The sequence below is a fragment of the Lycium barbarum genome, chromosome 5 (assembly GCF_019175385.1).
Source record: "Lycium barbarum isolate Lr01 chromosome 5, ASM1917538v2, whole genome shotgun sequence".
Taxonomy (NCBI): domain Eukaryota; kingdom Viridiplantae; phylum Streptophyta; class Magnoliopsida; order Solanales; family Solanaceae; genus Lycium; species Lycium barbarum.
The window spans coordinates 113,661,566-113,733,654 of record NC_083341.1 but is presented as its reverse complement, the minus strand read 5'-3'; the positions used below and the strand labels follow the sequence as shown (position 1 = coordinate 113,733,654).

General features: G+C 37.5%; 2 protein-coding genes across 4 annotated transcripts; one reads left to right on the top strand and one right to left on the bottom strand.

The window, feature by feature from the left end:
- Positions 1–34,845: 34,845 nt before the first annotated feature.
- On the top strand, positions 34,846–39,436 carry LOC132641173 (protein-tyrosine-phosphatase MKP1-like). Of its 3 annotated transcripts, none has more exons than XM_060358065.1 (4): positions 34,846–34,953; positions 35,035–35,074; positions 35,623–38,196; positions 38,866–39,436. In XM_060358065.1, the coding sequence occupies exons 3-4, from the start codon at positions 35,746–35,748 to the stop codon at positions 38,953–38,955; spliced, it is 2,541 nt and encodes an 846-aa protein (XP_060214048.1). In that variant the 5' UTR covers positions 34,846–34,953; positions 35,035–35,074; positions 35,623–35,745; the 3' UTR covers positions 38,956–39,436. The 3 variants fall into 3 exon arrangements, with proteins under 3 accessions (XP_060214048.1, XP_060214051.1, XP_060214049.1); XM_060358068.1 differs by having other exon boundaries at positions 35,623–38,236; XM_060358066.1 differs by lacking the exon at positions 35,035–35,074 and having other exon boundaries at positions 34,877–34,953.
- A 1,489-nt stretch (positions 39,437–40,925) lies between these two features.
- Positions 40,926–52,280, bottom strand: LOC132641172 (coilin). Its single transcript, XM_060358064.1, has 16 exons — positions 51,934–52,280; positions 49,985–50,049; positions 49,595–49,897; positions 49,284–49,457; positions 48,249–48,321; positions 44,859–44,954; positions 44,681–44,782; positions 44,531–44,596; positions 44,275–44,449; positions 43,767–43,798; positions 42,460–42,846; positions 42,233–42,304; positions 42,006–42,149; positions 41,701–41,851; positions 41,540–41,587; positions 40,926–41,445 (listed from the first exon to the last, which is right to left on the bottom strand). The coding sequence occupies exons 1-16, from the start codon at positions 52,123–52,125 to the stop codon at positions 41,177–41,179; spliced, it is 2,349 nt and encodes a 782-aa protein (XP_060214047.1). The 5' UTR covers positions 52,126–52,280; the 3' UTR covers positions 40,926–41,176.
- Positions 52,281–72,089: the final 19,809 nt, after the last annotated feature.

Here is a 72,089-nt window from a genome sequence, read left to right as displayed (position 1 = left end):
TCGAAATTTGTTACCTTTTTTGGGTACTACCACAACGTTAGCCAGCCACTCCGGGTATTTCACTTCCCGTATGGAGCCTATTTTCAAAAGTTTTGTTACCTCGTCCTTCACGAATGCGTGTTTAGCCTCCGCCATGGGTCTTCTTTTCTGCTTTACCGGAGCAAACCTCCCGTCCAGGCTGAGCTTGTGAGTTGCTATGTCTGGTGATATACCTGTCATATCTATATGCGACCATGCAAAGCAATCGGCATTAGCACGGAGGAATTCAATTAATTGACGCCTGAGCTCCGGGGTAAGCCCCGTGCCCAGGTATACCTTTCTTTCCGGGAGATATTCGAACAAGATGACCTGCTCCAGCTCCTCCACTGTCGACTGGGTTGCATCCGAGTCATCTGGCATGACGAACGATCTGGGTAACTCGTAATCTTCCTCTTCATGCACCGGATTAAACCCGGCGCACTTTGATTGCTATTTGGGAACTTCTCCTCCTATTGCACATTTCTCTTCCGGCCCCTTGGGCCGATGTGCCACTTCCTCTACTGCGAACATTTCCCTTGCAGCGGGCTGCTCGCCTCGGATGGTTTTCACTCCTTCCAGCGTGGGGAACTTCAACAGCTGGTGTAGTGTTGAAGGCACGGCCCTCATGTTATGTATCCAAGGTCTGCCCAATAGGGCATTATATTTCATGTCCCCCTCGATCACGTAGAACACCGTTTGCTGAATTGTGCCACCCACATTTACAGGCGGTGAGATTTCCCCCTTTGTGGTTTCGCTTGCCATATTGAACCCACTTAATACCCGGGCCACTGGTACGATCTGACCGAGCAGTCCCATCTGTTCAACCACCCTCCATCGGATGATGTTGGTCGAGCTACCCGGGTCAACCAAAACGCGTTTAACCTTAGTTTTAAAGACCAGTATAGAAATTACCAATGCATCATTGTGGGGTTGGATGATGCCCTCCGCGTCTTCATCATTAAAGAAGATAGATCCCTCGGTCGAATGATCTCGAGTGCGCTTTTCACGGACAATAGAAATCTTTGTCCGTTTCATTACCGGCCCTCGAGGGGCATCAGTGCCCCCACTATCATGTTGATCGTATGTTGGGGTTCAACAGGCTCGGGCATTTGATAAGATTCTCTTTCCTTATAGTGATTTTTGGCCCGCTCGCTCAGCAGATCTCGGAGGTGACCATTTTTCAATAGCCGGGCTACCTCCTCTCTCAATTGGCGGCAATCTTCAGTTCGATGACCGTGGGTCCCGTGATATTCGCACACTACACTTGGATCTCGCTGACCCGGGTCCGTCCTCAATGGTTTAGGCCATCTTACATCGGGTATACGTCCAATAGCCGAGACAAGTCCCGAAGTACTAACGTTGAAGTTGTACTCCGAAATTTTTGGAGAAACTTTATTGCTGGCGGAACTTCCGGTGTCGCTCCTAAACGAGAGTCCCCGACAGTTAGACGGGCGTTCAACCCGCTTGCTGCCCCGTCCCGAGAAATGGCTCGGACTCTCTATTGCCTTTTCTGACCTGAAATTTTGCTTCTCCGTATAGAGATATGGCCGAAACCTCTCTTTCAATGATTCGAACTTGCCTTCATATCCCTTCCTCGGTGCCTCGAAACCTCTATTTACTTTGGTCCGTACCGGAGGGAGCTCGAATTGATCATCCTCCACCCGGATCTTTGACTCATACCTGTTGTGGACGTCGGCCCAAGTTACGGCCTCGTATTCTAACAAATTCTCTTTCAGTTTGGCCGAGGCCACCGAACTTAGCATGTTGAGTCCTTTTGTGAAGGCTTGTGCGGCCCATTCTTCTGGCACCGGAGGGAGCTCCATCCGTTCCCTCTGGAATCGGGTGACGAATTCCCGTAGCAGCTCATCGTTCCTTTGGGTTATCCGGAAGATATCAGCCTTACGGGCTTGCACCTTTATCGCACCGGCATGTGCCTTTACGAACGCATCAACCAGCATTTCAAAAGAAGTGATCGAATGCTCGGGTAGATGGTCATACCACGTCAATTCCCCCTTCGACAGGGTTTCCCCAAATTTCTTTAACAACACCGACTCGATCTCATCTTCTTCCATATCATTGCCTTTTATGGCACAAGTATATGAGGTCACATGCTCGTGTGGGTCTGTGGTGCTGTCATACTTCTGTATGTCGGGCATTTTGAACCTCTTCGGGATCAGTTTCGGGGCCGCACTTGGCGGGAAAGGCCTTTGGATGTACCTCTTCGAATTCGGCCCTTTCAGTAGAGGTGGAGCCCCCGGTATCTGGTCCACCCGAGAATTGTACGTCTCGACCCTCTTCTTGGTCGAATCCACCCGTTTTGCCAAGGTCTCGAGCATTTTTAGGACCTCAGTTGAGGAGCCGGCTCCGGAGCCGTCGCTCTCGATCATTCGTTCTCCGTTTCTTCCGGTTTCAACCGTACCTTTTGACTTTACCGGCCCTGCTTCACCCTTTCCACTCTGCAGTTGAGCAATCGCTAGCCCTTGCTCGGCGTTTGCCGCCCTTTGTTCCTGCAGCATTTCAAAGATTAAACGCAAGCTAACGCCGTCGTTTGGCGCGTCTGGCTCTCTCCGGACCCTATCCTGGGATAACGTAACGGAATGGTGAGTGTTTAGAGGATCGGTTGCCGGCGGAACGGCATTCTCTTGATCTACGGTGTTTTGCCGGTTAAGTCCTTCCCTTGAATCAACGGGGTTCGGATCAGCGGGGTTCGGCAATGCCCGCAGTCCGCTCCCTTCGTTTTCCGCTACTATCTCGGCATTATTGACATGACCGGATTGCTCGACGTCAGCCATTTGGACCGTTTTCACAGAGACGGAGAGGGAGTTTTTGGTTTCGATGAATGCGGTGGAAGTTAAGGCCAAAGACCACTATTATCCTAGCCCCACGGTGGGCGCCAAACTGTTTACCCCCGATTTGGTAACCAATTGAATTTGTATGTGGATATAGGATATGTGCTTGGGCCTAAATATGGATTACAAAGAGTGGATAAGAACGCTTTTTAATACACAAATAAGGAGCATAAATACCGGCTGCTTACACATATGACGAGTTGATTGAAGAGGTTCAACAAGAACTGGATATATATATATATATATATATATATATATATTGTGTTACAAATGCTCTTGAAAGTAAAAGAAGAATCAACCGACCTAAGGGAGGTGGGAGTACTCTATTTATAGTAATGAGCCCATGGGCTCTCTCCAACGTGAATCAATAAAATAGTAATAAAAGGGACAGCCCCTGCACGGGTTTGGTGTGATGTGACTGACGGCGCCGTCTGACACACGCATAGTTGGTAGCTGTCCATGATGTGATACCACTGACGCGTCCCAGCAACGGTCACAACGAACAACGGACTCACGGAGACCGGACCAACGGTGATAAAACCCCGGAAAGAGATCCCGAACCCTCGGTGGCTTAGAGACCGAGTCAGATGGCGCTTCCACTCGGCTTCGATCAAAGTGCTTATCCGGGAAGGTGATGTCCTCGTACGAACTCTCGCCCCTTTTCCCTCTCCGATCCATAGTTGCCCCGGATTTACCCGTATCCGGTTTTCTACCGTATACAACGATATCTGGACTTAAACATCTTATATTACTTGTACGACCGCGTATACTTGCGTGTGTGTTTGGGAGCAACACATCTGGTCGAAAATTATTCTGATTTCGCAAACCCAAATTTCAGCTTTAAAGGTTCATCATTGGCACTGGGTTTGGTTCTTCACGCTTTAATCATCAAAACAATAAGCAATCACAAGTTTCAACTTTATTCAATCGTTTCTAGCAACTACTAAGCTGAAACTAAATTTCAACTTCAAGTATTCTCAGTTTGAAAACAAATTCCTCGACCGCAACTTCGAGTTTTCAGGAGGTCCGTAGCTTAGTTCTTCAATGACGTTCCTTAATGGATTTTTCAAATTAGATTTTTGCGAAAATCTGGCGGAGAATAGAAAGAAGAAGGAGAAGATCTTCAAAATCACTACTTTGTGGATTTTATTAGAGTTTGCATATGTTATATCAAGATTTTGTTTTTACGTTTTGAAAGTGGTATGGCGATGTGAGTTATTGTCAATGTGAGTTTTATTTTGCATCTATCTATAAGAATCTCTTTAATTAATTGTCATCTGTTTATTCGTCAAATAAGGGCAAAATACATAATTATGCAATACGTTTTTTACACGATTTGGATTAGTGACCTTCTGATCACACGACGATAGCAAATTTTACTATTGCACCAACGTTTCCTCTTATCTATTTATTTGATAGGAAAAGCAAAAGTTAAGTTGCATATGTAATGCATGATGGAAAAGTTTATAATGTGACTTCAACAATATTTTTGATTTTATGCCGAAGACTAATATTCTAAAATCTTTTGTCATGGCCTCATGGGCAAGGGAGAATATAAACAAAGTTGAAGTTTCCTCGGCCACTTTCCTTGACTGGGAAATGCATGCAATAATCCAAATGGGAAACTACCATATACATTCCAAAGAAAGGACAATCACTCACATCACTAAGCTTATAGTGCACTACGCATATTCGTTTTTATCCCATTCTTCGCACATCACAATTCCTATAATAAAAAAGACAAATAATCATCTCCCACTATCACAAATGTCTGCCACTTTTTTCTTTAAGATAACTACTATTCTTTGTGCCCCAATTTATAATTACATGAAAAAAATGTGGAGTAAGGGAGTTAGAATATTTAATTTAGATTATAAATTCGAATATAGATTTTTTAAAATTTTATAAAATAAGATTTACGTATTTAAAAAACAGCACAAACAACAACATATTCAGTATAGTTTCACAAGTGGGGCCTAGAAAGGTGAGGTGTAAGTAGACTTTATTCCTATTTTTGTAGGGCCGAGAAACTGTTTCCGCAAGACCTTTGAAACTAAATTTAGCTTCAATTGTTCGTATATTTTTTAAATATGTATTCGGTGTCCAATGTGATAAGAATGTGTTAGTAAGACTAAAGGTAAATTCTATAGAGTGATAATTAGACAAACTATGTTGTAGAGGGTGAACTATTGGTTAGTCTAATAAAATTTAGCTTCAAAGGTTAATCAATCTTAAAATGCATTATTTGTTATTGTAATATGATAAAAATCGAATTGACTCACGGTAAACGGAAAGTACCAAACAATATTTTATTTTAGTTTAGGTAAATAAAACACACAATTGGTCCTGTATTTTGTATTAAATAAAAGATCAGCCGGGTAAATTGAAAGTCAGTTGCTCTTTTCAAAAACAATCGACGTGGGGTGTCCTCTGAACTGTTCAAACATCAGCAGATGTCAACTTGTGTGCACTAGTTTCAATTTTGTAATGTTAATTAACATATTTGTTTTATTAAAAGTTTGGTCCTATTAAATAAAATTCCAGCTGCTCCTTTTTTTATTTTTTTGGAAGATTGATTATAGTAAAGGGAGTTATTGAATGTAAAAGAAAAAATAAAAATCAAAATAGAGACCAAGTGCCAGTTGTAGTCCACAGTCCAGAGTCTACTAGCAGTATAGGTTAGAACGTTGAACGTTGAACGTTGCCCATCAATTTATTTGACAATGATAGCAACTACTCCTATTAAAAAAATAATCATCAATAAATCCAAATATTTAGTATAATTTATGAATAACAATAGTGCCATAAAATTATTTAATTCTAATGTGGTTGGTTTCTCTAATCCTCCACGCCTTAGGTTGATTATAAAGAAAGTCCAAGATGTAGGTCGGCAGTTTTAATTTGATTTTAATAACTCCTTTTTTTCGTCTAAACTTCATTTTATTTCTTACTTTTGTCTTGTGGTTGTCTTTCTTAGGCCTCATTTGTTTTCATTAAGATTAAGACATTGGAATCTGAATGATTAAGATGTTGTCTCTAGATTTGAATACTAAATAATTAAGATTGCTTGTTATTCAACATCTGAATGTGCATAATGTATTTATTTAAACATAATAAATATACAATTCAAATAAAAAGTAACTAAATATTAAAAAATAAATATAAATTTAACACTATAAAAATATTATTTGACAAAAAAAATGAAACATTTATGTTTGCTAGTAATGATGGAGACGTTTTTAGTGGTGGTGGGTGAGGGTTTTGAGGGGTGGGATGGTGGTGGGAGAGTTGGGGGGGGGGGGGGAGGTGCTGCGGTGTGTCTGGGGTAGGGGTGGGTGGGTGGTGGGGTAGGGTGAGGTGTTGGGTGGTAGTAGTGAGTGGGTTTTTGGAGGTGGGGGGTAGTGGTGGGTTAGAGGGAGTGTATAGGTGGGATTGGGGTGGTTTTGGTGGTGGTGGTGAGTGCAGGGGAGGGGTTGAGGGTGGGTGGTAGGGTTAGTAGTAGTGGTGAGTGTCGGGGTGGGTAGTGAAGGGTTGGGGTGGGTGGTGGGGTGGAGTCGTTGGTATTATCCGTACAAAATATTTCACTAGGAATTTGAAAGGATTGAGTGTCCAGCCTGCTTTCAAGTTTCATCACATGTGCAAGAAACTTCATATTATCCAGTTGGTTTTACTGATGATTTAGTCCTATTCTTCAAAGGAGAGTTGCAATCTGTCCAATAACTATTCCACTGTTTTCAATATTTCTCCAACAAGTGCCTGGTTTGGTGGCAAATGTAGACAAGAGCTCCATTTATTTAGGAGGGGTGAAGGATGAGATTCAATAGGACATCGTGATGGCAGTGCAGTTTGCTAAAGGTGACCTGCCTTTTAAATACTTGGGAATTCCTCTCAGTACTAAAAGGATTACAATAGTGCAATGTAAACCTCTCATTGACAAAATGCTGGTTAGAATCAATTCCTGGACAACTAAGTACTTGTCATAGCAGGAAGACTTCAACTTGTGAAGTTTGTCCTATTTTCTATACTGGTATTTTGGTCGCAGATTTTTGACCTGACTAAGGTGATGATGCAGTTGGTGAAAGCTACTTGCTGATCCTTTTTATGGACAGGGGTTGTGGAGGTGTCCAAGAAATCACTCATAGCATGGGAAAAGTCGTGTCTGCCACTCCCTGTAGGAGGATTGAACATGCTTGATGTGTATTCTTGGAACTAGGCAGCCATTGGGAAACGGTTATGGAACATTTGTAGGAAAAAGGACAACCTCTGGGTCAAGTGGGTACACTCTTACTACATCAAGGGCTAACCAATTTGGGAGACCAAAGCAGCACAAGATGGTGCGGAAATTTCTGTAGGCTAAGAGGGAGTTTGAGCAAATTGGATACACTGATGCCTACATATTCAGTCAAGAAGGTATACCAACTCAGCAGGGTTATCCACCCAAAAGTGAACTGGAGAAGAGTAATTTGCAACAATGTCGGAGTACCTAAGTGGTTGTTCATTCTATATCTTGCGCTACAAAAGTGACTGCAAACAAAGAAGAGAATTCCTATTGGGCCAATATTGAAGATACTTCCCGTCCTCTATACATTGATGAACTTGAAGATATTGATCACATATTGTTTAAATGCTCTTATGCTAGCAAAGTGTGGAACAAACTGCTCCAATGGCAAGGAATAAAAAGAAGAGCTAGTGCTTGGCAAAATGAAGTGGAGTGGGCAATCCGGCATGCTAAATGGAAAGGGTTGAACATGAAGTGTATAGAATGACATTAGCTGGGTGTGTTTATCATTTATGGCAAGAGAGGAACGCTAGAAGCTTTCAAGGACAACAAAGAACACCTGAACAGATCCTTAAACAGGTGATAGTAGAAGTACATGGTAGAGAAACTAGAAAGAGTAGGTTAACTAGCTACATGCACGGCCTAAATTTTTTTCCTATGTAGTTTCTACAGATGTAACGAGTCTTTTTGCTATTTTGAGCTGTACAAATTCTCCACTTTGGTAAATATACTGATAGTTACTAAACAAAGATATTAAGACTTTGCTCAAGATCTTAATAATTAAAATCTATTCAGACTAAATAAGTGCTTAGATCTTAATGTAAACAAATACACTTAATGGTCTAAGGTGTGAACCATTCAGATTCAGACCTCCATTAAGTGCAAACAAATGAGGGTCTTACTTCCCTTTTTTTCATGAATTTTAATCCTAATAATTCTTTCTTCTTTTTTTTTTTTTTAATTTTTCGAACCAGATTGTGTTTTTTTCTTTATATTCAAGCGGTCGCATTTTAACCATTTAACTGTCTTATTAAGAAACAAACATCATTGAATTACTATGAAATAATTTGAATTTCGTAAAAATAATTTGGGAACCTTGAAACTCGTATCATAACTTGCAATATCGATTTTATGAGCCAAAAAAAAAAAAAAAAGAATGAGACTATTTTGTTTGTCAATCACCTTGATCTTGAGTAACTGTGATAGATTTTCAGGAAAAAAAAATAGTTATAATGAATTGCTATATGTTTTCTATCAATACTAAAGAAATGACACAATAATGTCGTCAAATTAATGCCTCGTTTTTGCTTTAGGCCTTTTCCCTCTGAGAACTTCATCTTTCCATTTCCGTTTAAGCTTTGAACTTTGAACTAACTGAGGCATGGGTGATTGAAGCTTAACTAATTGATTGGGTTGAACTTGATATTTTCCTTTAAAATTTTACTTGCACAGTTCGAATTAAAAACTTTCCACTATTAACTAATGATTTTGTAGAGAAGTTTTTTCTTTTTTTTTTTCTTTTGTGAATTTCATGTCATTTTAAGTTTTTGACTTCTCATTTGAAAAAATATATCTCAATCTAATGTGACACTAAAAATTACTTCTTTTAAAACAAGGGATTAGTTTAAAAAAAAAAAAATTCTAAAGATTATAATTTAAGTATAACCTCACAGAATTAAAATGAGAATTCAAATCACTTAAGATATTTAAATAACCAAAAATTTATATGTAAAACACAAGTACGCATTATTATTTTTATGCAAGCATCAACTGCGAGCATATCTTTTACCTTTTTCAGTCAACTAAAAACTCGTTTGGCATGAGGTATTAAATGAAATAATCCCAACTGCTGCAAAAAAGGCAAATTTGGGCACCAATCAGCCTGCTCACCAACATCAGCGCCTAAACCCTCCAACAAATTATTTATCCAATACCACTTCACATGTGGATGTTGACAGCCCAGTAAAAAAGAAAAGAAATTTGGACTCCTTCGTTCAGTCAACTAGTCCCGTTTACCAATCATATAACTTTTCAAATAGTAATGAGGTAACAAATATACCCACCTAAACAGGTAAACTCTTGGTTTCCCACGTACAACTGATTTTCCCTCTATGAATGCGGATCAATTATCCCCAGATGCCCTGATAATGCCTATTCCCAAAGTAATCATTACACTCGGGAAGACGTGATACAACTCAGTAGAAACGAGGAGTCTACATTTAATGCAACTCCACAAACGGTCAATGTCTGCACTAATAAAAAGGGAAGTTTCTCCTATAACTTTCCCTCAAACCACTTATCATCACAGTCTTTCTCTCATACCAGTAATCCCGGGCTGTTTTCTCACTCTTTCAACCACAAACCTTCTCTCCAAAAATGGCGGAGAACTCAAATAACCTACAAAACTAACTGGTTTTCATCACCTCCCCCAAGGTTAGGACCATAAACCAGCGTCATAGTTAGAGATAGGTCTTCAGGCTCACTCCATAGTCCTGAACTTGAAAATAGAAGACCGACAAGTCTTAATCATAGTCAACAACCCATATTTTCTAGCACACATTGTGACCGTGGCTTTGAACCAGGGCATGGTAAACTACGGTCACAATGTGTGGCTACAGACCCTCCTATTAGCCCGAGGTCAAACCACCCAAGAAAATATGGAACCGGCTCTACTCTCAGCTCATGAAAGAGTAACCCAGAACATTTCATTATTCCCATGCATAAACCTTGCAATGCCACCTCTGAACCCCACGTTCATTCCCTGGACCCCTTCACCAACCCAAAATCTCATGCAAGTGGATTCGACTATCGCAGCAACCACCCAAGCCCCAGTAACAGCCCAAAGCTCTCCTTACTCGTTGGAGGCTCTCAGAGACAACAATAAGGAGTTGGAGGCCATGCTGACATCCATGCATGTGCCAAAATCAGATGCCATAACCCTAGAGAAACTCCACTTAGTGGAGTTCAAAGGCCCAATGAGCGAGATGTTAATTGTTCTGTGTCCCAGACTGCTAGTCAAGTTTGGGTTGGGAATCAAGTATTCACTAGTTCCAAAGATAGGGAACTTTGCAGTAGTTCTCAATCCAACTTTGATGAAGCAGATTGGATGCTCAATGGAATATAGTCCAACTAAAGGGGAAGGGGAAGGGGATCATAAGGACTTCACCAAAACCTCACAAAATGATATTAATGAAATTTATCATATGGAATGTGAGGGGAGAAAATAGTGTGGAGTTTAAGAGACACTGCACTACTATGATTGGTTTGCATAAGACTGTTATGCTTGTTCTTCTTGAAACCAAAATGAATGAGCACAAACATATTGCTGACCATCTAGGATTTAATTGTCTAATTCAAAGTCCTGTTGTGGGTAACTCTGAGGAGCTTGTTATCATGTGGGAGGATGATGCCTTAAACGTGGATGACATTTTTGTCACTACCCAAATAATCCATTCTATTGTCAAGGTAAACAACTCCACTACTCAATGGTTCTTTTCTGCTATTTATGCTAGTAACAATCTTAATGATAGGAGAACTCTTTGGGAACAACTTTGTACTATGTCAGATAACCTGAGGGATACTGATAACTGACTAATGGGAGGCGATTTTAATGAAATCCTTAAGGCAACTGATAAGTTTGGGGGTAATACCATAAATATTAATAGGGCAAACTATTTCTGGAAATGCATTAATCACTGTAAACTTATAGTTTTAGGTTTCTAGGGGAGTAGATTTACCTGGACTAACAAGAGATATAGAAATAGGCAAAGCCTTATCCTTGAAAGACTAGACAAATGTTTTGCCAATGATGTTTGGATCCACATGTTTCATGATGCTACTATAACCCATCTACCTAGGATCCATTCTGACCACCGTCCTCTTTTAATCAAACTTATTAGCAACACTCCAAACCCTAGAGATAAACCCTTTAGACTTGAAACTATGAGGTGTAGTCATCCAGATTTTAACATTATGGTTAGTGAATACTTTGAATATTCCCAAGACCTGACTAATTCCACAAACTCCTTTAGGCATAAGCTAATACAATGGAACAAAAAGGTTTTTGGGAATATTTAAAAAAAAAAAGAATTCTAGCCAGTTTAGAGGGATCCAAAAGTCTCACAATTACCCCTATAGTACCTTCCTTTGAAATTTAGAAGCTATTCTACAAGCTAACTAGAAGAAGAAGAAGAAGAAGAAGAAGAAGAAGAAGAAGAAGAAGAAGAAGAAGAAGAAGAAGAAGAAGAAGAAGAAGAAGAAGTGGGTAACTGGATCAAGAGCCCAGACTATAAAAGACACCATCACTAATTACTGTGAGAAACTCTTTAGTACTGATCATTACACATCCCCCTTTAAGGTTGCTACTAACCCTTCTAATAGAGAATCTCTAACCACTGAGGAAAAGGAACTCCTCAAATCCTCCCTGACCATCAAAGAAATTAAACAAGTTGTATTCTCATTCAAACCTCATAAAGCTCCTGATCCTGATGGCATGCATCCTTTTTTCTACAAAAAATTCTGGTCTACTATTTCAAACCCTTTTATTGATTTCTATAGGAAGAACTTTACCTCTTTCAAAATGGATGAACACATCAATCAAACCTACCTTTGTCTTATTCCTAAATGTGCTAATGCCACTATGCTTAAAAACTTCATACCAATAGGGCTTTGCAACGCTCAGCATAAGATCATCACTAATATTATTATCCATAGAATCAACCTCTCCTCCAAAACATTATCGGCCCTAACCATGCTAGCTTTTTAGATAGGAGAAGAGCTGCTGATAATGCTATAATTGTTCAAGAATATATCAACCATTTTAACCTTATAAAAGGTAGAAATGCTAACATGATCCTTAAAATTGACCTTGAGAAAGCTTTTGACAGGTTAGACTGGTCTTTTATTAGAGACACTCTTAACTACTTCAACTTCCCTCTTGAACTCATTAAGCTGGTCCTCTTCTGCATTTACACCTCCTTTATATCTATTCTTATCAGTGGAGGAAAGATTGAACCTTCAGACCTACTAGGAGCATAAGACAAGGGGATTCTATTTCCCCTTACATTTTCATTTTATTTATGGAAAGATTTAGTAGAAAAAATAATCACCAAGTGGACCTACTAAATTGGTTTCTTATATCCACTTGCAGAACCGGATCTAAGCTATCCTACCTTTTTATTTGCTGATGACCTTACCTCTTTGAAAGAGCTGATATTAAAAATTGCAACACCATTATTAATACCCTAGCAAATTTCAACCTCCACTCTCGATAAAAGATTAACTATTCTTAGTCTAAAGTTGTCTTTTAAAAAAACTGCACTGTTGCAAATATGGAACTCTACTCAAATTACCCTGGTATTAGAGCTAACAAAAACTTTGGTAAATACCTAGGCTTTCCAATCCTACTCTAGAAGCCAAAAAATTCTAACTACCAATTCATCTTAGATAACTTGCCAAACTAACTGGATGGAAAACCAAATTCCTCAACATTACTGGCAGAATCACCCTTGCAAAATCTTCCCTAAGTAGCATTCCTGACCATGTTATGAAATATATTAAACTTCCTCCTAAGATTACACAACAGATTAATAGAACCCAAAGAAACTTTGTTTGGGGAACCACTGTTGAGAGAAAAAAAAAAGATGCACCTTGTAGGCTAGCAAACCCTCACTAGACCAAAGCATGAGGGTGGCATTGGTATGCAAAAAGCAGAGATTAAGAACAAGTCCATCCTTAAAGGTCTTACTTGGAGACTCCTAAAGAAACTTGACTCCCTATGGGCTTCTACCTTAATTGCTAGAAACTGCAGGACTACTAAAAATAGTCAATGCTCTAGGACTTGGAAAAATATCCTTGAAAGATATAAATACGGTAGACAGTGCACCCAATGGGTAGTAAACAAGGACAATAATGTTAACTTTTGGATTGATCATTGGATCCCAATAACCCTACCCTTAGAAGCCAAATTATGGGACCTCTTAATAGAAATGAAGAACACTATAGAACCCTTGATCTACAGCCAAATGGTGAATGGAACTTTGACAACCTCTCCTTTGATCTACCTATTAACATTAAGCATCTCATCAATAACACCTATAGAAATCCATCTTCTAATGAGGAGCACTCAAACCACTGGAGACTCATAAATAATGGTATCTTTAGTACAAAAACTGCATACTCACTTCTAAACAATGTTTCACCATACCAAACCCACCATTACAGCATGAACTTCAATTGGATCAGTAAACTGAAAACCCCAAACAAGATTAAATTCTTCCTCTGGTAGCTGAACCTTAACATCATCCCCACCTCTTCCTTCTTACATTCAATTGGACTTAACATAAATCCTGTATGCAAGGAATGTGGACACCCTAAGGAAGATATTAATCATATCTTATTTGAATGTGGTATTAGCAAACAATTCTAGTATAATTTATCTCAAAACAATACCACCAATACTGCCGCTGCTCCTTGATCAGCAATTGGAACAGGCTCAAGAAACATGACTTTGACCACATGATCAGCTGGAAACAATTACTACCTTTCCTAGTTTGGGGCATTTATTTAAATAGAAATAGAAATCTTTTCAACCAAAAACATGACCATCCTCCTTCACACATCTCTACAATCAAGCTATTGAGTTCTCCCTAGTATTCACCCCCATTCTCATAGCTAGAACTAGAACTAGAGTATACTTTAAATGGAAGCCACCTGAGCAGAACTATTACAAACTTAACACTGATAGATCGTGCTTTGGGTACCCAAGTAGGGGAGGAGTTGGGGGAGTGATCAGGAACTGTCATGGTCAATAGGTGATAGAATATATGAAAGGGCTGCCCCATACTACGAATAATGTTGCTGAACTAACCAGTTTTATGCAGGGACTTAAACTAGTTGTGGAGCATAACTTAAAATCAATTGAAATTAGCACTGATTCGACATAGGTAATAACTATGACAAACAATGGACAACTCCCTTATAACAATTTTATCTTTGAATACAGGTCCTTGCTAATGGCATTGGGCCATCCGGTACCAAGGCAAACCTACTGGCAAAGAAAGGAGCAAGGCTACAACTTTTTGAGGAACCCAGGCTCTAATCTAATCTCACACCCCACCCCTTAGTCTATAATGCTTATGTTGATGATGTATGTTACGGTTCACTTTTACGCGGGTGCATAAAAGCTAGAAAGAGGTTGTTGGTGCTCTAATTGGATTTTAGTATTTTAAAGTCGCCGCCTAATTTATTTAAGGAAAACTAGGAAAATCGGGTTTAAAAGGGTTTATAAAGCAAGAAAAAAAATCCTTTTTGGACCAGAGTTAGAGGTAAGGGTTCTGGTAATCCCCTAGGGAAGGTTTTAAGCACCCTAGTATTAAGGGTCCGTAGAATACAGTTGACCTACGAGCTTCAATGTGTGATTAATGTATTTATTTGCTTAAGAAATTTTAATTTTTCAGCAAAAAGTCCCTTGAGAAAAAAGGGTTTTGGGTTGGAAAATCTGTATAAGTTAAATATAAGTGTTCAACTCACTTTACTGCCAGACTAAGACACACGGGGGATTTCTCCCGAGTAGAGTCACTATTATTTTATTTCTAATAAAATGAATTTAGTACTTATAGGTTTTATTAGACATATGTCAGAAAATATGGAGTATATCTCCAATTTTTATACATATGTACATAAAGAAAAGTGAAAGTTTTATTAATTCCTATTTTATTTATTCGAAGCTCATATCAAGTCAACTCATAGTCTAGTTCAAAGTCCATCTTATCTCAAACTTGATCCAAATAGAATTCCTCTTGTTTTCAGTCCATAAGTCTTATGGGCTTCTCGGCCCAAACGGTCTCATTTTTCCTTGTTCTGAAAATCTTTTAAGTTCAAACCATAAGATCCTGTCACTTTCTGGAAATTTTCTAAGTCTTTAACCTCTTATTCTCAAAATTTTAGTCCAAGTTTTAGAAGAATACTCTTTACTAAAACATAGTCCAAAAAATCATTTTCTTCATCCATTTCAAATCTGTCCAGTCTCGTGTTGAGGCCCGAAAGAGAAAACAAGTTGCATAATTTCATCGAAATGGTTTCCGCAGTGGGCTTAAGGCCCAAATCTCTAAATCATCTATTCACAGATTTCGTTAAAGGGCGGAGGGCCCAAAATCTATACGTAGCCCATTTTTGAGTTATTAAACTTAGCCAAAATGTCGAATCAGTTTTAAGTTTCTAAAATTGAGCTAAGTACCAATTTCATGCAAAGTTAAGAGTTAGCTGAATTTTGAAAATGGTTTTGAACGACTTTCCTAATAATACTATGTGTTCTTCCTAAGTTCTAGCATGCATAGGGGTTTCAATATTTTTTCAAGTGTTTTACAAATTACATTTACACATACAAGAATGAAATAAAGGAAGAAAGTTAGGTTGGTGGGCCTACCGAAGCCCACCAGTTGGCTATGTTCACCCATAGTTGGGCCTTCAACCATAGTTGGGCCTTCAACCATTTTCACCCATGGTTGGGCCTTCAAATAATATTAGCTTCCCTTTGAATTTTTTTCTTTTTCCTTTGTATCCGGACTCGATTCAAAGAAGAGGTTGGTCCTCAGGCCCAATAGGGTAATGCAATGGAAGGGGGCCCAAATGGCCCGATATTGAATCACATAGGACACAGAAAAGGAAAAGGATTAGAGTATGTCTAGGACTTGTATTAAACTAAAGCACAAATAACTTATACTCATGTGACTTAAGTACACAAACAAATAAATATAAGAGAGGAATGACAAGAATAGGAAGAAAAGCTTTGGGCCCAAATTAAATAGTATAAACAGAGTCCAGAACCCAAAATAGATCATTTAAAATCAAACAGACTGGCCCAAATTATAAATCAAGGTGTAATATAGAAAGGAAAAGCCCAACATACGAAAGTTCAGAGAAAACTAGGCCCAAAACTAAAACCACGCACATAGAAGGAGGTTCAAGAAGAGATTAACACGTTTGTGTCAAGCTAGCTATGACCCAAGGCTAGAGCCCAGAATAGAATTGAATGGCAACAAATGAAAACAAGGCCCAATGAAACACAAAGGGGTAAATCCAAACCAAACAGAAATTCAAAGAACGTGGACTTTCACATGTAAGGTCTTCATATGGGTGATATACCCATCATATACCAAATATATCAGCTTCTATACACACTGTGTATGTAAAACCGAATATACCTGGTATACCTAGGTATATCCCATATATGTCATGATGGAAAAGCCAATTATTCAAAAAAAAACACAACAGAGAAACACATTAAAGTTTTCATGATATTTTGAGGTTCCATCTAGATGAATACTCATAGAACCAAAGAAAGAAGGTATATAAAATCAGGCCAAACAGTATACATAATGTGCATAGATCAGAGGTTCACAGAATCAAAGTATACTCTTAGAAGACAAAGTGTTGCATATCAGTTTAGATCTAAAAGAAGGGTAGTTCAGCATGCAACTATGCACATATTTTTTATTTGTTTTTAAACCCTTAGAGGGTCCCATGGAATATGAACTTCCATGAGGGAACCCCAGCAGCTTAGAATAGAGATACGAGGCTGAGTTAGCTAGAAACTCCAAGCCCATCATCCTTTTTCCTAGCCCTAGGTAAGTCACACTCACGGTTACTCATATACCAAGTGTCGACCTCCTTTAACTCAAAACCTCTCAGTACTTAAACTTATATACCAAACTTCAAACCATACATGTGACTCAATATTCATATTCAGTCCTAACTTAACAAGCATACAGAGAGGGAAATAGACATGCAGTATTACAACTAACACGCATAGGCATTTTGAACATAGATATAAGCAAACCAAACATTGGGCATGGCATTTGATCATATGAACATGCATATTTCTCATTTTTTACTCTGATATGACTACTTAAAAGACTGAGCAAAACATAGTTTTTCAATGGGGACATAGCAATATCACAATTTTTCTAGGTTTAAGAAAGTATTACATAGGGATGTGCACTCAACTAATTCATATAATGCTCTTAAGTGATAATAATGAATGAAAACAGGCTTAAACTTAACAGAGAGTGATCACACAGCATGCAGTTATCACTTGTTATCAACAATGAATCTTAATGTCCCTACAGGACTCAATCAGGGGTACTATACATAAGCAAAGACGCTAAACCTGAATCTAGAGTACTCTTTGACCTCATTAAGCACATTCTATGGTCTAATGGAAACATACAAGCTATACCAATAACACAATCATTTACAAGTACTTCATGGAGTGGAAATGGAACAATATAGGAAGCAAACAATGGCCTGTTCAACTTACCAAACCAAACTAAATACCATTTTAGCTCAATAAACTATCATTAAACACAGTTCAGGTCTGGATAAGCTCAAGCAAACATAAATGCAAGTTAATATCATGGTTTAACAGTAATGGCACACGAGCAGTACTCCAACTATGTAAACAGAAGATCAGTTCTGTAACACATTTAAATATGCTCAACAAACATCACTAGGGGATCAACCATGCTAAAAGAGACAAACTCATATATGAACCAACTAATCAACAGGCAAGTTACTCAAATAGGCGTTCAACAGCAAATTTAACTAAATACCCTGCTAAAATTCCTTAATCAGGCTTACCCTTAGCATCTCATAACTTTAACCACAATCATACTAGCATGTCTTTACCCTAATCATGCTTATTCCATAATACCTAATAATAATTCTAGCTAAGCAACATAAGCATACTAATATTTAACCACTAACCATGATTACCACTATAATTCTAGCTATTAACATAAACTAACTCTAATCATATTTATTACTAACACAGAACTAGACAAATAGCATAAACAGGAATTTAAACAAACAAAAATAGCTAAATGAATGGGGGTTTACCTTTTGTGAGTGCAGCCGACTATCGAGATTGAACTTGGAAAATCCTCGCCTCCTTTCACCCTCAACTCAGCCACAAAAACCCATAAACACAAAGAAGAATATTTAAAATTTTAACTCACACTAATAAGTAAAGATTTCAGCAAAAATTGCTAAACCCTAAGTAATTAGAGTGTTTTTGAATATGTATAAGATATTCGGTCTCTGTAAAATGCAAATTGGGGGATCTTTATAGATAACCCCAAAAATTTCAAACCCTAGACTTGAAGCTATGTGGGACAATCCCAGAAAAATGAGAACCAAGTCTCAATCTTAGTATCAACGGCCAAGATTCGAGTAAAGAATAGGATGAAGGGCCAGATTTGACTCAAAACGAGTCAATCCCCTTGGTTCTTCACGAACCAATGAAAATAAAGTATTCAAAATCAAATACAATAAAAATAATTAAGGATTTTCGGTCAATGACTGTTGCAAATGCAGGAAAAAGCAAAGGAAAAAGAGGGTTATACCGTGTTTGGGTTGGGTATCGGTGGAAATGAGTGAGAAATGGCAGAGCAATAAATGCTCTTGTCATTCTCGACCATACAACAACTAAAGCAACCACGCGGACCCCTATTTTTGTCATTTCCGGTATCGAATGACATCAGAGAGGAGAGAGGGAAGGCTCCTGCGGCAGCTAAGATTTCACAATGAAACCCTCAGCTTCTCTCTAAAGGGTCGTTTGGTATACTGAATGTAACTGGGAGTATTACCCCCCTTAAAGAGTAACTCGGGCCAGGTCACGGTCTTAATGGATCGGGTTCGGCTGATTTAAAAAGAAAGGGAGAGGGGATAGGTCCAATATGCATATATACATGTGATATACACACGAATGTGTATACACGGATGTATATCCGTGTATATATGTACATAGGGGGGAAATATGCAATACTTAACAAGTAGCCAAATTTGAAACAATGTCCATTAATTTGATTATTTCAATCATGACCAGATTATAACTAATTGACCACTTAAAAGCTAATTTTGCAAACATGACCTTGACTGACTTAAACCACGGAATTGATTATGCCAATTATGGCCACACATAATCCAATCAACCGATTGAAGGCTAGCTTTGTAAAAATGACCTTAATTGACTTGAACCAATGAATTTGACTATTTCAATTAAGGCCATAATTAAATTAACAATTAAGCATTTCAATTGTAGCTACTATTAGACATGCAGTAAACAATTCATGGAATTTGACCACAATTAAACACTTAATTAATTATGACTAATTCTAATAAATTGTACAAAGTCACATTGAATATGTGAATTTAAGAATTGAGAAGTAAAAATGATTAATTCATCCAATTAATCAGATTCCTTGAATTAAACATAGTATTTCACTCTGTTTGATAACCGATGACTCTGGGTAATTAAAATAAATTATGGGAGGTCAAAAATTAGGTTTCAACAATATAATGGCACTGTTTTAGACAGACTTATTCCGTTTTGTAATGATCTGTTAATGGGTGTTAACCCAAGACAAGTAACGGGCAAGTCAGCCCTAACTAGTATGTACGGCCCTAACTAGTATGTAAGTAGCGTATATATTTTTATATATAAGAAGTATCGGATTAAAAAATAATAATAATTTTTCTATGCAAGCATCAAATGCGAGCAAATCTTTTACCCTTTTTAGTCAACTAAAAACTCGTTCAGCATGAGATATTACATGAAATAATCCTAAAATTTATGCAAAACATGCATGCATTTTTTTATGCAGGCATCAAATGCGAGTAAATCTTTCATCTTATCCTCTTTAGTCAACTAAAGACTCGTTCGGTATGAGGTATTAAGTGAAATAATCCTGGTATAAAATTTTATATGACTTTATCTATTATTTAGTTTTAAATTAAAATTTTGATATAAATAATCCATGAATTATTTAATGTACACCATTTGATGTAATGTTTTATACCTAATAACCTAATATAATATGGAATAATAACACATAAATTAAACACCATTGGAAATAATTAGTAGAATAGTATTTAATAATAAGGGTTAGCTAGGTATAAAATGTTAAGTTATCTCTTAATTTTTTTAAGATAAGTAAAAGTGGAGATCTATTTTTAGTAGAGATAATGGTAAAAAAAAAAAAAAAAACACCTCAAATATTACCTTTTTTTTAGTTTCGTATCTAAACTATCAGGCGTGAGAGTTTCTGTAACACCTCAGACCTTTAACTTAAGTTTTGACCATGATTTTAGACCTAGAAAATCAGATAGAGAATGTTGGAATTGAAAAATTCTCTACAGTTATCAGATGGGAATTTAGGCTGAAGTGGTGAAAACACCCCCTAAACTTGGCACGATTTATTACTTTAGTCCCGAACTATTGCCACACTTAAAAAATATGAAACAATCGATTTTTTTTTTTAAAATCTGGAAAATTTAATTTTAAAAAAAAATTGGAAACTAGATTTTTAATTTAAATATCTTTAAAAAATGATTTTTTTAAAATAAAATTGAAAACTTGATTTATTTTTTTAAAGAGTGTCCAAACAAATTCAGATTTTCATAATTCTTTTAGGACAATTCTTTAAAAAGAACTGCAAAACAATGGATTAAAACTGGAGTTTTATACAAATATGGAAAAATTATTTTTGTTTTAAAATGTGGAAAACCCATTTTAAAAAAAAAATCCTGGTAATTTAGATTATTTTTTAAAGCTAGAAAAATATTATTAGTTTTCCACTTTATTCTTTAAAAAATCAGTATTCCAGATTTTAAAAAAGTTCAGGTTTTTAAAGTCCAAGTTTTTAATTAAAAATTTAACTTTCCAGATTTTTTTTTAGAACAACGGGTTTATTCAGTTTTCCAGATTTTAAAAAAGTCCAGTTTTTTTAATAAAAAAATCAATTTTCCAGTTTTTTTTTTTTAAAAAGGGTTTTGCACATTTTTTTTAAATCAGTTTTCCATATTTAAAAAGTTTCATATTTTTTAATAAAAAATCCAGTCCGGATTTATTTTTAAAAAATGGGCTTTCCACATTTAAAAAAAATGATTTTTCTAATTTTAAGAAAACCCACTTTGTAATGGAGGAAGGGGATGCTTTAGATGTTGAAATAGGAAAAAAAATTAAAGGGAAATGTAAAAATTGGGATTTTTTACTGTTTGAAGCTGATGTAGAGCTTCCTCACGCGCATGTAGGAGTTTGGGCACACTTGATATGCCATGTGTCAACTCGGGAGTGTAGTTAAATTCAGTTAGCCAAGCTTAGGGATGTTTTTAAGTGTGGAAATAATTCGGGGACTAAAGTAATAAATCATACCAAGTTTAGGGGTGTTTTCACCACTTCAGCCGGGAATTTACGCCCTAGATTTACGGACCGTATTTCAGTATACGGCCCATATTTCAAATCGTAAAATGTCATCCAAATCCACTGTTCATTCTGGAATTTTTCTTGGGAAATTATATTGTTAATTACGGACCGTAATTTGGTTTACGGCCCGTAATTTAGATCGTATTTGAGGAGAGGATTAAGGCAGTTCTTCTGTTTTTGGAACATGATTAATTACAGTCCAGAATACGGACCGTAATTTGGAATACAGACCGTATTTCTCAACCGGCTCCAGAACCTATAAATACCTGGTTTCAGTTCTAATTGTTATTTTTACAAGTCCCTAAACCCTAGAACGACCTGCTCTTCTCCTCCACCATCAAGAACACTAAGGTGAGCTATCCTAACCTATTGCAAGTGGATTAAATCATGTGTTCATCTAACGTAATTAGGGAAACATTGTTCTTAACCTAGAGTTTTCAAGAAAACCCATATTCAAGGTTTGGGACACAAGCTTTTGGGTTTCTTCTCAAAGTTCAGACTTTTATTGTGGATTGTGAAGCAGTTAAGGTATGTGAGGCTAACTATCTACGTTAGGGAATGTTTATGATTCTCCCTACGCCTCATTTTACATGCTTATCAGTAATTTGACTCAGAATACAGTTTAGCCCTAGTTTCTTGAATAGTTGTATAACTGCTATCTTTTAGGGTTATAGTTTCATAATTCGTTCATGGTGATCATGTTGAATATCATGAACTCAGTACGTAATCATTATAGACTTGTGTACTGATATCACATGAGTCTCAGTCAGTGTATAATCAGTTATTTGCTTGAGTTCCATAATCAGAAACAGTTATCATGCTATCAGCTATAGCCAGTCTCAGTCTTGTAAATTGTTTAATGTTGAACACCTGTATCTGTATATTTGGGCCCTAGGCCATAGTTTATGCATACATATTGCTTGGGCCCTAGGCCACAATTTATGCATTGCTTGGGCCTGAGGCCATAGTTATATTTACAGTTTTACAGGTGATTCTTCATTCCGAACAGGGAGTACTTCAGACTCTTGCTTTCCTGTTTAGTTCAGTTTCAACACTTAAATTCTTTCTTCCAGTTGCTTTACATACCAATACAATTCAATTGTATTGATGTCCCTTTTATCGTCTAGGGATGCAGGCAACGATATACAGGTTAACAATCCAGCTCGCTAGGACCCACTCGTATCAGCTATTAGTGAGCACCAGTTCCTCCAGGGTGTTATCATGCTTCAGTCTTCCCAGCATTTAGAAAGTTCTCTTTAGAGGCTTCATAGATATAGTCTAGTTAGTCAGATTTTATCAGTCTTTTATGTTTTAGCCTTGTGGGCTGCTTATTCAAATGTTCAGACTTAATTAGTATTTCCGCATTTATATATATTTCCAGTTAGACCTTTTAGTGGACCAGAATTTAGACAGTTGTCTTTAGAGGCTTCATAGATATAGTCTAGTTAGTTAGATTTTAGCAGTCTTTTATGTTTTAGCCTTGTGGGCTACTTATTCAAATGTTCAGACTTAATTAGTATTTTCGTATTTATATATATTTCCAGTTAGAACTTTTGGTTTTATTTCCTTATTATTAAATGTTTTGATATCACATGTTGATAGGTTCGCTCCGTCACATGCAGTTAGGCACCGAGTGCCATGTTACGCCCAGTCCATGGTTCGCGGCGTGACAAAGCTTGGTATCAGAGCACTAGGTTCAAGTGTCTTAGGGAGTTTATGAAGTCATGTCTAATGGGGTCGCCTTTATATGTGTGAGGGCCCCACACATATAAACCGTTGACCCCTCAAGATATTCAGGATTTGTTTCACTTCTTTCATACTCTAGTTCGTGTAGTTAGAGCAGTACTTTTAGGAATTCTTCGTGAATTACATATTTCAGAAATGGCTCTGAAAAGAAAGTACAACAAGGGGAATACAACTACTAGCCAGGGGGCTACCGTTGATGCAACAACAGAAGAGAACACTCAGGCTCAGACAGCCGCCACAACTAATGCTACAGCTACACCTCCCAATGCTTCGGACACGGATGTTAGAGGAGTTATTCAGCCGCTCACTCAGATTTTGGCAAACAAGGTCCAGTGACAAGAAACAGCTCCTAGCTCAGGTGCTAGTAATGAGTCAAATAGTTCTAGGACTCATGCGTTTATACAGATGAAGCCGCCAGTGTTCACAGGGTCAAAGAAGGATGAGGACCTGCAGAATTACACTGATGGACTCCAGAAGGTATTTCATGTGATGTATGCTACTGATACAGAGACAACGGAATTTGGAGCTTTCCAACTGCTAGATGTGGCCCATATTTAGTATGAGATATGGGACCAGTCCCGAGGGGAGGATGCACCTTCTGCTACTTGGGACGAATTTACCAACACTTTCATTGAGCACTTCATGCTAATTGACGTCAGGGAAGTCAAGGCTACTGAGTTTGAGAATCTAAGGCAGAATGACATGACTATTCAGGACTATTATCTCAAGTTCGTGTCATTGTCCAGACATGCCCCTCACATGGTTCCTGATATGAGGGCCACGGTTAGGAGGTTCTTACTGTCGTACCCCATTTTTAACCGGGTTAAATTTAGAGTACAACATATTGGAGATTCCTATTTATTTTATTTTAAGGAGTTGCCACCTAATTAATTTAACGGTGAATTAGGACACCTCGATGTTAACTAAGGTAAAGTTAAAACTAAACCTCCGTTAATAGTCTGCTTAACCAATATGATTCTAGGTAAGGGCTCTATATTATCCTAAAGGGAAGGGGTCAGGCATCCTTTAGAATCCGTTAACTACGGTTATCCGGCCAAACTTAGGTTAATTAATTAAGGTTAAATAAGATGCTTAAACTTTAAGAAAATGGCTTATAATGTTACTAAGATTTTAAAGAAATATAATAACGCTATTTAAAATAAGATTTTAAAAATATGCTAAGGCTTTAAATAAAAATGCTATTTTAAAAATGAGACTTGCAAAATATAATGATACGCATATAAATAAAAGCTTTTAAGAGAAGACCTATCCAATTTAAACTTAGAATAAATTTACATCATATGGGTATAGTGATGTAGAAAATTATAGACTTATTTTATAAATAGAATGCAAAAGATGATGAGTTTTCTTTCTCTTTTTAACTTTATTTAACTATGCTCGGCTAAAAAAAATATGTATAATTGGATGAATCTTGAAAACAATGTTTATAAAATATAATTGAGTTTATATTTGCATATTAGTGACGCTTTAGAAATGTCTATGATAGTAAGAATAAAATATGATTCCTTTTACTTAAAATATATAGTCATGCTCTTTTGCAAATCAATTGTTCCAAATAAAATAAATATTAAGACATTATAAATAGTTTTAACATGAAAAGAAGAGAATAAAACTTATGGAATTAATTGTTAGTTTCCTTGGATTAACTACCCACTACTAAAAACTAACCCCACTAATTTTGCTAAGGTTCATCTAAGTTAAGGAAATAACAAAGTATTAGTTGCACAAATACAAATTAAATGCACAAAATGAATAGAGGAGCAGATAATTTAAATGGGCTCAGTCCATTTTTAAAAGCACTGCTGCAGTTGGGGCTGCTGTTATGGGCCTTGGCCCAGAATTTTTGCACAGCTGATGGGGGTTGACTCGGTAAGAATATCCCGTTGGGCTTTGGCCCAACATCGAATGCGGAAGAAGACGAGTCTGAGGGACTCGTATGCGATTGTCATGCATAAAAACGAAAGAAAAGGATTAGTATATAATCAACGAATGGGGTTAAACATGCAAAATATAACTCAAAACAAATCAGTAGATTGTGTATATTCTGTGTATGTTTTAAGTATATCTCATGTTTTAATCGATAACAGCCTCAAGGTATTGAACTAACTGCCAGTTTTCATAGTCTATGATAATACTCAAATCAGTACTTCAGTTTAATCACTTGCAAAGGCAAACGAACAGGATACAAAGCATTTCGTGTTATCAATATGGAAGCAACATGAAACAAATCAGCACAATTTTTACAAAACATAGTCCTCTCGGACAAAAACAAACATAGCAAACTTTCATCAGTACTGTTGTTCCATTGTCAATCCCACTAACTGCACATTTAATTAAGTCATTTTATTTGTATACTTAGATGGTCGAACAGAGAGAGAGTAGCTTTGATAGAAATCTCATTCTACAAACTTATATTCCATGCATACACTGCCTAGAACTACCGGATTATCATATGAGGCACCAACGGTAATAGATAAAGACGAATATAGGAATTCGTACAATCAAACCATCTTTAGTTCATCAAATGCTAAGCTTCTGTTTGAGGAATCAGATTTTGAAGTGCCACACTCATTATAGGCTTAGGTGATCAGAACCAATTTAGAGGGGCTAAGAAACTGATCACTTACAGCATTTGGCTTACCAGATTACTTTGAGCTTATTTTCACACACAGTATTCATGGGTATACATATAATAAGTACGTTTGAATCAGGAAAGATAAGTATTTGCAAACACTAGGCTATTCTAATGGACTAAACCAATTAATCAACTCATGAATACATCGACCTAATAAGTATTTCCAGCAAACTGAGTTTTGAGCCAATACTCAATCTAAATTCAAGCAGGACAGGGCAGCAGATCCTAAAAAAAAAAGATAATCACTATGCAATCGCTAACTGATTCACGACACACAAACAAATTTTGAATGCAACTACTATTTTCTAATCCCCCTTTCTTGTTTCAAAGCTTCATACACTTAATGAAACATCATTCATGCGAATTTCACATTAAGCAAAGATTTCCAAACTCGAGGGCCAAGAGGAAATTCATTCAAGCATTGACATAACATGCCAAACGAATAAAAGGACTTCATACCAAACCTGATAATTTCAAAACAGGGATAAGATGATGACAGAAGGGGGGGACAAGAAAGTAGGAGTAACATTTTCTCCATCTTCATTTTAAGTGTATGAAACTGTGACTCATTTTTTTGAACTGTAATTACTACGATAACTATAGAATTTTTCCTTTGTGACATATTAAATAATCCAAATAGGAGAGAAGAAGATAAGCATAGCTTATACAGAATCGCAAAGTTAAAAGGTTGTGATCATACTAAGACTAAAGTTAAAAATCCTTTTCCTTATTTCTTCTTTAAAGAAAAACAAACTGGATTCATGACCATTCCCTTTGCTTTCCCGGAACAGATTTTAATACTGGGAACATATTTCAACAGGACAGTCCATTTTAACAAAACATTTCCCTTAAGCTAGATCTAGATGACATTTCAATTCTTTTTGGGAAAATGAACAATCATTTTTAAATGTCAATGCGATAAGTAAACTAATGCAGGTTTTCAGCAAACAGGGATAGCATATTTCAAATTTGATTTAACACTACTGGTTCAAAACCTCTTTTTTTTTTTACCAGAGAAGAGCTTACAATACAATTGTTTGAAGTTCTTATCCTTTCCTTTGGAAACAACATTTGAGATTCAAAGAAAACAGTTGGATTCACAGATTCTACAGGCTGCATTTCAAAATCTCTTAAGTCTTTCCAACACACTCTGAGACTTTAGAGCCAAACTAAATCGAACTGAATTCATATCATGGGCTTTATACTTCTGAAACAGAACCACAGGGAACATGCAACAATCTTGGTCACTCTCGCAGCAAATAAATGTCATTTCAGTCTTAGCAAACTCATTTTATCTTACAGGATTACGGGTTATACTTATCGTCAATAGAACATTATGAAGGCAGTATTGAATTCAAACAACATATCATAGAGGAAATAATCATGCTGCATCCAGATAGGGGTCATGAGTGACCTTAAAATCCAGTAATCAGACAGATATATAGGCATGCTTCAAATCCCATATCAGTCTAAAAGAAAATCAAACTTAACCAAACTTTAACACGACATGCTTGATTAAATAATACTAGATTAAACTAACCTATCAGGCACATTTAACCAAAATTAAACTAAAACGAAGACTAATATATACACACATCTCGCTATATGGAACTACTAAACATACTTCTGAAACAAATTCAAACCAACTTGACACAGGAATATGCTTAACCCCGCAGATTAATTATGCTAACACAAAAATATGCTTAACTGATGCTAAAAATTAATATCAACACACAGGGACAGATAATTTAAACTAAAATACAAGAAATGCAAGCGAAATAAAAGGGATAGGGGATTACCTTCTTCGAATGCAGCGAAGTGGGTGCGGGGTTTCCAATCTACCTCGAACACTATCAAATCCGAGCTTGCGATGCTCGGATTCACAGCAACAACAAGGCAAACGAATACAAATTTGGATCTAGTATTTTGACCCGATATAAAAACAAGATTGTGATTGCTAAAGAAACTGAATTTTAAGGAGATTTTCAGGTGGTTCCTCGAACTTGTTCTCTTCAAGAGATTTTGATTCAAGATCTGGTATTCTTTTTTTTGGGGCTTTCCAACTTGTTTCTAGGGGAATATCTGCGGCTCAAAAGACCTCAGTTCTTGGAGAATTTCATGAATCCAAAAAAAAAACCTCCCTTGAATGAATGCAAGGACTGGTATTTATAGTTGCGAGCTAGGGTTTCTTGTGACGAAGAGAGAGAGGAGCGGGGGGAGGTGACAGCGGCGTGGGGAACAGGAAGAAATGGGGGTGGCAGTGGCAACGTGGGAGCGAGGAGGAGCAGAAGTGAGAGAAGGGGTAGGGTAGAGAGTGGAAGAGAGAGGAGAGAAGTGAGAAAGAAGGGGGGCATCTCGGCTGAAGAGAAAATGAAGAAAACCCTAATGGGTTTCCTTTGTTAAGTGGAAGGGGCGGGTCGGGTCGGTGGTGTGGGCTGGGTATAGTTTAAATAATGGGCTGAGTTGAATTAAAATGTTGGGCTGGTTGTATATGAATAGGGTGTTGGGCTGGGTATTAAAATGGGTAGTGGCCTATGAAAATTATTTTGGGTTAATCTGAAAATATTGGGGGTGAATTGGGCTCGTATTTGACCTAATAATAATAATAATAATAATAATAGCTAGTAACTGTAATAGAATAATGAAACGCTGCTATTGATAAGAGGTTAATAATTATAGTAAAAAATACAAATTTATTTTTTAATTTGCCAAATTATTAGAAGCGTAAATAGGTATTGCGGAGGAGAGGCGGGACAAAATTGGGTGTCAACACTTACTTTGGCTTAAACCTGAGTTGCACAGAGATGCCAATACGGCTGCTCAGAATGACAAAATGACTATTTCGAAGATACTGGCATTCGTGTAAGGTAACGAGACTAGGTTGAAGGAAGAAAAAGCCCTGCAGAAGTAGAAGGATAGAAAGTTCAACAAGAGGGCTAAGTTTGCAGGTAATTTCAGTCAGGGAGGATCTCAAGGAGGTGGGAACCGTCAGTTCTTTAGAATAGGTCATCAGGACCTGCTCTCTCTACAGCTAGTGCCCCATCTTAGAGGTCCAACTTTAATCAGAAAGGCCGAAACTTCAGAACAACAGGCTCACAGTCACAGGCCAGTGTGACCGACCGTGGTTTCTAACACCCTACTTGCAACACTTGTTGTAAGAAACATTCAGGAGTATGCCGTTCGGGCATGGATGGTTGTTTTGGGTGTGGTCAGCCAGGTCACTTTTTGCGAGATTGTCCGTCAGCAAGACAGAATACTGGAGGTTATAGTAATGTAGCTCAGTCCATTAATTCAGCAGCTCTTCGAAATTCCCAAGCCCAGCAGGGGCGTGGGGCAGAAAAGTCTGAAAATACGGCCGGTGGTCAGGACCACCTGTATGCACGGTCAGGACGTCAGGATGCAGAAGCTCGGGGAGATGTTGTCACAGGTATGCTAACAGTCTTCACCTTCGATGTTTTTGCTCTTATGGACCCAGGATCCACTCTATCTTATGTAACCCCTTATATTGCTAAGAAGTTTGGGATAGAACCCGAACAGTTGCATGAACACTTTGAAGTAGCCACACCAGTTGGTGAGTCAGTTATAGCTAGACGTATTTATAGAGGTTGTCCAGTGTTAGTCTATCATCGGAAAACCATAGCAGACTTGGTAGAATTAGAAATGGTAGACTTTGATGTAATCATGAGTATGGATTGGTTAGAGTCCTATTATGCCTCAGTGGGTTGTAGGACCAAAACAGTAACCTTTGATTTTCCCGATGAACTCATAAAATGGAGGGGTAATTCGGTAGCACCTAGGGGCAGATTTATTTTCTATCTTAGAACCAGAAAGATGATTTCCAAGGGGTATATTTACCACTTAGTCCGAGTCAGGGATACAGAGACTCCAACTCTTCAGTCAGTACCAGTTGTTAGTGAGTTTCCAGAAGTCTTTCCAGATGATCTATCCGGTGTTCCTCCCGATAGGGAAATTGACTTTGAAATTGATCTACTTCCCGGCACTAAGCCGATATCTATTCCGCCGTATAGAATGGGCCCAGCAGAATTGAAGGAGTTAAAAGTTCAGTTGAAGGATCTTCTTGACAAGGGATTTATAAGGCCAAGTGTCTCACCTTGGGGCGCACCGGTCTTGTTTGTCCAAAAGAAGGATGGGTCCTTAAGTATGTGTATAGACTACCGCCAGTTGAACAAGGTCACCATTAAGAATAAGTATCTTCTTCCCAGAATCGATGACTTATTTGATCAACTTCAGGGTGCTCAGTGTTATTCCAAGATTGACCTCAGATCAAGCTACCATCAGTTGAAGGTTAAGGAAGTTGATATTCCGAAAACCGCTTTCAGAACCCGCTATGGTCATTTTGAATTTCTTGTCATGTCGTTTGGGTTGACGAATGCACCAGCAGCTTTCATGGATCTTATGAACAGGGTCTTCAAGCCGTATCTCGACTTATTCATCATTGTATTTATTGATGATATTCTGGTATATTCCCATAGTGAGGCTAACCATGCAGAGCATCTCAGAATAGTATTGCAGACACTCAAGAATCGCGAGCTTTATGCAAAATTCTCAAAGTGTGAGTTTTGGCTCAAGTCAGTGCCGTTCTTAGGCCACATGATTTCAGGCGAAGGTGTTAAAGTGGACTTTTAGAAAATTGACGTTGTTAAGAATTGGCTCAGACCCACATCAGCATCAGATATCAGAAGCTTCCTAGGTCTGGTAGGTTATTATAGGCGGTTCGTGGAGGGTGTTTCCTCTATCTCAGCTCCGTTGACTAGGTTGACTCAGAAGAAGGCCAAATTCCAATGGTCAGATGCATGTGAATAGAGTTTCGAAGAGTTAAAGAAGAGATTGACTTCTGCTCCAGTGTTGACGCTACCAGAAGGAACCGAAGGGTTCGTAGTTTATTGTGATGCTTCAGGAGTTGGTCTTGGCTGTGTTTTAATGCAGCGTGGTAAAGTTGTGGCTTATGTATATAGACAGCTTAAGGCTCATAAAAAGAATTATCCGACTCATGATCTAGAATTGGCAACTGCGCACTTAAGATATGGCGTCACTACTTGTATGGAGTGCATGTGGATATTTTCACCGATCATAAAAGCCTGCAGTATATTTTCAAGCAAAGAGAATTGCTTAAGGACTATGATGTGGATATTCTCTATCATCCAGGGAAGGCGAATGTAGTGGCTGATGCTCTTAGTCGGCGTTTCATGGGAAGTTTAGTTCATGTTGATGCAGACAAGAGAGTCATGACCAAGGAAGTTCATCATTTAGCCAGGCTCGGAGTTCGATTTTTGGACTCCGAGGATGGTAGTGTGGTTGCTCAGAATAAGGCTCTTTCCTCGTTAGTCGTTGAATTTAAAGAGAAGCAGTATAAGGATCCCTACTTGTTGCAGCTGAAAGAGGGGATTAATAAGCATAAGACGACGGATTTTGAACAAGGGGAAGATGACGGTACCTTAAGATACCGAGGCAGATTATGTGTCCCAGATGTAGATGGACTCAGGAAGCGGATCATGTCAGAAGCTCACCATTCTATGTATTCCATTCACCCAGGTTCCACGAAAATGTATCATGGTCTTAAGGAGATTTATTGGTGGAATGATATGAAAAATAATGCAACAGATTTTGTGACTAAGTGTCCAAATTTTCAGCAAGTGAAAGCCGAACACCAGAGGTCTGGTGGCTTGGCTCAGAATATTGATATTCCCATTTAGAAGTGGGAGATGATAAATATGGACTTCATAACAGGTCTGCCTCGTTCAGCTAGGAGGCATGATTCAATTTGGGTGATTGTGGACAGACTTATAAAGTTAGTGCACTTCTTGACAGTTAAGACCACAGATTCAGCGGAGGACTACGCCAAGTTGTATCTTCGTGAAATTGTCAGACTTCATGGGACTCCAGTTTCCATTATATCAGATCGTGGTGCTCAATTCACATCAAAATTTTGGAAATCCTTTCAGAAAGGATTGGGTACAAAGGTTAATCTCAGTACAGCTTTTTACCCTCAGACAGATGGTCAGGCAGAGCGCACCATTCAGACCCTTGAGGATATGTTGAGGTCATGTGTCCTTGATTTTAAAGGTAATTGGGATGATCACTTGCCTCTTATTGATGTGTATAATAACAGTTACCATGCTAGTATTGGAATGGCACTGTATGAAGCTTTGTATGGGCGCAGATGTAGATTACCAATTGGTTGGTTTGAGGTTGGTGAAGCAGAGTTGTTAGGACCAGACTTGGTCTATCAGGCTATGGAGAAAGTCAAGTTAATTCAGGAGCGGTTGAAAATGACTCAGAGTCGCTAGAAGTCTTACACAGATGTGAGATGAAGGGATTTAGAGTTTCAAATTAATGACTGGGTATTTCTTAAAGTCTCGCCTATGAAGAGTGTCATGAGATTAGTCCTAAGAAGGGGAAGCTTAGTCCCCGCTATATTGGACCATCCAGAATTCTGTAAAAGGTTGGTCAAGTGGCTTATGAGCTTGAGTTGCCGCAGGACTTGGTTGCGGTGTACCCAGTGTTTCATGTGTCCATGTTGAGAAAGTGTGTGGAAGACCCTTCATTGGTTGTCCCGACTGATAGCATAACAGTCAATGATAGTTTGACTTATGAAGAAGTCCCCGTGAAAATCGGGTTCGCAAGTTGAGAACGAAAGAAGTTGCTTCAGTGAAAGTCCTTCAGAGGAGTCAGAAAGTTGAAGAAGCTACGTGGGAAGCAGAAGAGGACATGAAGTCCAGATATCCCCATCTTTTTGAAGAGTCAGCAGAAAGCATTGAAGGTAATTTATCTTCTCATTCAAATTTCCTTTCATAGTTTCCCTGTTCCCAGTAATCAGCCTATTTAGCAGCCAACCAGTTCAATAGTTATTCAGTTCAGGAGATAATTTAGTTCAGCCCTTTTAGTTCAGTATTCCTGTGCGCATGCCAATTAGTGTGCGCATGTCAATTAGGATCCATCATTCGAGGACGAATGATCCCAAGGGGGAGATATTGTAACACCTCAGACCTTTAACTTAAGCTTTGACCATGATTTTAGACCTAGAAAATCAGATAGAGAATGTTGGAATTGGAAAATACTCTATAGTTATCAGATGGGAATTTACGAACCGTATTTCAGTATACGGCCCGTATTTCAAATCGTAAAATGTCATCCAAATTCAATATACATTCTAGACTTTTTCTTGGGAAATTATATTGTAAATTACGGACTGTAATTTAGTTTACGGCTCGTAATGCAGATCATATTTGAGGAGAGGATTGAGGAAATGCTTCTATTTTTGGAACATGATTAATCGGTCCAAAATACGGACTGTAATTTGGAATACCAACAGTATTTTGGTCCGTATTTCCCAACCCGCACCAGAACCTATAAATACCTGGTTTCAATTCTAATTATTATTTTTACAAGTCCCTAAACCCTAGAATGACCTGCTTTTCACCTCCACTATCAAGAACACTAAGGCAAGCGATCCTAACCTATTCCAAGTGGATTAAATCATGTGTTCATCTAGCCTAATTAGGGAAACATTGTTCTTAACCTAGGGTTTTCAAGAAAACCCATATTCAAGGTTTGAGACACAAATTTTGGGGATTCTTCTTAAAGTTCAAACTTTTATTGTGGATTGTGAAGCAATTAAGGTATGTGAGGCTAACTATCTACGTTAGGGGATGTTTATGATTCTCCCTACACCTCATTCTACATGCGTATCAGTAATTTGACTCAGAATATAGTTTAGCCCTAGTTTCTTGAATAGTTATAGAACTGCTATCTTTTAGGGTTATAGTTTCATAATTCGTTCATGGTGATCATTTTGAATATCATGAACTCAGTACGTAATCATTATAGACTTGTGTATTGACATCACATGAGTCTCAGTCAGTGTATAATCAGTTATTTGCTCAAGTTCCATAATCAGAAACAGTTATCATGCTATCAGCTATAGCCAGTCTCAGTCTTGTAAATTATTTAATGTTGAACACCTGTATCTGTATTTTTGGGCCTTAGGCCACAAATTATGCATTTCTTGGGCCTGAGGCCACAGTTATATTTACAGTTTTACAGGTGATTCTTCATTCAGAACAAGGAGTACTTCAGACTCTTGCTTTCCTATTTAGTTCAGTTTTAGTTTCAGTTTCAGTACTTATATTCTTTCTTTCAGTTGTTTTACATACCAGTACAATTCAAATGTGCTTATGTCCTTTTTATTGCTTGGGGGACTGCATCGCTATACAGGTTGACGATCCAGCTAGCTAGGACCGCTCGTATCAGCTATTGGTGAGCCCCAGTTCATCCGGGGTGTTATCCTGCTTCAGTCTTCCCAGCATTTAGACATATCTTTAGAGGCTTCATAGATATAGTCTAGTTAGTCAGATTTTAGCAGTCTTTTATGTTTTAGCCTTGTGGGCTACTTATTCAGATGTTCAAACTTAATCAGTATTTCCGCATTTATATATATTTCCAGTCAGACCTTTTAGTGGATCATCATGTGTTGGTTTTATTTCCTTATTATTGCATGTTTTGATATCACATGTTGATCCAGCCAGCCTATGGGTTCGCTCGGTCACATGTTGTTAGGCACCGAGTGCCATGTTACGCCCAGGCCATGGTTCGGGGCGTGACAATTTCCTACCTAAACTATCAAAACTTAGTTTGCAAAACACACCTCAACTATCAATTGTTCACTTTTCCTACCTGAATTATCACCAATTAGTTTGCAAAACACACCTTAATTATTAGTTGTTCACTTTTAATGAGGTGTTGTTTTGCAAACTAGTTGGTGATAGTTCAGGTAGGAAAACTGAACAACGGATAGTTGAGGTGTGTTTTGCAAATTAATTGGTGCTAATTTAGGTAGGAAACTGTTATACCTGATAGTTCAGGTATGAAACTAAAAAAAAAATGATACTTGAAATGTGTTTTTGACCGTTAATAAAAGTGGACAGGGAAGTAATTAAATTTTAAAATAGGATTCCCCGTAAAGAAAAATAATCAAGTAATGACGTGGCAGTTTGACCAATTCGTTTGAGAGTCTATAAACTGCCAGCCTGTCATTTCCACTTTGTTGTTTGGCTTACCTGCGACTCCTCTTCTTCTTTTTCTTTTTCTCTCTCTACTGATTGATGAAACAAGCTATTAATTGGTAAATTTCTCTCATTTCTTTTCTTTTTTCTCTTTTCTTTTTTGCATCATCAATCATTTTCTTTTATACAAATTTTTGCAGTAATTTTCTGGTGTTTTCAAGAATCAAATGTCTCCTACAAGTGAGTATCTTTTACGTATAGTTTATGCAATTCAACAGCTTGAATATTTGAATGGAGTTTTTTATTCTTTTTTTTATGTGGGTTGTTCTCCGTTGAATTTCTGTCCCCCATAACAGCCGTTGTTTTAGGACGTTTACCAAGTCTTCTTTGTGTTTGATTTACTCTTATTTGGTCTTCCTTAAACGTGTTAAAAAATAGAGAAGAAGTGTTCAAGGGTTTTAGGTGTGGAAAATGTCATAAAGTTTGAATCTTTGAATGGTAGTTGGTTTGTTTGTTTCGACTTTGTATAGCCACAAAAGGGAAATTATATGTTTTCTTTCAAGGATCCTCATGTGGGGTTTTTAAAATTTTAGATAAAAATTTAATCTTTTTTCACCTCAAAGTTCACTTTTGATGCTTTTATTGAGCAGCCACATAAACATGGCATTTTATGCTTCTTGTTACTTTTCCTAGAATGATCCTCATGTGGGTTTCTTGAATTCTAGTTAAAAATTTGATCTTTTTTACCTCAAGTTCACTTTTTGATGATTTCTTTGTCTTTCTTATAGGTATAGGTCATTTGGGTTGTCACTGGATTTCTTGAATTTCTGTATAGACTTGGTTGGTATCCCAAATTGAGCCTTTCTTGAACACACCCTTATGGCTGTGATTGGTTACTTTGAAGTTTAGAGATGTTGGAGGTAGATGAGAAGGATAGGGTACCTGGTGGGAATCGGAAAACGTATGCACGGTCTAGTTCCTGGTCTGATAGGTCCCCTACCAAGTCCAGTGTGGCGAAACCACAATGGAACAGCAAAGCACGGGCTTGTTTGCCGCCCCTCCAGCCTCTTTCGATTACTAGACCAAGTGCTGAGGAGTGGCCTTGTGCTGGTTCAGATGATCTTGGTGTATGGCCTAATAATCCCTCTACTCCAGGTGTAAGGCTTGGATCAGTCAGCACCCGTGAAGGTTCAGATACTAAGAAGCCTCCGCGAGAATTTGAATTCAAGAAAGATAAGCTTGCTTTCTTCAATAAGGAATGTTCTAAGATTGTGGATCATATTTATTTAGGAAGTGACACCGTGGCAAAGAATCGAGACATTCTCCGTGAGAATGGGATCACTCATGTCTTAAACTGTGTTGGATTTAGCTGTCCGGAATACTTTAAGGATAATCTTGTATACAAGACACTTTGGCTGCAGGATAGCCCCACTGAGGACATCACGAGTATTCTTTATGATGTCTTTGATTATTTTGAAGATGTTCGTGAACAAGGTGGGAGAGTCTTTGTACACTGTTTCCAGGGGGTGTCCCGATCAACCTCCTTGGTTATTGCATATCTTATGTGGAAAGAGGGTATGAGCTTTGAAGATGCATTCCAGCATGTAAAAGCTGCGAGAGGGGTGACAAATCCGAATATGGGTTTTGCTTGCCAACTATTGCAGTGCCAGAAACGAGTGCATGCTCTACCTGTAAGTCCGACTTCTGTGCTAAGGATGTACAGGATGGCACCTCACTCCCCATATGATCCCCTTCATTTGGTGCCAAAAATGCTGAGTGAGCCAGGAGCTCAAGGACTTGATTCTCGTGGAGCCTTCCTTGTTCTTATTCCTTCTGCTATATACGTGTGGATAGGGAAGCACTGTGCCTCTGTAATGTCAGATAATGCCAGGGCTGCAGCCTTTCAGGTAATCCGCTACGAAAAGGCTCAAGGTCCTGTTTTAATTATCAATGAGGGCAAAGAGCCTTCTGAATTTTGGAGTGCTCTTAGCCATGAAAGCTTCTTTTCTGGTGGTTGTGACAAAGAAAAGACCAAGGTGGAAGCCAGTTTCTTAGCTGGAAATGACATGAGTCCTGATAACATCAGCCAGTATATTGGTCAAAAGAATGAATATGATCTTGATTTTGACATTTTCTGCAAAGCACTTGCCGGTGGGGTTGTTCCACCTTTTCCATTGTCAGGTACTGAATCTGAGACATGTCTTCCTGCAAGAGCGAATGGATGGAATAGATTGAGACGGAAGTTTTCCAGTGGAATAATGAAAGAATTTATCACTGCTTCCAAGTTATACAGTCATCCTGGCCAAACCAGTCCCGTACTAGATAAGATGGACACAAGTAAAGAACTCTCTCCTGCTTTGCCTTCATCACCTTCAAGTCCTCAGTGTGGATCACCAGATTCCTTCTCTTCTTATGCAACCAACAGTCCAATTTTTACAAAGGATCCTTCTTCAGAGCCTGTGCTATCGCCATCACCTTCATTTGGCTCACTTGATTCTCTCTCTTGTTTTCTTGTTAGTAAACCAAAGTCTAATACCACATCCCCCTCACTCTCACCGTCTACCTCAGATTACTCCAGTTCTTTCACCTTTTCTCCCTCATCTTCTAATTGGTCTGACTTGGCATACCTATCTGCACAGCCTTCACCTACGAAGTTTGAGTATGAAGATCCTAACTTTGTGAAGAATGATTTCTTCAAAGCAACACCCCTTCCAGCAGAGGAAGCATTTCCAACCAGTCGTGCTCTTAGACGGGCAAACAGCTGTTTAGAGTACAAAGAAGCTTCCCTTTCACTAGCAGAACGCAGAGGCAGTCATCCTCCTCCTAGGATGATGTTACGTTCCAATGATGATTCAATTTCGGTGAAGTTGGTGAGAACATCGTCATTTTCTCTTACTAACTTTGGAGACAATACGGTGAAGTGTGTTGAGTCTGACAGCCTTAATGACGGAAATTTTGTTGATACTAGTAAAGAGGAGCTAATGTTAGATGCTGAGAGTTCAATTACTGACAATCAAGATGTAGCTGGCAGTTTCAATGACCGTCCTGTTGACTTTGCCATCCGAGTTGCAGAAACAACTGATATAGGTCTTTATCAATGGCCTTCTATGCATAGATTAGGCTTGGCTTCTGGGGTTCTCGATTCAAGGTCTGTATATATCATAGTCACTCCTGACTTGAGTTTAGATGAAAATAGTTCCAATAGTTTGTACATCTGGATTGGCCGTGATGTGCAATGGAAGGAAAGTACAAATCAAGTGATCAACAATGATTCCATGTGTGAAGATGGTAATGTCCGTTGGGAGAAAGTTGGACGCGGTTTTCTTATTCAGAAGGGCCTAGCTACTAGCTCTCTAGTTCGGGTACTTATTCTGCGTTTTAAATTAAAATGAAACAGAATTGGTAATGTGTGATCTTTCCTTCTGTGTTCGTAGTTACTTCCTTTAGTGACAAGTTTAGATGCAAGGTCCTATATTTAAATTTGTCAAGTGGAACACTTGTATTTGAGTACTTTTCCAGCTAGTGATACAGAGAGACTAGGGGTGTGTTTATGGAGTTTTCTATTTTTTCATGTTTGGTTGGTCAAAATGTTTTGGAAAACATTTTCTTTAGGAAAACAAGTTCCATAAGTAGCATTCCGAGCTCATTGTCTCCTTTATAACCCCTCAAACCCATCCATTGACCAGCCCACGACCCGCCGCCCCCAACCACCCACTCCCCACCTCACCCCACCTCATAGTATTTTTCTAGATTACATATAAATGCTCTTGGAACAATTTGTTTACTTACCAAACACCAGAAAATAAGCAAGAAATCCATTTATTCCCTGGAAAACGTTTTCCTTCATACCAAACACACCCTAGCTTAAGCCAAATTTCCTGTTTCTTTTGAAATATATCTCAGGACAATGATCTAGTTGTGCATGTGCGTTATCATTTTTAACGAACGAGGATCAACTTGGGTGTAATTTGGTTTAAATTTAATTGGATATGGATTGATTACTTAGAACTTGTTAATTTTCTTGAATGCAGATAGTCAAAGAAGGTGAGGAACCTGAGCAGCTTCTTAAGCATCTGTCTTGTTTCTCATTTGAGAAGGCATTAGATGTTGGGGTCAAGTAGGTTGGATAAAAATGTCGCGGATACCATCTGAGGTATACAATTCTTTGTTTCAGTCCTTCTGGCAAAGATCTTGGTTAGTGAGCATCCCAGGCAGTAAAACGTTGAAGGTTTCTGCTTGTGTGATGTGATGATGATACAAGGAGAGGATTTAATTTCTCTCAATAAGAACATGCATGTACAGGGAACAAGTTGCTGTATAGGAGTTAAATAAGTATATAAACTCTTGCTGAAAATAAGTATACTGGTCCTTTTTCCCTGTTCATACCATCCAACTAGACTTAGGACCAAAAGGTGTAGTAGCAGCCCTGCATTGGGACATTTAGCATTGTTACGTATCCAAATTCTCTTAAATGTTTTCATCATAAATTGTTCAATGTAAAGTGGGGCTTGTTTGGCTCTGCAGCTTCTTCATTCATTATTGGAATGAAAGTGCATGGATAACAATGGTATCAACTGTTTCTTCCTTGTGGAACTTTGAACAGACTTCAGCTTTTGGCATGGGCGATTTTTAGCTATTCTTGCTTGTTTCACGGATATTTTGTTGAACTTGAAAAGAATAGTATTTATGTTGAAGTTGAAAAATGAATATTTAAACTTCGAGTGTTTGGACATGAATAAAAGTACATCCCATCCCAGACACGTACAGACTCTATCAGCTCTTAAACAGTCAGCTTCATTTGCAAGTTCTATTTTGGACCAAAAATGAAGCAAAGAGGTGATGTAAGTTGTTATCTTCTGGATGGAACTGTGTTTGTTTTCGAAACATCTCAAGTTCCTCTCATTTCAAATTGTCCACCAAATGCAAGCTGGTGGTATTCAGTGATCCAACATCTCAAAAATCAGAGGTATTGTCAGATATTGTCCAATTAATGCCCAATAAGTTCCAGAAATTTGCCACCAACCATGAAAAACATGTTTGCCACGCGACATTTGTACAATATTGTTCTCAGGAACTGATTTAGCAACCAACCATGAAAACATGTTTTTAAGTGGACTTAGGTGTTTCACTTAAACCATGTCCCCTTACTATTTCACTTTAAAATATCCTAAGGACAAAAAATTTCTATATTTCACAATTATTTGCAAACGTGAACTTACGCATTTATAAATCATTTATGGCCAAACGGAAATACCTCTCCAAGAACGCCTCACTATCTCACATTCAGTGAATTCAGTTCTTGATATTTAACGTTTTAATCTTTTGAAGAGTAGAAATATGTAGAAGTAAATATTATGTCCACCAAAAAATAAAGTTATACGGTCAAACCTCTCTATAACAGTATCGGTGGGTCCGAAATTTTTGACTGTTATAGAGAATGACTATTATACTCCTATAACAACATTTACATTTAAGCCGTTATAGACAAAAAAAAATAGAAAATATTTAAATGATGAAACTTGTATATTCATATAATATTTTTTTGTCATAAATAATGTAATAACGGATCAAATATTTGGTCAAAATGTCTACACTTATTAGTGGTAATCATAGATATTATGTTACCAAAAAACGAAGATAGCTATTATATGAGAAGTAATTTTACAAAGAGCGTACTATTATAAAATTAGTTGTTATAGGTAAAATGTCATTATAGAGAAGTAAATATAACATAAAAAATCAGTTCTGAAAAAACTTAGCTGCCATAAAGAGGTGATGTTATATGCGGATGCTGTTATAGAGAGATCTGACTGTATCTGATGACAACTGATAATGCATTTCAAAAGACAGGACCCAAGAATTTTACTGATAAATAGCTTTTCATATCCTTCAGTTCCTTTACACCAATACTCAACCAAAAGTTTAGAAACAGTAAGTGCTACATCACAAGAACTCCTTTGTTACACTGCAAAACTTCCCTGGATACACTCATAATCGAGAAGTTAAAACATAGTTCATTCTCTTCATTAATGAGAGTTATGCAAAACTTAGAGAATGAAGCATATTAACATTTGATAATATGAACAAAATATGCAAGTTCAACTTTATGTCAACTGATAAATAGCTTGAATTCTTTTACACCAAAGCTTAAACCGATGTTTAGAAACAGTTGACATAAAGGGATGCATCAAGAGCTCCTTTGTTACACTGCAAAACTTCCCTGGACACTTTCATAATCCAGAAGTTAAAACATAGTTCATTCTCTTCATTAGTGAGTATTTTGCGAAACTTGAGAGAATGAAGCATACTAATATGAACAAAATATGCAACTTCAACTTCATCTCATATCTTCTTTTGGGATCTCAGAAAAGCCATTGTTGGGCCTAGCGCGGTGCCTCTCATGGGTCGATATGACCATGGACTCTTCCCAGAATTTGTCTTACCCCAACTATTTTCCTGAGATAATTCTGCCTTCTTGGCCTTGCCCCAACTACTTTCCTGAGATAATTCCGCCTTCTTGGTCTTACCCCAACTACTTTCCTGAGCTAATTCTGCCTTCTTGGACTTTAGAGTCTCATTGAATTGCTCCCACAGGTTTACTCCACCATTTTCTGCAATTCACGTTGATTCATCATCAGGATCTAGCTATGAAATTAGACGCTATAATAGGTTCACATCTCAGGAGTCTGTAAGACATAAGTTCACCTGAAGGGGTAGATTGTGTTTGTTTTCCATTGTTTAATTCTCCAGCTCCTGCAACAGTCAAATATAAGGTCTCAAAAGAAAATGAAAAGAACTTATAATTGTTATATGTCCCAGCTTTAACTATCCCATTCCTTAAGCATGGGAAAAACAATGAAGTTTACCAGCAGCTGGGGTTTCAGTTTTATTTTTACTGCTTCCAAGCACTGGAGTCGAATCATTGGCAGCAGAACCTTCAATTACCCCACCAGGTACTCCTGCTGGGTCTGGAGTACTATTCATCACACGAACTTCAAGAAGTGCTGCAAAATCTATCTGCAAAAAGGTGTGGTTTTGTATTCAGAAAAGTCATATGCATTAAAACCTACGGACTCTGCATTCCAGAAGATAGAAACTTAAGTTCAACACTCGAAATATGCATAAATATAGATCACCAAGCATAGGAGAGAGTCAATTTTCACTGAAGTACCTCCAGGGATCCGTCTTCATTATAAATAGAGCTATCTGGTTGCTTTGAAGACTCGTCATTCTCAGTAGAAATGACTGGAAATTCAGCTACTGGAATCAGCAAAACTTTATTGGCTTCAGAATTATACCACGATATTTTTCCAACCTATGGAAGAAGGGAACATCAAATTCACTATTTCATGATATATATCAATCAGAAGTACATGATAAGATGGAGATAACTTATACCCGATAAGAGGAGACTTCAGGAGTCCAGGTTGATGACAACTCAAGCAACCGGTATGCAATCACAAGTCCTTCCTGCCAAATTGAAGAACAGTTTTTTTCTAAATACTAAAATTTCATGTTACCCAAATCAATACAACAAACACCAAAGTCATTAATCTAAATTGACTGCAGATATTAGCGCAACAGATACATGAAGGCTACAGATGCATTAAAAAACAAGAACAAACCTCGGGCATGCCAGAAAGATAAGGAAGTGTATTGAAGTCAATCGATTCATGAAAATGAGGTTCTTTTTCACCATTCACCATCTCAGGATGTTCTTTGGTTGAATCTAGAGAATCATTCTTTTGGGAAAATGGAACATTGTCTTGGCTCCATTTCTGTCTCTTATGATTCATCATCTCAGGATTTTCTTTGTGTGAACCTAGAGAATCATTCTTTTGGGAAAATGAATCTTTCTCTTGGCCCAATTTCTGTCTCTCGTGATTCATCGTCATATCAGGACGTTCTTTGTTTGAACCTAAAGAATCATCCTTTTGGGAAAATGAAACTTTCTCTTGGCCCCATTTCTGTCCCTTTTTCTTGCTCATCATACCATTCCACCTGAAACTTTCCTGCACGTGACTTGGAGTTGGAATTCATTACTCAAGAATAGGTGTTATCCATTAAGAAAGCATATGTTTCATTCTTCATCAAAAGGAAAAGAATGGATATTTCATTTCACGGAACATTCCTACTAGCCCTGTCTGACACACTGCAACCTATATATTATGTTAATCAAAGATGGTGCAATTTCCAGCAGCTTAATTTTTACAAAGGCGACCAATTTCTGGTTTTCGAGCCGTCACATCTAAAAGGAATAATTTTGACATTATTGTAAGATTTCAGCACAGAAACAAAAAATCTAATTTAAAAAAATAAAAGAAAAGGAAAAGGAAGACCAAGCATCCTACTAAAGATCATTAATACCTATCACAGCAGATTGTCACCACTTTGTAAAGGACAAACATATCTATGCAATGACAATTAGTGAATTAATTCAGAAATACCCACCAAAAATGAAACACTATAGAAAACCTGAGAATGATTTTAACAGATAAACATGAATATTCAGATGGATGAAAATAGGGTTGCCAGATTATTTTCTTTTCTCCAATCTGTTAGTATAATACAACATTATAGCTTTTATTATCCAACATCTGAGATATGGTGAAAATTAATAAGATTAATAGCATTATGTGAGCTTCTACAAAGTATATCTACATATTTTGTAGAAAAATTATGTGCGAGTCCTCCCTTTTTATTTTCCCTCTTCAGTCCATCTTTCAGCTAACCATCCACTAAGTCTTTAAGCAATATGAAGTTAAATGTCTAATTACTCAGCACATTGGGATTCTGCATCAGACATTCTTGAGATATGGTATGCTTAAAAACTTGGATTTCAAGATCAAAAACTCTTCATTCAGAATAAGATACGAGATTCAAGTAAAGATCAAAAAGAAGAGCATCACAGTACAACTTGAGCAAAACATACCACTTCTACTTGACTCTGCTTCGAAACTTGTTCTGCAACAGCCAGAAGATTTCCATATGTTAAGCTTTTCCATAAAATTTAAAAAGATGCAAGACGGACACCATTAAAGCAGATTCATATTTTAGAGTGGGCAAGGAATAATACAAAATCTAAATCTCATCATCTGCAAAAAAGAGGAGAGGAAAAAAAAAGACAAGCGAACAGGGAAAGCCAGTAACTGATAACATACTACAAGTTAGATTAAACCAAGGCCCACTACGCCATTAAGTACACCAAACCGAATTTGAGCATCTTATACCTAATCCCTTGGCACGGAAAGAAAACAAAAATTAATGCCAATGACAAGCACCAAAATATGACCCACCACTTCAACTTGAACAATCAATCAGCATATATGATAAAATACAAGATTGCATAATAGTTACTGAACTGGGAGAGAGTTACAGGTAAATATGTGTGTATTGGGAGAACTAGAACACGTAGTCTAAACAGAGAAGGGGTGCAAGACCTTTTCCAAGAGGTTCAAAGCGAATATGCCCAGGCCTTACTTCAACTGGAACAACTTCATCTTCTGTATCACTATTTTGACATGATTGTCCACACGATTTGCTTTTTTCTTCTGCAAGCTTTTCTTGGTTTGTATCGCTGTTCTTATCTTCACCAAAAAGTTGCTTACAATACAGCTACATACATGAGATTGTGCTGTCAACAGAAACAGAAGTATAGAGAAGAAATAAATGATTTGACCATGTTAGATCACTCACTAGTCCCTTTGGTTGGCCAGTCACCTCTTCTTTATTAGCTTTAGTATTCTGCTGCTTCCAATTTCGCTGCAAAGTTTGTGATTCAAGTTTCCAGTACATGAAGCAGATGCAACAGGAATGTAAGTTCTATCAATATATATTACTACTCACATGTCCCATTGATTGGCCATTAGCCTCGTCATTCACCCGCCCCTTTGGTTGGCGGCTAGGCTCTCCTTTTCCAGATTTAGCTTGCAGTTCTTTCCAGTTCCGCTGTAAAAATTTACCCAGCAATAGTTACATTGTATGGCAGTAATAGTTGGCATATCTGCCTCGTTTGATTACTTACCAGTCCTTCTGATTCAGCACCTGCGTTCTTAATTTTGGCCATCTCTCGCAACCATCGCCTTTTAGAAGCTTTTCTCCTGGCACTTCTACTAGGGCCCTGACAGAGAGAATTGACACTTTAAGTACTTGAAGACAATTAATCAGATCTTCAATTGAGAAATGCAATTCGCCATGATTTTTATATTTTATTTTGGATAAGTGAAGGTAAAGTTATCAGAGTACAGGACGTGGACGCTAATATACAACAACATACCCAGTGTAATCCCACAAGTGTGGAAACAAAATAAAGAAAATAAAACCACAAAAGACATCCAGCTAGCCAAAAAACCACCGTTGCACTAACTTCACAATGCAATATAGTTTTTTAGTACACAATGCCAGCATAATTAAGGTAACAATAGTATAAAATATTTAGCACAAAGGGAGTGCTAAGAGTAGGAAAAACATTTACAAGACACGGAACAAAAAACTCTTGTAGCCCATTACAAGAATCCTATGGTGTCTAAAATAGAAACTACATCGTCTGAAAAACCTTTTTTCACACCACAAGTGGAATAAGAAAATACAGTTCATCTTAATCTTCTACTCAGTGCTGATAATTTCTCCAAAACAACTTGAGTTTCTCTCCCTCTCGATGGTCCACCAAATGCATGCTGAGAAAGAAATCAACAAGCCTGCTGATTTCCCAATCATTGACGAATCTTCTAAAACTTAGGTCCCATCGTTGTTGACTCCACAACTCGGCTACACTTGCATTCTGGTGTTGTATTAGATTGAAAATGCCAGGAAAAACTTCTTTGAGTGTGTCATGATCTATCCAGCTATCATTCCAGAAAGAGGTCTTCAGGCCATTTCTGATCTTGATGATTATTTTTAAAAAAATGGCCAAAGGATCCTGATGGTCTTCCATACACGGACTCCATAATTGGAGGGCACCATTTTTGGGCACCAAGATCCTTCAACCCCATATTTGTCACGGACTGCCCTTCTCCTGAGAGCTTGAAGCTCCATTAGGAATCTTCACAACCATTTCATTAGAAAACTCTTGTTGTGTTGCCTCAGGTTTCTTATATCTAAACCACCCTCTCGGGATTTCCATTTCACCAAACGGAAGCATCTTTTGTCGCTATTTCCTCTCCATATAAAGTTCCCTCTAAGTCTTGCCAAAGGCGAGAGGCGTGGCTCTGCCGCCTTTTAGGGCTGTGGCAATGCCACCTTCAAAAGGCGCGCCAAAGGCGCCGAGGCGACAGTGGGTTTTTTTTTTTTAAAAAAAAAAAAAGCAATTAAAAGAAGTTGAAGACTTAAATGAAACTTATTATCAAAAGAAAAACAGCGGCTAGGGTTTTTTTTTTGCCTCCTCCTCTCTTCTCCTCCAAGCTTTTCAGATACGCTCTCTCTCTCTTCTTCTTCTTCAGTTCTTCTTCTTTCTTCCTCCTCTGTTTTCAACTTCTGCTTCTTCTTCAGTTCTTCTTCTTTTTTTTCCGGCAACTTCTGCATTTTTTTTCCTTCTTCTATTCTCTTCTTCTTTTTCTGTACTTTTTTCTCCTCTGTTTTTTTATTTTTCTATTGAAGATCTTGAATTTGAATAGACTTTTAGTATTGCACTATTGCTTGAATTTTAGTGTTACTTGTCTTATCACTTATGAATTATTGAGTCATTCAAGTTCAAGACTTTTAGTATCTACTATCTACTTTTAATTTTTGAATTGAAATATTTGCTAATATGTTATTGCTAGTGAAATTTTGATTATTTATATATGCAATTAAATATTTTAATTTTTTGGTATTTATTGGCGCCGCACTTCAAAAAGGCGAGCGCCTCACCGCTCACCTCGCCTTAAGGCGAGGCAGGCCCTTGTCGCCTTTTGTCGCCGCGCGCCGTCCAAAACACTGCTGTTGACCAGGATCACCATTCCTCCAAGAGATAGGTATTGGCTCTTCCATCTAGCCAATTTCTTTTCACATCTTTCTGTTACAGTATTACTCCATTCCAGATTTCCTGTGTCTTGTTCTTTCTTCTTCTAGAGAGCCAATTATAACCAATCTATTGTCAATCCTCGGAAGTAAATATAATCAGTCTATGATGAATCCCCTGAATGGATTCAGAAGATTCATATCGCGAACACCAACTAGTTTGGGATTGAGGGGTTTGATTAATAAGTGCACAATGCAATATGAAATAGTATAATCGTAAAGCTTGAAGGGGTCTGCAGTTATCCAGATATGGGTTTGTAGTTGTGCAGTGGTATTGGTATTGAAGACAATGACCATCTTTTACTACTTTGCACAGCAACTCGTCAGCTGAGGGATCTACATCTACCAATTTTTGGATTGAGAAAGGACCTGTTTTACTGCTGGCAAGGATGCAAGCTCACAAAGGAGCTGAAGAATATTCTCCATCCAGCATAGGATGGCTTTGTGGAAAAGAAGGCCAAAGAAGTTTGAACGACAGACGAAGGGAGTTCACTCTTTGAAGTTCAAGTGTCTTAAGCTTATTAGGCCTCTGGTGCATATATCTTTATGTGCATGATAAGGAACCAGGGGCCAATCTACCTTAGAAGCTATGGGTTCACGTGAACCCAGTAACTTTTGCCCAAACCCTATATAAAAATCTATAAATATTTGACTGTGAACCCAGAATTACTTTTAGAGATTGTTGTGGGAACCCATAAAAAACAAATCCTAGATCCGCCTTTGTTAGGAAAATGGAAGAATTTATAAACTTGTTATATAGTAGGACACTCTACAGGAGAAGCTACTTTTTATAATACCAGCACTACTTATCGCTGGACTTACAATATATTAACAAAAAAAAAAAAAAGTATACACTGCAATCAAAAAAAATTATGATAATGGTGTCCGGGCAGCTAGTCACATATAATGATAGAGTGAAGCCATCTCGTTGAGCTCCCCATTCCCATCTTCCATATTTTCCATCTCACAGAGATCTCAGAATCCTTTGTCTAAACCATGATTTATGTCTGCAGCTATTATACGTTTCCTGCTGCTCATACCCATTATCTCTTCTAGGTGAAGATGACAATATTACCGCTCAAACACATTAAGCTCCATTCAAGATATTAAATACTTAAATTAAACCATACTGGTGAACAGAAATAAGTTAAGCAACTATAGAATCTGATCGATCTTGTGCGAGTTTGCCTACGTGTAAGTGCCCCTTCATAAATAATAATTGCAATATCTCGCCTTTCAAAGTAAGCATCTCACGTATAGTGAAGATCTAATATTAATCCAACTGCTTTGCACAATTTTCTGATATAGATCCACAAAAATTTAGGACTGATTTTTTTTACCAATAGAAGGATTAGGAAAAGAATTCTCTGTGAAGGAAAAAACAAGAGATGGATGGAAAAATACAGCTATTACGAACCTCCCTCTTAGTCGCATCAGAGTTGGGGGACACCTCTATATTTTCCGCACTGTTTTTTTGAAGCTTGTCATTTCTACAAAAAGAGAGAAATTTTGAAACAAGCTAGAGACATCAAATATATTCATGTAAGAATTAAAAGAGACAAAACTCGTACTTGCAAATGCCTCTACCAGGCAAGAGACAGAGAGGGTAAACATTGCACGAACAAGAAGAGGTCTCCACAACAAAGGATAAGAATGTCACATTGTACATTATAATTCAATACCCTATTTTGTATGATGAAGTAAGACTAACCTTTTCAAGCCACCACAACCAAAATTTAGAATTTGGGACAAAAGAAAAACTTGAAATAATATGCAGAAGAAAAACAATTCAATTATTCAGCTGCAGAACTTGGAGTGCAAGCATACAAGCTTGACAGAACAACACGGCTGATACAGAGCAACTAGCAACGCATAATAATCAAATTCACCCAAAAATGGAACCAAGAGAGTCGATACCTTCAAATTTCTTTGGTATTTAAAACTTTACGAAAGAAACGGTTCCTCAAACAAGAAATTATCACAAAGCCAGTCCAAACATAATGCATCAAGAAGGTTTGAATAAAGAGAACATATACCCAGTGTTGTCAAAGGCTCGCTTAAGCCCTGAAGCGAGGCTCAAAACATGTTGAGCGCTTCGCCTCGCTTTATGTGCGCTTCAGTGTCATCATCAAGGCTCTAAGCTATACTTTTGCTTGTCAATGAGCCTCTCTTGAAGAGGTGACACTAGATAATCGATATTTCACTTTATCGTAAAGCTTTTACCATTATTTTGTCTATATATTTGTTATTCGTGGTTATTATTATTAGTCTTGTACTATATATATATATATATTTGCACCATTGAGCCTTTTTTCATTAAAGCCCACACTTTATTTGCGCTTAAAGCCCCGACTGACTTAGAGCTTTTTCGCGCTTTTCGCTTTTGATAACACTGCATATACCAAGAAAATATAGTTAAATAATTCCTAGAAAGAGACTCCAAAGAACATACTTCTTCGTGCTGGGTGTAACATGATTGTCCTCACCACTCCCAGCATTTCCTTTATTATTCTCCTCATCTTCGTTATTTGGATCAGATACCTTCCGTTTCTTGCTAGTAAGATCTTGTTGTTTCTCGGTCTGCTCATCAAGCTTCTCCTTAACATCAGAACAGTGTTCCTTTTTCCTATGATGAGCAAAGATTTAAGAAGTCATAATAAATATTTTTTTTTTAAAAAATGATTTAAGAAGTCATAACTAGAAACAACTAAAGCCACAAATCTAAGCAATTCAGACACACCAAAACAAGAAATCAAGAATTACTTTGAGCTAGGAAGCGTTTCTGATGCTTTTCTTTTCTTGGAAATTGCATTGCCAGCCAAAACATTTTCCTGGTGTGAAGCATCTTCCTTTGATTCTGCCTCTTCCTCCTTTTCAGATTCATCTTCAGAGTCTTCACTGTCATTAGACTCGTGACCTCCAGCATGGTCAAACGCTTCATTTGCCAATAACAATGGTACAGGTTGCTTCTCAACAATTTGGAGATTTTCAACTACATTGGGACCATTATTTCTTTCGACGGCTAAAACCATATTTGGTCGATTATTTCCCTCGACCTTCTTCACACTAAAGCAAAAATATCAGATTAGAGCATTCAATTCACACGTGAAACAGAGAAACCACGAGAGACAAATCATAAATCAAGCAAAAAACCTGACTATATCTTTGTCCTCCAAAATACACGTCGACTCAAAAGGAGGCAAGACAAAACCATCCATCTGCATGCGATGACAAGACAAGACAGTGAGCCCAAGACATGTTCTTTTCAGTTCCCCTCAACAATGCAATTAATCAAGTGCACCAGGAAACCACAGCGCTCAGCATTGAATAGAAAAAAAATGATAAGCTAGGAGCCACAGGTGAAGCAAGCAAAGCAGTAATCAAGAGGAAACAACTCAAGAACAGAAGGAAATTTCAAAAAGATCGGTTCATTTTTAACATAGCAGACATGCAGAGATCAAAGAATATAGAATAAAGGGGCTACAGAGACGATGCAAACGAATCAAGTGCACATGAGAAGTTGAGAACCATAGTTCTCAGAAAAGAAAAATCCACAATACTCAGTGCGCATTTGGCATGAAGGAAGACATTCTCCATGAGAAGCGTTAGTGCTAGGTTGAGGTTGATTTACTTGAGTATAACCTTGTCCAGAATATGGGAAATAAGAATGGGTTTTGGTGTTAGTTTCTAGTCTCAAAGGTTGAGAACAATGTCTTAAGTATCGGTTGAAGCAAGTAACTATGGAGTAAGAATTGTATACTTGTAGTGAAAGTACCTTCCAGCAATAAGTGAACAAAGTCATTTATGCAAAAAATATTTTTCCTGGGAAAATGTTTTCCACAATACAAGGTAACCAAGAACCATAAAATGATTTCAATCAAGGACAGCATTTTCCAGTAAAATATTCTCCTCCATACCAGAGACACCCAATTCAAAAAATTATTAAGGTAGGTGTCACAGTTAATGCAAACAAAGCAGTAATCAGCAGGAAGAAAAACTCGAAAATCCTAAAAATGTTTCATCTTTCCTTTTCTTTTATTAACTTACAGGCCAGGGCACATGCAGAGATAGAAAGAAAGGGAGGAAAGCAGTTATAGACACCCACAAGATTGAATCCAAAAAAGGATAAGCTATAAGCCACAATAAAGCAAACAAAAGCAGTAAACAACTCAAGAATGAAAGGAAACATACAAAAAGATTCAACATTTTAAAACTCAAGGCACATGCAGAGGTAGTCGGAAAAAAGAGAGGGAGGGAGTTACAAAGACACCCAAAAATGATAAGCTAGGGGGCCACAATTGAAGGTAACAAAAGGAGTACTAGAAAACATAAATAGTTTTTTTAACTTAGGGCACAAAGATTGAGTTACACTTGCAATGCAATGCTCAAATAAGCAAACCCACAACATCAAATACAAAAATGATAAGCTAGAAGCAACAATTGAAGCAAACAAAAACAGTAAACAACAACAGGAAAAAGAAAAAAAACAACAACAACCAAAAAAAAAGAAAAGAAAAAGAATTGAAGAAAACATTAAAAAGATCATTCTTTAACATAGGGCACAACGATAGAGTTACACTTACAATACAATGTTCAAAGAAACAAACCCACACCATCAGCTACAAAAATTATAAGCTAAAAGCAACAATTAAAGCAAACAAAAGCAGTAAACAACATAAAATTTTCAAGAATGCAAGGAAACATAAAAAGGTTCAACTTTTTTTTTTTTGTAACTTAAGTACATGCAGAGATAGAAAAAAAGAGAGGGAGGGAGTTACAGAGACACCCACAACATGGATAAGCTATGGGTCATCATAGAAGTAAACAAAAGGGGTATCAACAGGAAAAAGAAACTCCAGAATGAAAAAAAAAAACATAAATAATTTTTTCAACTCAGGGCACAAGGATGGAGTAACTCTTGCAATGCAATGCTCAAAGAAGCAAACCCACAACATCAGATACACAAATGATAAGCTAGAAGCAACAATTGAAGCAAACAAAGGCAGTAGATAACCAAAAAACTTTCAAGAATTGAAGGAAGCATAAAAAGATTCAATTTTTCAAACTTGGGACAAGCAAAGAGAGACAGAGAAGGGAGTTACAGAGAGTTGGATTCCATTAGGACAAGAATCATGGAGATGAAAATTGTTGATAAGATAAGAAGAAAGATCAGAGATGGTTGTGTGTTGTTGGGGTTTGAGAAGAAGCCAACTTTTCTTGAAACCCTCAGATTTCTGCAACTCACTAAGAATGTTAGGGTCTTTGAAAGATAATCTAAGCCTAACCCCTTCCATTGCTCATGCAAACACAAACAAGAACTATCACTTTGCCGATGAAGAAAGGCCTTGGGGCTACACACTCTTCACTTCCCTTGAATAGTTAAACCCCCTCAGCTTCCACCATAAACCTCCCTAGTTGTTCAACAAGTCCATTTCACCCCTTTTATTTTTCCCTTTGTCCCAACTTCCAAAGCAATATTTATAGCATGGTTGATCATGCTTTTAAAATTAACTTATTTTAAAATATATATATATTTAAAAGTATTTTTGATCAGTAATTAATGGTTATAAGTCGTTAAAAAGTATTTTTAAGTATATTTTTCTTAAAAGTATTTTTGGACAAAAGCTATTTTTTTAGCTTCTAAAAGATTATTTCTACTATTCCCCAAAATACTTATTTACTTTTTTAAAAAATAAACACTTATTGAAAAAGGGCAATTGGCGCGAATGCCCCTCTTTTGGGCTGGTCTTTAGATTTTGCCCCTCAAAATGATGGTCTTTAAGTATTGCCCTTCCGAGCGAAAGCAACATAGTAAAAAGACCTTACTATCCTAACCATTACATAAAAAAGCTGAGAAACCTACCATTGTTCAAATCCTTCTTTCATATCATTAACCCAACCTTCGTTCCCAATTTTTCACATTATTCAAAGTGTGGTTTCAAGCCAGAATTCTCTATTGATTTTGCTGCTACAACATCAGTAAAAGACATAAATCTTAATTCAACTCAATTTAACGATTTTATTGAGTTTACATTTGTTAATATTTGGAAAAAGAAAATCATCTTCTACGACCTGATTATTAGGAAACAACTGATATGCAGTTCAGATTGAACATTGCGCATGATAAAATTACTCAGCAAAATAGAATTGATTGAATTTATTGCTATGTTCTGATTTTAATTAGTTTATACTTTCCTTAAATTAGTATACAATACTCATTAACTTGAAATTGTAATTATAGTAAATTCAATTTAAATCAAGCAATGCTAATCGGTTTAAACTTGAATTAAGGCAAACTGTGTACAACTTTTGAACAAGTATGCCGGATGATGAAAAAGTTCAATTTATTTAGGAATACATTATGCATGTTACACCCCTCGTGTTCGTAGTAATAGAACCTATGATTTCCTAATCGGGTATGCCCCTAGAATAGAGACCCGAGCCCGAGTTTGGAGGTAGAAAATGTCTTACCCCGTGTACGAGGGTACCAGCAGATATTCCTGGCAATTTATAGAGTTAGAAGTTGAACGAATCGAATCGACGCGATCTGAACTGAATCAGAAAATCTGCAGGACACCAGTCATCGTCGACGGGTCGTCGACATAGTCGACGGACGGTCGATGTGTGTCGTCGACAGGATCACGCAGTCTTGCATCTGCAGGCGCAGGTCGACGGGGCAAGTCAACGGGCCGTCAACCCGCTCGTCGAACCGGACCGCTGTAGCCTTTGTGGCTTCCAAGTATAAATAGGTAGTTCACGACCCTATTTCACATTCCTTTCCAAATCAGAAAAACCCTAAGATATTCTCTCCCAATAATTTTCATCATATTAGTGAAGATTGGACAAGACCCGGACCCCGTAAACCCGAGATGGTGAAGAGGACGGTTGTTTCTAGGGTTTCTTCAAGGTTGTGAAGTTTGGGGAGTTGAAGTTGAAGTGATTCTTGGGATTCTTGACCCCTCAAAGTATGTAGATGATTTCTACTCTTATATTTAAGTTGAGTATCAAGAGTTTTAGTGATTCTAAGTAAAGAGGGGATAGTTGTGGAGGTGATGAGTTGATGAAAGACAAGATAGTGACTTAGGGTTATTTTAAGAAATGATTGGAAACGGGTTTACGTATATTTTGATATATATATATATATATATATATATATGTGTGTGTGTGTGTGTGTGTGTGTGTGTGTGTTGTCGTTGTTGATGTGAGTATTGTAGTTGATGTGGGATCGAATGAGAAGTTGGAGAGTTGTAAGCTTACAAAGGAAATTATTGTCTACAAATCGTTAAGCTCTATATGCATGCAAAGGAGGTTAGTAAGTGAAGTAAATAGCCTAATTAAGCCCTATGTTATCTTAATTGTAGACTTGCAAGTTCGAGAGGTAGAAGTTGGACGATTGAGTATACTTCCAGGTATGTTAAGGTCATTCTTTCCTTTTTTGGCATGATCCTATGATATGATGATCCAACAAGCGAGTAAGCGAGCTTCCATATTACTCTACTCTTAGAAGCATTAGAAGCACTTCAATCTTTGATGTTCATATACCCCATTTATGAGTAATCCTTCTATTCATGGGTCCAGACTTATGTAGCCAGTTCTGTGCATACAGTTTAGTCAGGCATTACATTCATTATATATTTATGTGCATTGACCCGTGACTAGAAGGCGTTATATACGCGAATATTAGATATATGTAAAGTATGAGAAGAGATATAGACGTTATATACGCATTACTACTATGATGATGTTATTGATTATGGCCACAGAGGAGCCAGTATGATATGACGAGATGCCATAGAGGCTTACAGGCGTTGTATACGCACATACATCAGGCGTTATATACGCACACATATAGATTCACGACCATCATTGATAGGTATAAGCATGCATATTATGTGCCCACAGAGGCATTGTCAGTTACGCAGATTTAGGTAGATACTAGTTCATACAAGTACATGCAGTTAGTCATTTCAGTTTATGAGTTCAGATATTATCCATTATATATGTTGTTCTTATGCCTTACATACTCGGTAAATTATCCATACTGACTCCCCGTTGCTCGGGGGGTTGCATTTATGCCCGCAGGTACAGGGAGACAGACAAGTGGTCCAGCTCGGTAGGACCTCTAGATCTAGCAGTGGTCAGTATGCTCCATTCGATCAGGAGCTACAGTCAGTTTTGGTATCCCCCTTTTGAGATGTGTATGTTCACGGGTATAACGGGGCCCTGTCCCGTCCTTTCTACAGCTTTTATTCCAGTAGAGGTCTGTAAACAGTTGTATGTAGTAGTCAGATGATGTAGCCTTGTCAGCTTCTATTCTTTTGTGTACAGTATATGTAGCAGCCCAGCTGGCTTGCACTGTTCTTCCGCATGTCGTGTATATATATGCAAATTGTATAGAGTTCTGATGTTTCCCTCTTATGAGATCCGTTTGTGCCATTTATGGGCTTTTGATCTTCAGTATGTTTCATATACGTGTTTAGGGGTGTTTGGTCGCTAGAGGTCAGACTCCCATCCCGACTCATCGGTTTGGGTCGTGACAATGCCGTTAGAGGCAAAGTTCATTATCATAAGCAAAACAAAAAATACTTATGTCGGAGGTGACAAAAGTTCAATTTACAAAAGAGTAGAGTATGCTGTTACCGGCAAAGTTCTGAACAAACTTTAGAACAAGTATGCCGGAGATGGCAAAAGTTCTGGTTTATATAGAAGTATAAATTAGTCCATTTTAAATTGGAATAACTGTTGCAGGGATTTGATTTAAATTAGATGAAGATAGAGGAGGTTTTTCAGTTTTTGTTTTTAGACCAAAAACAGTTACTGCATTATCATAAGCAAAACAAAAAGTACTTATGTTGGAGGAGGCAAAAATTCAATTTACAAAAGAGTAGAGTATGCCGTTACATGAAAAGTTCTGAACAAACTTCTGAACAAGTATGCCGGAGAAGGCAAAAGTTCTGGTTTATATAGAAGTATAAATTAGTCCGTTTAAAATTGGAATAACTGTTGCAGGGATTTGATTTAAATTGGATGAAGATAGAGGAGGTTTTTCAGTTTGTTTTTTTTTTAACCAAAAATAGTTACTGCATTATCATAAGCAAAACAAAAGTACTTATGCCGGAGGAGGCAAAAGTTCAATTTACAAAAGATTAGAGTATGTCGTTACCGGCAAAGTTCTGAACAAACTTCAGAACAAGTATGCCGGAGAAGGCAAAAGTACTGGTTTATATAGAAGTATAAATTAGTCTATTTTAAATTGGAATAACTATTGCAGGTATTTGATTTAAATTAGATGAAGACAGAGAAGGTTTTCCATTTTAAATTGGAAATAACTGTTGCACCTATTGGAATTATTTGGAACAAGAGTTAGTTTTTATTTATCATTTTTGTTTTCAGCAGAAACAGTTACTCCGTTTTTGAAGTATGCCGGTGGGGGCAAAACTTCTGTTTACAAAATGGTAGAGTATGCCGTTTGAGGCATACTTTATGACTTTACATACAAAGTCTGCTGGGAAGGGCAGAACTTAAATTTCAAAAAGAACAACTTAAATACATTGCATTTTGATTTTGTCTCAAATGAATCTCTCTTTATGCAGGAAGTTTAACAAAAAATGGCACCAAGATGCATCTACATAGCCTTCAAGGCAAATGGGACGCCACTTACAATTATGTCAATCATGAAACCAAGCTAATACTTGTCAACGATGGTGTAAATTTTCAACAATTCACTCAACATATATTTGGGGGGCATACACAAGATACTTAGCAAAAAAAGGCCGACATATGGTTTGACACTAATGAGAAAATATCCAAAGGGATGCATGTAACAAACGACATTGATCTTCACACTTACTCGTACCTGCTCAACAATAATGACAACTTCAGAAATTCCCTTTTCATATTAGAGTTCAATTCAACTGATGCGGAGCACAATCCATTACAAGAACATCATAATGATCTGTCCAAATAACAGAAGGGCAAACCATAGAGGAAATTGATAGACAACTCTGCATTGCTTATGAAGAAGACATGTCTGAAGTTGGCTTGGATGACGAACAACACAACCCTATTGGACAGAACCTTTGGATTCCACATGAGCAGAGTGAGATAGTAACTCCCAACCAGACACCTGAGCAACCACAATGGCAACCACCAAACATTGAACAACTTGTAAACAATGACCTTTCTCAGCATCCAACTTCAATGAATATTGTATCACTTACTCCGAGCATGACAGTTGAAGAAACACAAATACAACCATCCAACAAAAGAAAGACACTAAAGAGGAAGAGGATACAAAATGAAACACAAATTTTGACACCTAGTGCATCCATTGATCAAATAGAAGTTGGTATTTTATTCAAAGACAAAGATGTCGTGAAAAAGTGCATGAATAACATTGCGATTACTCGTCATCAACAGTACAAGGTAGAAAAGTCATGCACACAATGGTATTGCATCAAATTTGTTGACTCAAACTGCATTTGGCGTTTCCATAGTTCAAGGTTCAAAGGATCAGAACTTTTCAAAGTAGTTAACTTTGAAAAGAGACACAGTTGTTCAATAAATTTCATCACCTCTGACATGAGGAATGCAACTTCAAAAGTCACAGCGGAATACATTACAGACCTAGTACGCCATACACTATAAGAGATAACACCCAAATTTGTGATTGAAGAAATGAGAAGTAGATGTGGGTTGCATATTGGTTACCACTAAGCATGGCGTTCCCTCCAACACGCTTATAATGTCATAAGAAGAAGCCCAGAAAATAACTACACACTTCTACCGCAATTTCTTCACATGATAAAATTAAGAAATCCTGGAACAGTTGCTAACATCAAATGGACCCCTGACAATAAGTTTAAGTATGCTTTTTTTTTTGCTTATGAAGCATCAATTGAGGGTTGGAAACACTACAAACCAGTAGTGATGGTGGATGCAACCTTCTTGAAATCAAACTACCGCGGTGTCCTCATGATAGCAGTAGCAAAGGATGGAAACAACATCATATTTTCTCTCGCATTTGGAATTGCAGACTCTGAGAATAATGAATCCTACATGTGGTTCTTCAAACACGTGAAAAAAGTGTTTGGCACGCAAAAAGACCTATCAATTCTTTCTGATCGCCACGTATCAATTGCAACTACAGTCAAAGAACTGTATCCAGATACCTAGCATGGAATATGCATCTACCACATGGAGAAGAACTTGCAGAAATATTTCCCATCCGAAGCGATCCTATCACTGTTCTACAATGCAGCAACTACCTATAAGCAGGCAGAGTTTCATACCTATATGTCATAGATACAACAAATCGACCAAAAAGCTACAGAATACATAAAAGGAGAACTACCGGAAAGATGGGCATGTTCATTTCACACCAAAAGGCGTTACAACATGCTCACAACAAACAATGTAGAATCAATGAATTCTGTATTGAGGAAAGCAAGGGAGTTGCCAATAATGGCATGTATTGATTACATCCAAAACAAGTTGCAAAATTGGTTTTACCAGAGAAGATTGGATGCAACAGGACCGTCCCATGACCTGACATGTTGGGCTGAAAAGATTCTGTGAAAAGATAAGTAGAGGATTCATAATGAAGGTAAGTACATTTTACCAACACACACTTCAATCTTAGTTTTGTGAGAAATGCTAGTTCAAATTTAACCAAACACAAAAGTTATGCTGGACAAAGGAACAACTATTGTTATATCCCGCATTTTGTACATTCGGATAATTTAAGATAATTGCGGGAAGTTAAGAGCAAGGCTATAATTTTGATCTTGTTTGGTGCATAAGTTGTTCATAAAAATTTTGATGTGGAAATATTGAGGAAGGCTAAGGGAAAATTTGGAAATTTGAAAATAGTTTTTATGAATTACAAAAATTGGTCATGAAATAAAATAGACTTGGAAAAAAAAAACCAAAAAAAAAGAGGAGGCCCAAGTGTGGCCGGCCATCTTGGATGGGCCAAGGCCCACTTGGGGACTTAATACTAGTAATAAAAAGGGGACCAATCCATCATTTTAACATCTTCAACCCAAAGAACAATCAAGAAACTTGGAAGAGAAAAAGAAGACCACTCCATTCGGCCAAGCATGGCCAAAATTGACCCCTTGAAATCTTGATCAAAAAATTATGTTCTTCTAGCAAACCAACCAAGTGGAAGGTCCTCTTTAATGTGGGATAATTGTTGGAGCAAGAAAACCATTTATTCTTGCAAGGAGCAATCCTAGCCAAATGAGAAGTTGAAGGAAAAAGGTAAGGTTTAATCTTCTTTTGATATGTTATAGATGGTTATGCATGTTGTAGTATGTAGAAAATGAATGAAATTCATGAAACTTTGTGTGTTGAGGTTGAGCCGTGTGGGTGGGGTGTGTGTGGCCGTGTGTGTTGTGTAGGAATAAGGGACCAATTTTACTTAGCATTTTGGTTGTTGTTGTAATGAAATCTATGATAAAAATAAAAGTTTGATGATTCTAGTTGAAGTTGTAAGTGTTGGAAAGTTGTTTGAAAGCTAATGTGATGTTAAAAACCATTTCTTGTATATATGGAAAAATGATGTTATTAGTGTGTGAATTGTTGGTGTAGTTCATGAATTTGGAAGGAAGAAATGTGTTGTTATTGTTCTTGTTGAATTTGGAAGGTTTCGGATGGAATGGCATATTGGTTGGATTATTGTAACTATTGTGCGGATTATTTGAAGGGTTCTTGAATATTGTTTGAATGGCTTCGGATTAGTACTTGAATGTGTGAGCAAATATGAATTGAATATAAGTGAAACGCCGTTGAGGTTGTAGAAAGAAGTTGCTAATGTTAGTATGCGTTTTGAATCGATTGTGGATATTGTTAGAATAATTGTTGGTATTGTTGCTGATATTTTGGCCGAGTTAAATTCTCGGATTTGTTGTTGTAATTTTGGCCGAGTTGAATTCTCGGGGCTGTTGTATTTACAGGGGAAGTGCTGCCGAAATTTCTGTAAATAAAGTGTTGGATTAGAATTGACTTAAGTGTTATGGCTAATGTTTGGTATGTATGAATATTGTTGTAGATCTTGCGAGGCCAGAGGCTTAAGTTCGGATTAGTGTAGAAAGCGGGCAAGGTATGTAAGGCTTACCTTTCTTTTTTTTGGCATGATCTCTACGAAACGAGCAAATGACGTATATGTATGAATTCAAAGAAATTTTCCATTCTTAGAGCCACTAGGATGGCTAACATTCTTGACGTCCATAAGTTGTTTCATATGGTGTTGACGCGTACCTATGATGTCCAAAGTTTGTTTGATATGTTCTAAAGGGCACTCGAAGGATAATCGGTATGACTAAAGTTCTGATCTTCAAATGCTAGCACGTCCTATTACTCTATTGAGTCTTTGATATGTTTTGATATGTACGTATGGTTCCAAAAGCTCTACTTGAATTGGTCCATAACGATATCCGAAAAGTACTTGATATGATTGTTGCTTTGATTTTCCGAAAATAGCTTCTGAAACGTTCATAGACGTTTCTGTACTTCAAACGCTCATAACTTTCTTATACTAAGTCGGATTGACCCGAAACTTGTTTCTGAGCCTTCAGGGGTCGGTGAGTATACTTGTCCATCGAGTCTTAGAATTGATTTATATACATATGGTTCTCACTACTCCGCTCGTGCGTGTTACTATTATATCGTCCACCGAGCCTCGGGCCGGTTATATCATTGTGTGCACTATGTTATACTCACCACTAACATGTTATGTTATATATGGATCGGAGCCGACGCCTCGACAACATGATATGTTCTGTTTTCTGTATATATATGAGCAAGATTTGTTTTTCAAAGGAAGTACTATTATGGATATGTATATGTTATATGTATGGATCGGGCTGCACGTTCCGCAGCAGTATAATATATGTATGGATCGGGCTGCACGTTCCGCAGCAGTATAATATATGTATGGATTGGGCTGCACGTTCCGCAACAGTATAATATATGTATGGATCGGGCTGCACGTTCCGCAGCAGTATAATATATGTATGGATCGGGCTGCACGTTCCGCAGCAGTATAATATATTTATGGATCGGGTCGTACGTTCCTCGGCACTAATATGTTATATATATATATATATATATATATATATATATATATATATATATATATATATATATATATATATATATATATGGATCGGGCCGTACGTTCCTCGACACTAATATGTTATATATGGATCGGGCCGTACGTTCCTCGGCACTATCGCATTACATATGGATCGGTTATATGTATATGTATATGGTGGAATATGATGTCGGCACGTATGATCTGTGTTTGGAAAGTAAGTGTTTTGGTACTTTGGACGTTTTACTCATTTTCGGTACTTTTCTAACATATGACATCGGTAAGCATGATTTACGTTCGGAAAATAAACACCTTGGTATTCTGACTAATGTACTTACTTTCTGTACCGTTGTTCCGGTTATGTTTCTGTTTTCTGTATTCCATGCCTTACATACTCAGTACATATTCCGTACTGACCCCCTTTCTTCGGGGGCTGCGTTTCATGCCCGCAGGTACAGACGCGCACGTGAGTGGTCCGCCAGCTTAGGCCATCCATTCTGCTGTGTTGAAGTGTTGCCTCGTTCCGGAGCCCACACTTTTGGTACAGATCTTTCTGTTGTACATATTTATGTATATATGACTCTTTTAGGGGTACGGCGGGGCCCTGTCCCGACATATAGTTTTGTTATGTTTGTTAGAGGCCTGTAAACATATATGTGGGTCATGGGTCATTGTTGTTCGGTCATGTTTGTGTGAAATGCGCCCTAAGAAGTTCCAGTTGCTATGATAGCCTTAACAGCTTGTGCGTATGTATATGTTTTTGGGCGATATGTCTTTTGACAGCCTTGGTGGCTTCTGTATGATATATATGTTACAGGTGACCTCTTAAGACGACGTGTGTTCTCAGTATCTGTATAAATTAAAATATGTTGGGTATGGATAAGTTACAGATATGTCGATTTGGTAAGTAGGTGTGTACGGGTGTCTAGCTCGGGCACTAGTCACGGCCCACGGGGTTGGGTCGTGACAAAAGTGGTATCAGAGCGGTTTGTCCTCGGAATGTCTACAGGCCGTGTCTAGTAGAGTCTTGTTTATCGGTGTGTGGTGCACCACATCTATAAACAGGAAGCTACAGGACATTTAGGGTGTTACCTTTTCTTTCGATCTTAGATCGTGCGATAGAGCTGTGTTATTAGGATGGTTCCTTTCTGACGAAATGTTATGTTTTCAGCGATGCCTCCGAGGAAAGCGACAGCTGCCCAGAAGGGCAAGTCAGCAACAGTCGGAGAGACTAGCGAGGCCCAGAGAGTTACCAGGGCCCGTGCCCAAACTATGCCAGAGATTATGCCCCAGTCAGCGGGCTCTGCTACGCCACCATTACCAATGCGAACCCAACGATCATCATTATGATAGAGTGAGTTATAAACTTCCAATTTATGCTCATCAATGATGAAAACAGCAAGTACATAGTGAGAAATTGCTTTAGGATTATCATCACCTGGGCGAATAGGGATTAATACCCTGTCGACATTCTCCCATGATATACCACATTCTTCTTTTCCCATACACAACATTACTAAGCAAAAATGCATCATCACTTCCGCCACCAAACTAGTGGTAATTAACCGGGTCTTTGTAGTATCTATCAATGTCAAATTGCATGAGCTAATCAAACATCGTATCTACGGTTGTGTACATAACAGTATTGGCGGCTGGAGGATGATACATTATTTTCTTCCTCAAATAATATAGCATCACATCCATTTGCTGCATTAAGAAAAAAAACGATTCAGCGGTAAAGAAAAAAAGAAGAAGCAATAACTAACAGAAAAATAAAAAAAGTAAAAGTAAAAGACAATCACGAGCCTCATCATGAAGCGCATAGACATCATGGTACAACTAAAAAAAAACATCATATATTTTGGCTCAACATGACCATCTTATAAACTTCACTGAGTTGGTTCAACTTTCTAGGATACATTATTTCGTCTTTTGCCCTGATTAAAAAAAAGGGAATAAAAATTACAAAAATACAGAGATTGTACTTAAAAGATTGAAAAACAAAAAAAAACATTAACCCAAATGTGCAAGAAAAATGCAAGAAAACACAAACATAACTAAAAACTTACCCAGTAAGTCGAAATCTACTCGGTGGAAGATTTAGAGGATTGATGAATTTTTTCAAAAGCCCACGACAATTTTGCTTTTGAAGTAATGGAATGGGCACATCCTTGTGTACTGTTCATTCCAGTCACTTTCATCCTTCTATGACCCAAAAGGAAGATCATTACGTCTAGAATATAGCATCCAGCCGGGTGCCGGGGCATCACCCACTGCTTTCCTTTTCCTCTGGCGCCTTGTCTTCATGGAAGATAGCACTTCCGCCACTTCAACAACAGGTTCTTCTTCAGCAACAACTGGGGTTTGAATAATAGTACTCTTTTTGACAGCAGAAGAAGCAACATTTACAATATCTTCAAAGGACACATAACGAAAATTCTCCTCCATTCCTTGAGAGTTATCAGCCTTTCCATCAAAAAAAGCAGACTCCCTGGGAGTACTGACTTGAACCGGGTCTGCAGTGGCAGGTTCGCTCCTCAACAGCTCAACCGTTTTAATAGGATCTGGCATAGCACCAATATAAGGAACAATGACGCGTTCTTCACCCTCGTTAGAAACTTGAGCTTCAGGTGTTGTATGCTCAAGATGTTCAGGTGTTGTTTGCTCAAGATTTTCAGGCATATCTCCTTTAGGTGGAGATACATTGGTTTCTTCGCGATGGGCGTTAGAAAACTGTTCATCGCCTAATTGTTCCTCCACAACAATCTACATAAAGTAATAAATTAAGAAACACAACACCCCTCATCGAAGGAAAATAATAAAAATAAAAAATTAACTAATTCTGCAAGTGGTAAAAGATTGAAAAATATGTCAAAAGAGGTAGAAGTTAGGTTTACCAAAAGGAAAAGTTATCAACAAGTTTTGAACAATATGCCGGAAGGGGCAAACCTTATGTTTGAAAAAGGAAAAAGTATACCGGAAAAGGCCAGAGTTAAGTTTCAAAAAGTAAAAGTATGCCGGAGTGGGTAGAAAAATAACTTTGCAAAAGGGGGGAGTATGTTGGAGGAGGCAGAACATGAGTTTGCAATAAAAGGGAAAGTATGCTAGCAGGGGCATAACCATCATTTGCATAAGCAAAACAAAAAAGAGCACACAAAGTGTTAACTACCAGAAAAGTGTACCGGGCAACTTAGGTTTAGAAAACAACAAAGTATACTGTAAGTTTACCGAAGGCAATTCAGCCTCAACATTTTCAGTTGTATTTCCTTCAGCTTGAGATATAATGGATTCATCATGATGAGGTGACACCAATGAACCACTCTCTAGTATTGTATCATCTCTGGCATGAGATTCAGTTTGTTCAAATGCCTTTTCGTTAGGAGCTGGCACATAACTTGATTCCGGTGCATTTTCCGATGCCAATGTATCATCCTCTTCTATACTATCATCTCTGGCAGGAGATAAATCTCATTCGAGATGATCAGACACCAACGCAGCATCATCTTTTTTGTTTCATCTCTAATTGGAGATTGACCTTGTTCAAAATCAGTCTCCATAGGATGTGTCACATTTGCTTGGCCTTCTCCAAAAACATGTTCAAATGCCATGTCCCTATCAGTTGCCACATTTGTAGATTGAGGACCATCCGGAAGCCATGGATTAGGAGAAGTATCTGCATCTTGTAATGTTTTACGTAATTTTCTTCTCTTGTCAAACCGAATTTTGCCTCCCAACTCTGTCTCATCAACGGTTCTTTCAGTAGAAACATCTTGCACATCTTCCGTCTGAATTTCTTGATTACTTTTAGCCTCAACATTAGACAAATCAACACCAAACGAGTTGCCCCATTCGTCTCCAGTGCCAGTTTCAGCATCCCAAAATGCCTGTTCAATATCAGCAATATCTTCGCCAACTTCAGACTGCAACGATCTTCTTCGTTGCCCAACGGAAGATTGCTCAACATTTTTACGAGACTTGGCTTGTTTAGTTTTCCTTTTAGCAGCAACACTTTTACGAACAGATCTTGTGCTCTTGCGTCTACCCTTTTCAACATCACTAGGAGATTCAACATGTCGATGAACATTTTCAGCATCAGCACCAGTTTGGGATTCAAAATTTAACCCTGCTTTTTGCTGAGCAGAAATCAGCTGATTTATCCGGTCCTTCTCCTCCTGTTGATTATTCAAAATCCTATCCAATTTAACATCACAAACATTTTCCAGGAATTGTGAAAAAAAAAAAAATACAGCAAAGTGTTAAACTCAAAAAAAAAAAAAAAAAACTTTTAGAGGAAAACGGAGAGGAACCATGAGAAATACTGCAATGCGATGCTCTAGAGAAGAGCTTTCAGTTGTTTTGCCATCAACATTGGCATCTTCAGATTCACTTCCATCAACACTTGAATTTTCCGGAGATTTATCAACCACCCCTTTACGTCGCTATTGAAATAAAATCCATACAACAATAAATAATAACTACATCAAAACATAATAGCATCAGAAAAAGAAAACCACATTAAAAGTTGGCACGAAAAGTAAAGGGCAATAAACACCATTACCTTTCTCATGTACTCTTCAGATACAAGCAATTTCTTGACATCATTGAATTGCGGAGATTTATTACTGACATACGACACATCAGAGGTTCACAACAATCACCAACAACATCAACATATTATCTACGATAGTCATTAAACCTAGACCAGGCCCAAATGATAAAGCCATGAACAAAACCCACAACACCATAATCAATGGTATGTCGGCTTATCCCTTGCTTATATATTGATTTGAAACACCTCAAGAGTTCAAATAAACACAAAGACCCCTAATTAAACTGCTCAAACAATTCACTGTCCTCTATGTATACTATATGCTCCCACAATACCATCTTATCAAGCCTATCCCCCAATAAGACACGACCTAGAATATATACCTCTGCTAGCTTCACCACATCAAGGTCATCTTCAAAATCTACATTTCCAGCACTCATCACATTCTCCAAATCCCTCATTTTCAAATTCTTTTTACCATCTTCAACATCAAAATATCTTCTCAAAAGACGACTGCCATTGGTTTTGTTATATTTAGCATAGAAAGATCTAGGAGGTTCAGTAATTGATAACCCAGTGACTCTCTTAAATGATTGGTCTGTAAATCTCACAAGTTTATCTTGTATATTAAAATGCATTTCATTGGTTTCAGAACAGCGAACTTTCGACAACAACATAAAATTCACTAAGATACCCATCATTTTTAAATCACGCAATCCATAAATTTCCCAAAAGGACAATTCTTCAAAATTATTAACTGTTCTTTTGTAAGAAATTTCTCAACAAATCTAACAGACTTTTCGTCCCTTCTCCATACAGCACTAATGCGTGTGTCTGTCCACTCATCCGGAGGAATATAATAGTCAGCAACTTGTCCAAATTGACGTCTCATGATTTAACACACTAGCATGAACAAAACATAAAATTCAATCAGGAAAAAAAAACACATAAAAACTTTACCAAAAACAACATTAACACAATGCATTACAAAAAAGGTAAAAGAAGAAAAAAAAAACAGAAAACCCTATTAAAATAAAATACAGACATAAACAATTGAAGGAAATAACTTAGCCACAAGTAATAACGTAGTAACTGATAACTTACAGATGTAATTCGAACCTCACTAAGAGAAATCAACCCAAACACTGATAAAGATGATAAAGGAAGCGTCAAATGAAAATAAAAAGTAAAATAAACGAAGAGCAGGCAAATATATATTGAAAAAAATAATTTAAAACTGCCAACGTGCTAACCACGTGACAAAACTTATGCCGAAGGAGGCATAATGTAAGTGTGCTAAGAATAAAAGTTTGTCGTTGTGGGCATAACTGTGCTGCTTTATATAGAAGTTCAAATTAGTCGATTTTAAATTGGAATAACTGTTGAAACGATTGGATTTCAATTGGATGAGGATACAGGGAGTTTTGCAGTTTATTTTTAAAAACCAAAAACAATTAGTGAAATTTCAATTGAAGTAACAGTTGCAATTATTGACAAAAATACAAAGAGTTTTTCAATTTTTCTTCCTTTTTTTTAAACTAAAAAATTGATACATTTTGAATTGGAAGTAACTGTAGCACCTATTCGAGATATTGGGAATAAGAGTCACTTTTTCATTATTTTTTTTATTTAAAAAAAAATAGTACCAAGAAGTATCCTGGAAGGGGCAAAACTTTTGTTCACAAAAGGCAAAAGTATGCAGAGGAGGCAAGCTCAATGGCTTGACCTTTGCATATTAAGCTCTTTGGATTTCAATTGGATAAGGATACAACAAGTTTTGCAGTTTTTTTTTCTTTAAAACCAAAAACAGTTAGTGAAATTTGAATTGAAGTAACTGTTGCAATTATTGACAAAAATACAAAGAGTTTTTCTTCCTTTTTTTAACAATAAAAAAATTAATACATTTTGAATTGGAAATAACTGTAGCACCTATTCAAGATATTGGGAATAAGAGTCACTTTTTCATTATATTTTTTATTAAAAACAAATAGTTACTACCAATTTAGAAGTGTGCCGGAAGGGCCAGAACTTCTATTCACAAAAGGCAAAAGTATGCCGGAGGAGGCAAGCTCATTTGGCTTGACCTTTGCATATTAAGCTCTTTGGATTTCAATTGGATGAGGATACAACAAGTTTTGCAGTTTTTTTTTTTAAACCAAAAACAGTTAGTGAATTTTGAATTGGAGTAACTGTTGCAACTATTGACAAAAATACAAAGAGTTTTTTAGTTTTTCTTCCTTTTTTTTTAAAAAAAAAACAAAACAATTAATACATTTTGAATTGGAAATAACTGTAGCACTTATTCGAGATATTTGGAACAAGAGTCACTTTTTCATTATCTTTTTTATTTTTAGGAAAAACAGTTGCTCCCATTTTAGAAGTATGCCGGAAGGGGCAGAACTTCTGTTCACAAATGGCAAAAGTATGCCGGAGGAGGCCAAATTTCTTTGGATAAAACTCAAAACCCAAACTCTGCCGGTTAAGGTAGACTACAATAGAGTAAAGTTTGAAAAAGTGAAACTTCATTATATGTACAGAAAGGAAAAACCAATTTACATATACATCATTCGAAAAAGGGGGAAACATAATAACCATCGTTTGAAAAAAGGGGAAACATAATAGCAAAACACTTGCCTTAAATAAAAACACAATTATGTTTATAGTATTGTCACCACTAAAAAACAACAAAAAAATCAATTCACTTTCTTAACTCTTTTGCAGTAAGGTATATATCAGTCCCAGAACTCAACCGTTTCTCAACTGGAGTACCGCTCGGTGTAAGCAAATTCCAATTAGGACAACCACCATCTTCTTTGTTTCCATCTCCGCATCTCGAACGTTTTCTACAGTCTTCAACAGCAGCTGCTACTTCATTTACATTTTGTGATGCTTCATTAGAAGAAAATACATAATCTCCGCGTCTAAAAGCATCATTAATTGCAGCAATTTGTTTAAGTGCTTCTCTTTTTGCACGGTCTTCATTTTCTTTCACAAATTCCTTTTCAAACTGAGAAAGAGTTTGAGTTTTATCAGACAATTGACTTGATGAAGAAATGCAGCATCACAAAGCATATCGAGCATGGGAGAGGTCTCATTTTTCATAGACCTTGCTTTACAAAGCATATTCTATAAATATTCCTACAAATCTTTTTGAAGATGTGCATCTAACTTCACCTCATCATTCACTACATAACCTAAATCAAGTTGTCGTTTACCAGATGTACAAGCTTTACATGATTTGTTTTCACTATGCAGTCGAACTAAACTTTCAACACAATGGATACAGAATCAAATCTACTTTCTAAACAAGTACTTTTAGCACTTTCAGAAGCTGCTACACATGACTTCGTTTCATCGTGTACACGAACTAAGCTATCAACAACATTAATCGCACCAACAAATATTTTATCCAATTCTTCGAAACGGCTATCCAAGGACTACAAAACAAGAAATTTAAAAAAAAAGAAAAAAAAGAAAATGAGACTAAACAAAAACAACAATTGCAACATGCAAAGTATACATATCATATTAACAAACTCAAAATAAAAATAAAAAAGCCATACCTTTACTTGATTAACAATTATAGATCGTTCATCATCAAGTTGCTTCTTCACACTAGACAAAACACCCTATATAACAGATAAATAAAACAACACATTACTTTTTTAAATTACTGTTGAATAAGTATGCCGGGATAGGCAGAACCGAAGTCTGAAAATGAGAACAGTATGCCGGAAGGGGCAGAACTGAAATATGAAAGGAGAAATGTGTGCCGGATGGGGCAGATTTTAAGTTTGCAAAACCAAAAAGTATGCCTCAAGGGGCATAAACTTTCATTTCCATAACCAAAACAGAAAAGACTACAAAATGTGTTAACTACTAAAATAGTCTACCGGAAAGGCTCTAACGTAGAATTCAGTTAACCAACCAAAACCACAAAAGGGAAAGTACCACTTATACCAACTATCTGATAAGTAAGTTGAGATGGCAAAACCGCATTCCAAGAATAAGAGCCTGAATCATAAGGAAATTTAAGTGCAACTAGATAATCCAGCCTCTCTTGTTCTGTACCAACAACAACAGCATGGACAATAAATTTCTTAAATCTCTATAACACAATATTAACATATAACGACCCGTTTGGTCGATATAGTCTCTTTGGAGTTTTTGCCTGTTTTCGAGTATTGATTAGCTCACTTTTGACCCGAGAGGGCCGTTGTCACGCTTTCTGAGGTATCTAGATCAGATTCGGGCTTTGGTGGAAATTGGGCTTAAAGCGAAAAAAAGGTTGACTCAAAATTGACTTTTGGGCGAATGGATCATTTTCGGAATTCCATCAATTTTGAGAGGTCCGGATGGTCGTTTAGAACCCGTATGCGTATTTGGTTCGGTTCCCGATGCATTCGAATGCATTTCGGGACTTAGGATGAAAAATTGAAATTAAGGCATCGGGGGTTGACTCGATCAACGAGACTCCCGTTGGAAATTTCGAGACCACGAGCGCGTTCGCACCGTATTTTTGTGTGGCACTGTGTGTTTGGTTTGAGAGCAGATGACCTCAAAAATTACCCGGGATTTCGATTGAAGGCTTAGAAAAATGGGGGAATTCTATTACCTGATGCCCGCAACGGCGGCACCAGTACTGTAACACCCCATATCGTTAGAGTTCTAGTGGAAAAAAATGATGGTTTAAACGTTTTCCGAAAATGGTTGACATACCTACTTGAGGAAACCATAAACCCTTTATTAGTTGGGAATTTGAGAAAGTATCCTTAATGAAAGTTTTAGTACGTAGAAATACCTTTCTATACATATAAGGATCAGGCCAATCGGGGTCCCTATAAAGGAGATATGATCGTCTCAAAATGGCTAATAGAGGGGTGCTCAGATTCGATAAAATCGGTTAAGTTTTCGATACGTATGCCTTCCAGTCAAATTTCGTGAAAATCTGTTGGGAAGTTGAAGAAACTTAAAACATAAAAGTTGTATCCCTTTGAAATAGCTTTCCAATGGTATATTGTGGATCCCAAACAGAGCTCTGTACAAGAAGTTATGTCCATTCTACTGAACACTGCATAGAACCGACACACGTCGCTTTTCAGGGCACGTGCGATGGCCCCACGTCGCGGGCTGATCACACAAAAACACCCTCTCTGAATATTGACCTGCTGTGGGTCGTGTGATGCATGTGCGTCACGGGCCCATCTCATAACAGGTCGGGTTTCGGGTCAAAAGTCGAGATTTCGCGTTTTAAGTTATATTTAAGCTTGAGGTTTATTTCCCTAACATCCCTAGTCACGAAAAATCACCCTAGAGTCATAGGGAACAAGTCACAAGCCTCAAGAACCCTCCAAGGTAAGTTTTATCATGATTCTAGATTGAATTCAAGTCCCTAATCCCTTTCTAACTTGAGTAAACCCTTCTAATCGATAAAGTTGTGAGTGGAACATTATTGTTGGGCGTGGAAACTCTAGAACTCGAATTCAAGAGGATTGAACTTCAAAAATGTAATACTTCTACTCTCTAATCATTTATAGTTGTGAATTGATGAGTTTTTGAGAGAATCGTAAATGGGTTTGATAGAGAGTATCATATGAACTATGCTAGGTTTTGAATTATTAACTTAGGATTGTTGTAGTCATATGGGTGATGAAGAATGATGTTACTTTCATCAAATTGAGATTGTAGAATCACCTAGAAGTAATAGAATGGGAATTGGGTGAAGAAACACCATTAAAGAAGGTTGTGGAGCTTTATGCCCACCAAGTGTTTGATAAAATGCCTAGATGACTAAAACATGAATATTATTGCTAATATAGAATCCCTTTGACTTGTATTGTTATAGATCAAAGTTGAAAGGGTTGAAGAACGTTGTATTACGCTCAAAGGCTGGAATTAAGGTATGTGAGGCTAACTATCTACGTTAGGGAATATTCATGATTCTCCCTACGCCTCATTCTTCATACTTGTCAGTAATTTGACTCAAAATATAGTTTAGTCCTAGTTTCATGATATGATATAGAACTGTTATCTTCTAGGGTTGCAGTTACAGAATTCGTTCATGGTTTTCACTTTGAACATCATGAACTCAACACGTAATCTTTATAGACTTATGCATTGTTATCACATGAGTCTCAATCAGTGTATAACCAGTTATTTGTATAAGTCCCATAATCAGAAACAGTTATCATGCTATCAGCTATAGCCAGTCTTAGACTTGTAAATTGTTTGCGTTGAACACCTGTATCTGTATTTTTTGGCCCTAGGCCATAGTTTATGCATACATATTGCTTGGGCCTGAGGCCACAGTTTTTGTGCACATTATTTGGGCCTTAGGCCACAGTTATATTTACAGTTTTACAAGTGATTCTTCATCCAGAATAGGGAGTACTTCAGCTTCTTGCTTTCCTATTTAGTTCAGTTTCAGTTTCAGTTCCAGTATTTTATTGCTTCAGTTGCTTTACATACCAGTACAATTCAAATGTGCTGATGTCCCTTTTTATTGCTTGGGGGCCTGCACCTCGCGATGCAGGTCAACGATATACAGGTTGACGATCCAGCTACTTAGGAGTGTTCGGATCAGCTACTGTGGTCAGCCCAGTTTCCTTCGG

Coding starts and splice junctions, on each gene's coding strand:
- LOC132641173 (XM_060358065.1), top strand. CDS start 35,746: ATGTTGGAGGTAGATGAGAAGGATAGGGTACCTGGTGGGAATCGGAAA. Junction 38,197..38,865: donor CTACTAGCTCTCTAGTTCGG/GTACTTATTCTG, acceptor TCTTGAATGCAG/ATAGTCAAAGAAGGTGAGGA.
- LOC132641172 (XM_060358064.1), bottom strand. CDS start 52,125: ATGGAAGGGGTTAGGCTTAGATTATCTTTCAAAGACCCTAACATTCTT. Junction 44,597..44,680: donor ATGGCCAATCAATGGGACAT/GTGAGTAGTAAT, acceptor CAAACTTTGCAG/CGAAATTGGAAGCAGCAGAA. Junction 43,799..44,274: donor CTTTGAACCTCTTGGAAAAG/GTCTTGCACCCC, acceptor TGGCTGTTGCAG/AACAAGTTTCGAAGCAGAGT.